Below are 72,089 nucleotides of genomic sequence, written 5' to 3' on the forward strand. Positions count from 1 at the left end.
GACAAATACAAAAACATTTTTGTCGTCATGACGTACTTCCTCCAAAACACGCCAGAATGGCCTGCAGTTCAGCTTGTGTGGATGATATATAATTACTAAGCCGGAGTTCATTATCCTGTCCACAGTCCCCAAACTCCGTATATTCCCTTATTAGGACACCACACCCTGGCCTGCCATCCTCCGCCACCGACCCGTCGCAAATATACATGTAAACTGTTGCCTCTTGGTAACCGAGATATCATGCTTCCATACAAACACCGTAATTGTCCCGGTTCATGATGAATCTTTTTCACCTTGAGGGGTACAATTTCGACGTCTATTTTCTGTACTTTCCAGGGAGCAGACATATTACACTGTCGAGAGGGTTTACAGCAGTCAAGTACATCGTATTCCCTGAGGTCATGAGCTAATCCCCTCGTGTAGCGTGTCTCCCTCAGTTTCCTGGAAGTGTGTACGTCACTCAAGCAGGTCTGAACGCTCTCAAACAACTTATCCCCTCCTTTTCTCCGCATGAAACGAATAGCAACTCTAGTGTTAATGTCACGGACTCTATCACACACACTCTGTAAATTTAATTCCATTCTCATTATTTCAATCATTGCATTTCTTTGACATCCAAGAATAATCCTCATAGCCTCGTTCTGTATCAGCTCTATTTTTTTTAATTCTGCCTTGGCCTGTGTAAGACAAAACGGGTGCTGCGTAGTCTATCAGGGACCGAACAGTGCTTATGTATAACATCCGTAAGATAGGTACCCAACACCTTAACCAGAAAAAGCCAGTGCTTTTAGAGGATGCAGACGGGCTTTACATAAGGTGCTGATATGATTTATTTCAGCATTTTTACTCTCACATGTGTATCCAACATACATGCCCAGATACTTGTACTTCTGAACACGGCTCAGTTTCCACACCATTTAGAGTAAGTGTTATATTTCTTCGTTTCCTATACTCATATTTGGTTTTATCTGCATTTATAACTAAGCCTAACTTGTGACAGGTTGTACCAAGTATGTTAAGAGCAGTTTGAATTTTGTACCCGGAAGTGCCTTGTATAAGAATGTCATCAGCATATATGATCGTCGTGACCCCTGGAGGATACATCTCTGATGCTAATCTGTTCATTAATACATTGAATAAGGTGGGACTTAATACTCCCCCTTGTGGGGTACCTAACTGAAACCTCCGTTCCTCAAACATGTATCCCTGATAATACACCTGACCTTTTCTGCCTTGTAGATAATCCCTTATCCAGTGTAGCAATCTCCCTGTTATTCCCAGATTGGCTAATTCGTATAAGATTACTTCCCCATTGGCTTTATCAAATGCTCCTTGTAGATCAACAAAAACTCTACAATTGTCATCCATATTAGACAAACACTTTAAGAGATAATCCGCAGTACTTTTGCCTTTGATAAAACCAAAGAGATTACTGGACATGTTATCACCTACAAGGTAGAGTAGCCTATTTAACAAAATCCTTTCCATCATTTTACAAAAGCAGGATATTAAGGATACAGGTCTGTAGCCCTCCGTTTGACTTAGGGATAGGAATGATGACAGCCTCTTTCCATTTTCTTGGTAACTTTCCCTCTCTATAACTCATATTAAACAAATCAAGTAAGGGACTAGGTTTCATACCGGCTAAAATAATTAAGAATGTCATACGTTACTCCATCTTTTCTGGGAGCAGTAGAGCTGCCACTTTTTATAGCATCCAGTAACTCATCGTGAGTTATCTCAGTGCACGCTATAGATCTTGTATTTAAGGCACATAAAGTTACTCCATTTTTAATATTTTCCCATGACTCAATGGTGACTCTCGTGTCTGCAGGTAAGGACTCCATACCAGCAGCACTAGCCCATTTATCTACTAACTCATTAGCAACCTTCCCTGGATCTGAGTGAGCAATGAATTTGGTCTTACAACCCCTGACTTTATTTACTGCTCTCCATATGTCTTTAAGGTTCTTAGTATTACCAATGGACTGAGCAAAGTCTTGCCAGTATCTGTCCCGCGCCTCCTTCCTCACCTGACTGCATTCCCTAGCCACTTCCAACATTGTATTTTTCTCTTCATCCCTCATTCCATTTTTTAACCATTCCTTATGTGCACTCCGTAGCATTCTCTCCCACCCCTTGACTTGCTGATCATTGGAATATTTAAATTTCTTAGGTCCATGCGTCTTGCTTCCCCTGCCCCCGTTATTTCCCTCTGTACTAATTTCTCTATGTTCTCGACCATATCCTCGTAAAAAACTATCAACGCAGAACGGCGTGTATTGTTGATACCAATCTCCCATATTTTGAATAAAATAATTTTTCATATCTTTATTAATATTTAGCCTTTTCCTTTGAAAGTGGACTTGTTTTTTCCCCAGTGGTAATTCAACGTTCAAGGCAAAGTGGTCACTAAGTAGTTCCCGAACAACCCGAGCCTCCCCCATAATCCCCTGAGAGTTTAAAATGCAGGCATAGTCAAGCCGTCCTCCCCTGATGTGAGTTGGTTCATTGTTTCCCAATAGACAGGTATCTGGATGATCTTGTTGAAACTGTAACCACTTGACCCCATTAGTACTAATGCTACCCACTGTCCCAAGGCTTGTGTGCCGAGCATTAAGGTCCCCAATGACCAGTGAAGGATCAGTATAAATGCTCCCACCCCTTGACTTGCTGATCATTGGAATATTTAAATTTCTTAGGTCCATGCGTCTTGCTTCCCCTGCCCCCTTATTTTCCCTCTGTAATAATTTCTCTATGTTCTCGACCATATCCTCGTAAAAACTATCAACGCAGAGCGGCGTGTATTGTTGATACCAATCTCCCATATTTTGAATAAAATAATTTTTCATATCTTTATTAATATTTAGCCTTTTCCTTTGAAAGTGGACTTGTTTTTTCCCCAGTAGTAATTCAACGTTCAAGGCAAAGTGGTCACTAAGTAGTTCCCGAACAACCCGAGCCTCCCCCATAATCCCCTGAGAGTTTAAAATGCAGGCATAGTCAAGCCGTCCTCCCCTGATGTGAGTTGGTTCATTGTTTCCCAATAGACAGGTATCTGGATGATCTTGTAGAAACTGTAACCACTTGACCCTATTAATACTAATGCTACCCACTGTCCCAAGGCTTGTGTGCCGAGCATTAAGGTCCCCAATGACCAGTGAAGGATCAGTATAAATGCAGTCAGGTAGAAAGTTAGCGTCGAAGCAGTTCCTGGATACATACAAATTAACTACAATAAATTCCTCTTCCCTTAATGATAATTTAACACAGACACTCTCTATACCTTGCGTTTTTGATGGCGGTTCTACTAACTCTGCTGGTATGGAGTTCTTTACATAAATCGACGTGCCTCTAATGTTATTTGCGGCGAAGAGGTGAAACCCTTTATAACCATTTAATTTCAATAAGCCTTCATTCCTATCCCCTGTCTCCTGGAGAGCTACAACATCAATATCATTTCCCATCACATAACAATGAACATCTGTAACCCTGTTTCTTAAACCATTAACATTCCATGACAAAACTTTCAGTCTAGGGTGATCCATTATTAATCAATTCACTGCCTAAGTCATCCCCAATAAATTCACTAAATGATAGCCATACCTTGCATAACATCTCCCACCTGCTCCCAAGTTCACCAGTAAAAGCGACATTGCGATTCTCAAGAGATTTTTTCAGCCCTGTGACATCCATTATTAGCCCAAATGATTCCTTCATTTTATGTGTAATTATAGGGTTCTTCCTTTCACTACGACTACCATCATTCACACACACTTCACTTTCCTTCATTTCATCACTCAATATTTCATTATTGCCCTCAACCACTATATCCTGATTTTCCTTCACAGTTTTGTGATTTTCCTTGACCTCCTGAACGTTTAATTTCGCCTCAATGGACTCGATTCTCTGCCCAAGATTTTGGAGGAACTCACCAACTTTTCTTAGTTCAGCCCACACCTCCTTGACCATATTATTATGACCTTCTTTCTGAGTCACAGTAGCCACTTCACTCACCGTTACATTGTCACTGCCGGAGTCCTGAGTGGTGGCGTAGCTGCTTGTTGCTTGAGCCTGACGAAGTAAAGGAGACTCCTTTACCCACGCATTCGTCCGGTTCACTGGTGCTGTTTGGGGCAGACTGTTTTGCTGTGCTCTCGGTGTCTGGGTAAGAGCTCTTGCTTGCTCTGTAACATTCACCGGCCGGATAACACCCATACTCGGCCTCTTGCTACACACAGCTGAGCTGGCATTGTGAACGCCTCCACAGTTGCAGCATCTGGGAACTATTTTCTCACCTAGATTAAGTCTGTTTCCACACACATTAGAGAGGTGAGACTTTCCGCAGAAACGACATCGTGGATCATTTTGACAGCTCCAGGATTTATGCCCCCATCTGCAGCATTTCAGGCATATTTTGGGCTCTTCCACATACTTTGCTACATGCCTGTAGCCAGCCCCGGTGATGAACACTTTCTCGGGAACTTCACCTCTCACTAAAGCCACCACCTGACTCCTAGCTTCACCTTTAATAAGGTGACGCTTGCAACCCGTTCTCACACAAGACAGCACATATATGACTTAATGCTTAAAGTCAATATGTGGAATGTGATTTAGTACATATGTGATATATTCCCAGTTAACTTTTTTACCAAGGCTCAAACTCTTCCTCACGTACCAATTTACGTCTCACAGTACTCGTCCATCAACGTAGATAGCTGAATAGTCGTGATTGGTTCAATTATAACGAAAATTGTAGTTTTCAGGTCCCACATGGGTTGTGAAATTTACCTACTATTGTCCATGCTCTTATAATATTACAGATCAGCTACATCCTATTGAAGGCTCGTAGTTTTGTTTTGAGAAATATTAGTTGTTCTTAGTAAATTATAATAAGCACAATAAATTATTACATAGAATAACAGTGCTTCACCAATCAATATTATATACCATAGTTTGTGCTTTAGAAATCTTTAAAGAATGTTTTGTAGGAACGCTAACAGAAAACGATGTTATGTTGGAATGTATATAGGGTAAACTACTGCAAACAGGATGGTATGGTGTGTACAATCCCAACTATAGGATTAGTATAGGGTCCACTATCACCTGTTAGGTGGGTAAGGGGGTCCAATAACACCCGCAGGATGAGTATGGGGGTCACATCCACCCACAGGAATGGTATGGGGATCACTTCCACCCACAGGAAGGGTATGGGTTCCAATACCATCCACTGGATGTGTATGGCGTCCACTACCACCGACAGGATGGGTATGGGCTCACAACCACCCACAGGATGGGTATGGGGTCCAATACCACCCACAGGATGAGTATGGGGTTCACTATAACCCACAGGATGAGTATGGGGTTCACTATAACCCACAGGATGGGTATGGGGCTCCAACCACCCACAGAATAAGTATGGGGTCCAATAACACCCACTGGATGTGTATGGCGTCCATTGCCCCCACAGGATGACTATATGGTACAGTATCGCCCACAGGATTAGTATATAGGGTTCACTGCCGCCCACAGGGTCGGTATGGGGTCCACCGCCACCCACAGGGTCGGTATGGGGTCCACTACCGCCCACAGGGTCGCTATGAAGTCAACTACCGTCCAAAAGGGTCGGTAGGGGTCCACTACCGCCCACAGGGTCGGTAGGGGGTCCACTGCCGCCCACAGGGTCGGTAGGGGGTCCACTGCCGCCCACAGGATCGATAGGGGGTCCACTGCCGCCCACAGGGTCGATAGGGGGTCCACTACCGCCCACAGGGTCGCTATGAAGTCAACTACCGCCCATAGTGTTTGTATAGTGTCCACTATCGCCCATAGTGTTATTATGGGGTCCACTACCCCTCATAGGGTCGGTATGGGGGTCCATTACTACCCACAGGGTGTGTCTGGGGTCTATTTTGGCAATACTGCTTTTCCAATCTCATTTGTTGTTCAATGTAAAATATTTGTTGCTCGACTTGCAACAATTTATATATATATATATATATATATATATATATATATATATATATATATATATATATATATATATATATATATATATATGTATATATATATATATATATATATATATATATATATATATATATATATATATATATATATATATATATATATATAGTATAGTGCCTTTGCAATAATGTACCAATGTGTGTATTTTCATAACCCGTTTTAAATTGTTGAAAAATAAATAACTACATTGTGAATGCAAGTCAATGTTTACATGCTAAATCAGAGTTGCCAGATTCTGCTCAAAATAGCATATTGTGCTTATTTTCAAAGCTTGAGAATTTAGCTTTAAAGTAGTTAAAGCTACGAATTTCGCAATTTGCTATGTACTTTAGTGTACTATTTTAAAATAAGGTTGGTTTTTAAGCTGCAAGTCATATGAATCTCAAAAAAAGTATATTATTAACAATCTTACCTCCATAGTTCACTAGTTTCTGCAAATCAGATCTGGTAACTGTAGGCCAAGTACTGGAGGACTCAAGACACAATGTTTGTGGAAGCTATTAGTCTCTTTGAAGAAGTCATCTCGACAGGATCTTCCAGCTCCAGCTATAAAACTTCACCACACATGGATCTACCTGGTACATCAAACGGTAAGAAATTACTAAACTGTACAAAGTTTTATGCTAGAACATTTGTTACAGAATTGTCCCTGTCAGGGACAATTCAGTCCCTATTCTATGTGTACTCCATCACATAGTGACGGAGTATGTGGGAATAATTTTGTTGACACTGTCCATTTTGTCAATTCTACAACAACAGATAATATGAATTCCCAGAGATATTTGTAACTTGAGATACTTGGTTTGGTTAAGTTAGGTTAGGTTAGGTTAGCCTAACCCAGTAAATCCTCCCCGGCTAGAATATAAACCCGGGACAAAGTGCTCGTGAAATGCCAGGCATTTGCAAATATGAGGATGTTCAATATATGAAAAATATTTAGACTTAAAAATGGACCCCTGAGGTACTCAACTTACCCCATTTCTTCATATTTATTCCCATTTAGTATGACCTTTTGCTCTCTTTGTTTTAACTATTGTTTTGTGCACTTTACAATTTTTTTCATGAACCTGTAATTTCCTTGCTAGTCTTCCATGTGGTACCTTATTAAAGTCTTTAGCATAATCCATGTATACTACATCCACCGGAAACCCTTTATCTGAGTACCATGTTACCATGTCCCAAAAGTGAGGAGGTTTATAAGGTAGCATCTGTTTTTAAGAAGACCATGGTGTGTCGATTGAATAAGATTGTTCACTGAAAGATGGTAAATGATTCCCTCCCTTAGGATTTTCGCCATGAGCTTGCAGATGTGTTATACCTAGCTGATCGGACATTAGTTTTGTGCTTAACTCTTTCTGCTTTTTTTTTAAATACTGTAAGGGTGAAATTTTCATATTTAAAATCTCGGGGTACTATCCCTTGGTTCAGATATTTTGTGGAAAGTATTTTCAGCAGTATGCATAGTTCTTCTGTCAGTTTATTTTCCTTTATAATTAAGGTTTGTTTTCTTTTGTACCATAGAAAGTACCACAGAAAGGTGTTATAATGTTGTGTTAGCTTTTCTGTACAATTTTTCTTTTTTGTTTGTATAAAAGGCTATGCAATGAATTCAAATATTTACGCTACCAATCCATTTTTCAGATAGATCATCGAATTTTGACAGTATGCTGTACATACCAGATGTTCCAAAAATAACTACAGACAACAATAATGGTACTGTGTTTACTATTTTTATACTTTATATATAGGAAGACAGGTTCAATCAATGAGCATTTTAATATATCATCAAAATTTTCATACATTTCTTTCACTTTGTTGCACTTGTAAAAACTTATTCTTAGCTATATTTATATAAATGTTAATACCACTGTTAAATGAACATATTGATTTGTGTCCTTATTAGTTATAGCTTATTTATGTTGACCCAGCACCTTACTAAAGGGATTACCTTAACTTGCGTCACTATCTCTCTAGGGGGCTCCAGGTAGGCAGTATAGGTAATGCCACTAACATGCATATCATTACGGGAAAGTCCATAATTTAACACATAATTATAAGTAGGTAATTTGTAGCAAATTTTAAGATTATTAATAGGTACATTGTAGCATAATTTTTTTACATCAGCATAATTTTCTTGTTTTGTTCTTGTACTTTTCCTTCGAACAATATTATTTTCTCTTCAGAATTTCACCGGAGAATAGCAGTGATGACTAGAGAACATCTTGAACGTGAGTACCAGAAAGCACGTGCTGCAATGATACAAAGAAATGAGTACTTGAAGAGACTCTTAAACGTGGAGGAACCAAACTCAATAAAGGTGACAAACAAGAAACAGAAATAAGATAACATACAGGATGTATCACACATTAATTCAAAACAAAGACCAGCTGCACCCCAATCTGATGGTAATCTATTATTTTTTTTAACAATATTTCTACAGCTGTTATTTGTGTACTTTCCAATAATATTTGTTGCCTATTTTTAAGTGTATGCTAGACAATTATGGAGATTAAATTACTATAACACTGAACAACTTGGTAGCATAAAGTTAGTTATAGTAATATCTTGAGATTTGTCTGAAAATATTAATACTTGTATACAATTTGCAATTATGTACCATGCTTAAATCTTCAAATGTGCCACCCAGACATTCTGCCTGCTATACTTTCACCACCACACATTCAAAATGCGGGCTATTCTACTAGTGGCAGAGCGTACACTCAAAGTTATTTGGCAGCTGGTGAAGAAACTTTGGAATCATTTGATGTTGGTATGTCCCAACATCATTTGTTGGTATTTAAATGAGGGTTTATTTAATGGACACACGTCATAAATATTATGTACAAAAATTGTGCTTAATGCCTATGAAATTTTGTTTAACATATTATACTATTCATTCCTTTCACTTACAAATTTTTCTTACTAATTTGCAATCCCATATTTCAAAGTACTTGCTGCAGAACTTGAACAAATTAAAGATTCTCAGCCAAGTGTTTCTGACTGGCAAAAAAGAAGAAAAAATGCAGAGATTAAGTGGGGAGAAAGCAGGGCAATGCTGTTCGATTGGACATTGTCTGAGTTGGGTGTTCCAGATAAAGGTAAATTAAATATTGGTGTGTTCATTAAGGTTATACTGTATAATAAGCATCATATGCAAATTAATGACACTCTATTAATACATTTAGACTTCAGATTGTTTAAAATGTTAGGTATACAGTATTTAAAATTAGTATAAATAATTACCCCTTTTTTCATTAGGTAAAGTTTGTGTACAATGTACAAATTGTGAGGCAAGCATCAAATGTGAAGACTGTTTTGCATTTTTGTGTCACATTTGTGACCAAATGTAACATTTTTTCATGCCTTTCCACCACAGATTATATTGGAAAAATGGCTTTTATGAGCCATTAGACCTGACACAAACTGTGTGCCCTGAAGGAAATATCTTTCACTGGAGTAAGTATACGATACCTGTATAAAATCCGTACTTTGTTCCGAGATTACTTCTACTTCCCAATCCCAGTCTAGAGCTACGATTATCTTGGTATAACAAAATAAAATGAATACATGTTTCATTTCAGTCATTACAACATTTGGAGAAGTCTTAAAGTTTAAACCTGACACTTGGTTTTATAGATTGATTTAATCATCTGATTGTTTCTTTTCTGTGAATTTCTCAGTCATTATCTGGAGAATAATGTCAATATTTTGTACAATAAAGAAACAATGAAATATTCAGTCTGAAATTCTTTTCCATAAAACTCATTTTGTCAAACTGTCTTCCTTTTCTTTGTTACCAGAACCTGTTGTACCAGCCCAACCACCAAATTCTTGCCCCAACTGCACAGATTGCAAGTTTAAAATTTCAAACTCCAGCAATCTCTGCATCTTCATCACTATAATGGGTAAATAAACTTTAAAATTTACCCTTTTATTTCCATTACCGGATATTATTGAATCACAATACATTTTGAAATTTTTGTTGCTATAAATGTTAATTTTTACATCACTATTTTAGCAAGTCGCCACACCACTCAATGCACTGTATTTTAAACTACAGGAAGGTATGACCTCTATACTCCAATCTATACATGCCACTGTGGATATGAGCATCAACAACTAGGCAAGACCATGCACAAGTCTGGTTTCTATTCATCATTAGGAAAGAGCAGCACATTATACAGCACCAGTCTGCTTGAATCATGGCACCATATAAAAAGAAATTGTCCCGGAACATCATTTCGGGCATTAGTCACTGCACTGGAATCCTTTGGTGCTTCTCGTGGGCGTATATGTTTTGATACCGTTATTCTTAATATTTTCAGTTTTATATTTCAATACAAAAATTATCAAAATTTTGTAGTAATGTATTTTCATTTATTAATAATTAGTTTTTAATTTTGTTCAAACACAAAATGGAATGCTTTTTTTGTTTATTTATCTTATGTCATAATATGCATTTTAAATGTCACCATCTAAAAAATTCTATTCCTAGATTGGACCCATTAATTATATAACTTCGAAGAGAGTGTTCTTCGAATGGCGATTCCAGCAATATGAGCTGAGAAAAATTAGAGGAGAAGCTGACAATGAGTGTCCTGCTTGTGATAAAACGCCTTTAGCAGTACATATTGATGGCAACAAGAAGCTGTATCGCTACAACAAAGTTGGGAGGTAATAAAATGTGCTTTACAGATACTTAATGTATAGTATTCTTTTGTTCTCTACACACACTATATTATAATGAATTATATTGTCTTCAAATTAATGTTCTTATAAATAAAGTATGCACATATAAATATACATTGTCATATGACATATTTTTTAACCGAGTATGTCTTTATAGTTTGCCTTTCAATTGCATCCACATCATCATTTTATTTATCTAACACCATGTAAATTTTTGTTTTATGTAAAATTTAGCAGTGCATCAGAATTCTTCATATAAAACATTTTTTGATACCCCATTACCCATTGTTTAATATTATAGTGGTTACAGACAATAAATAATTATTTCTGAATTATCATTGCAGAGGTATCAGAAACCCCTATTATTCTGATAGTATCTTCAGCAAAGATGAAGATGTTCAAGCTCATGTTGGCACTATTCAGAGCTTGAAAACTAAGGTGAGTTTTATTATATATTGAGAAACCTTCAATTTTACCTAATAACTGTTTGGCGACTATAACATATGGTGGCCATTTTTGTATTTTTTCATTATAGTTTATATATATTGAATAAGGATATATAACCCATAGAAATTCTTATGTGCAACAACAATGCCTATCGCGCAAAATAATCTCTACCTTCTTTTCTCACACTTCATTCGCACCACCATGGGAGGATTGTAATGTAGATGTAGTAATTACTCCCTTGCAAAAGAAAAAAAGTATGTTTGAAATAGGAGAGCTGAGGGCAACATATGATTGTATAATTAGAAAATTGCCTACAGAAAACACTCTACATGTATATTGTGATGGGTCAGTAGCTAGGGATGGGAAGGCAGGATGTATATTGTGATGGGTCAGTAGCTAGGGATGGGAAGGCAGGATGTATATGTTCTTAACATTCTGAAACCTATATTGTTTGCTGATGATACTACACTCATCTACTCCAACCCCAACCCACATACACTAAATACTGTAATGTTGTTAATAATGAACTAAAAAAAGTCCACTTATGGATGTCAACCAACAAACTAACACTTAACATAGAAAAGACCTACTACATCTTATTAGGAAGCAAATCTACAAATGCAATTCAGCTTCAGATGACAATGTAAACATTAGCAATAACAATGATGGAAAGTTTCTTGGCCTATTCTTAGACAAGAGACTCAACTTCAGTACCCACATGCAACACATAACTAAGAAAGTCTCTAAAACAATTGGTATACTCTCCAAAATCAGATATTATGTACCTAACCCTGCTCTCATCTCTCTATATTATACACTAATCTATCCCTATCTCAACTATGGTATCTGTGCATGGGGTTCAACCACTGCAAACCACCTCAAGTCCATCATCACCCAGCAAAAATCTGCTATCAGAATAATATCAAATTCTGCTTTCAGACAACACTCAGCCCCCTTGTTTAACTCCCTAAACATGCTAAACATAATCTCACTCCATAAATTCTCTTGTGTCAACTACATTTACAAAACCCTGTTCTTAAATGCAAATCCTGCTCTGAAACTCTTCCTGGACAGATGTAATAGGACCCATTATCACCACACCAGAAATAAATATCTCTTTGATATCCCCAGAGTTAAACTTGTATAAATAAATAAATAAATAAATAAATAAATAAATAAATATGTTTATTCAGGTAAGGTACATACATACAAGTAATGTTACATTAATGGATCGATATATAGATAGAACTAGTACATACAATGCCTAAAGCCACTATTATGGTGTAGTTCCCTGTGGTTCAAATTTTACTACATGTACTTCTTGCTGTTTCTGAATGAGTGCTAATGGTAGCCCTTGTTGCACCTGCGGAACTTTTTGTAAATGTTCCACCTGCGGAACTTTTTGTACTTGTTGCATTTCTTGCACCTGCGGTACTTTTTGGACTTGATGCACTTCTTGCACCTGCTGCACTTGTAGCTCGTCATGATTTTTTTCCAGGGCATTATCGCTATCACCTTCTGATCCTAATGTAAGTTTATCTGCATCAAGCTTCCTTGTGCGTGGTGGAAAAAAAATAAACATTTATAAAAATACTGCATGTACATACACAGTTAAAAAATTGCTCAAGGAGCTAAGTAAGAACAAAGCAATTGGCCAAGTGTAACAGTAAAAATATTGGAAAAAAAGACAAGTAAAACTAAACTGGTAGAACACCGGGAGAAAAGCTTTATAATATCAGACCGTCAACATGGTTTTCGAAATGGAAGATCCTGTGTAACCAATTTAATCAGTTACTATGATCGAGCCGCAGAAATTTTACAGGAAAGAGATGGTTGGGTTGACTGCATCTATCTGGACCTAAAAAAGGCATTCAACAGAATTCCACATAAGAGTTTGTTCTGGAAACTGGAACATATTGGAGGGGTGACAGGTAAGCTTCTAACATGGATTAAAAAATTTCAAACTGATAGAAAAATGAGGGCAGTAATCAGAGGCAATGTATTGGACTGGAGAAATGTGACGAGTGGAGTACCACAGGGTTTAGTTCTGGCATTCATGGATAAATAATAAATAAATTGTTCATGATTTTTTTAGACAAAAGCTAGAATATGCAGCAGTTGTATGGTGCCCATATCTTAAGAAGTACATGTACAAACTTGAAATGATACAAAGACGTCATGGGTGTCATAGGGGCCCCAGCACACTGGTTTGCTAAAGGGCCATTAATGCTGTTGAGACCTTATGGGCCCTTGGACCCATTACGTTAAGACATAGTGCTGTTTTGGGCCACACACTTTTTGCCATATACATCAACGACAGAGATAATAATAATAATAATAATAATAATAATAATAATTTTTATTTAGGCAAAGGTACATACATAAAGAGATTTTACAAAGTTTGTTGGCTTTATAGATAGGAGCTAGTACATACAATGCCTAAAGCCACTATTACGCAAAGCGTTTCGGGCAGGAAAAAACACTACTGACTAAAGCTTAAAACTAATGGGTAAAAAGAAAAAAATGCGTTGAGTACAAATAAAAATAGAGGTAAAAGAGGGGGGAACATTGTTGAAAAAACAGCACAAATACAATTACAAATTATTACAGAAAATTACATTAAAACAGCGTTGATTTGTAAAACAAAAAAAAAAAACAAAAAACATACATGGGTTGACATTAGAGAGGTAAGGTAGGTTACAGGGAATTTATTAGGTATAGCTTCGTTTTTAACTTAAACTGGTTGAGAGAGGTACTGTCTTTAACATGGTTGGGAAGGTCATTCCACATCCTGGGCCCCTTGATTTGTAGAGCATTTCTGGTTTGATTAAGTCGTACTCTAGGAATATCAAAACTGTATTTATTTCTGGTGTGGTGCTCATGGGTTCTGTTACAACCTTCTATGAAGCTTTTGAGATCAGGATTGGCATTACAATTTAGCGTTTTGTATATGTATAGTACACATGAGAGAATGTGCAGTGACTTAATGTCTAACATATTCAGGGATTTGAATAGGGGTACCGAGTGATGTCTGGGGCCAGAATTGGATATTGTCCTAATAGCAGCTTTGTGTTGAGTAATTAGAGGACGTAAGTGATTTTGGGTAGTAGAGCCCCAAGCACAAATACCATAGTTGAGATATGGATAGATAAGATGATTGAATTGAAATTATATATATATATATATATATATATATATATATATATATATATATATATATATATATATTGTGACGATAATCTCCTTCAAGAGATTGAGCCTGCTCTTCCCTCCAAAAATACGTCGTTACATCTATATAAAACTACTATGGAAGAAATGTCCAACAACGACAACAACACCAGCAAGGTTTGCCAGAGCGCAAAACGTATGCAGCCAGGAACACCTGCTTCTCCTCAAACCGCCAAACTACCTGTCTTGTTGCCGGCTCCTCGCTGATTGGTCGCCGGTCTGGCTGCAACTGCACTCCGCCCACCATACTACTTGATGTCTGGGGCCGCCACGACCTCAGTCCTCAGAATATTCAGTGCTTTCATACGGTTAACACTTCTTCCTGGTAGACGTAAGCTTTGGCGTACGTGTACTGAGAGAGGTGATAGCTTAAAGCCAATATTCCCGCATCTCTCATTTTTTGTATATTGCACTTCTTGTTATTTTGCTCACTTGTCTTAACGTAACTTTTCATTGTGTCATTTAATTATTCTTATTATTTTGATTGATTGATTTTATTATACGAATTTGTATGTCCATTTTATTCATGTTTTGTTTATCTAACGTAATTAAAATTCCATTGTTAAAATTTACTTGTGTTTTGTGTGTCTTCTCCTTACCTTACCACAGACGAAGTTCCAGATTTTCTATTTTTTTTTTAATACTATGTGACGAGGCCATACCCCTAGCTTTGAACAGCCGAACACCAACGCGTTACCGTCACATATTATATGGGGGCCTGTCCTAGGAGCTTCACTCAGGTACTGGTGCCAAGTGGTAATTTATGGTAAGCGTATTTAACTTTGTTAACGTAGCTTTTACTATTTTTCATATTCAATTTCATTTTTATATGGTGCGGTGTATTGTGCATTACGAGAGTAACATATAGTGAAGGTGAGACAACTTTGGATTACGTGGTGACTGTAGGCCGCAGTCATACTCTTAATTGGTCATCTCTCCCTCCGTGTTATTACTCGTGTTTACCATCTTTGTCCCTTGGATATTTCTCATTTTTGACAGATCATCATATTGGTACCCTGGTACTGTGGTCTGCCCCGGGTCAAGAGTACCCAATCTTCTGCAATCTGACTGTAGGAGGACAAAGAGGGCCATAGTTCCTCTAGCTCGAACTTTAGTTGCTGAATTGGGACCTCAGCAGCAGTTCTCGTCACCAGTTGACACCTCGCACCCCTACACGTCAGTCAGAGATGATGATACATACAACGGTAGGGAATTAGCTTACTTTTTCAGAGCACAAAAGTTCGCTAATTCTGTAAGTATCATATTAAATTCAGTAGGAAATACTTGCTTTATGTCCTATAGAGACTTGGCAAGGTATGCCTACATCCTTGGACTACCAATTTTACTTTTGAGGCAATTTACTGTTTCATTTGTTTTCGAAACTCTGTTTCATTTGTTAGTAGGATTTTCTTGCCCTTATCCTCTTACATGAGTACCGGGTACAAGATTTCCTGCGCCCTTGATTTAAATTAATCATTTAACATCTTTTACTTAACTTTAATTGTTAAAGATCCCACAGGATAGGTATCAGTTGCCACGTTGTCCTGTTTCTGACATTCACTATTGAATATTCGTGTTACATTTATTTGCTAATTTCACCATGTTTCGTCTTCAAGCTTTCCGTGCAAATCCAGCAGGTGAAATAGGGACTTTAAGTCGTGCCAAGAGGACTGAATTACAAACTCTTGCACATGAGTATCAACTAGAAGTTCCCTACCAAGCCAACAAAAATGACCTACACAACCTGTTGCTGGATTACTATTTAGAGCAAGGTAAGATAGACTCTGAAACTCATGAAACTTACTATATTGCAGATAAAACTGACTTGGCAACGATGAAACTTAAACTAGAGCTGGCCAAGATTGAACGTGAGCAGCAAAGAGAAGCAGCTGTCATACGAAGGGAAGAACAAGAACGAGAAATCACCCTCAGAGAACGCGAAGCTGCCTTGAGGAGAGAAGAACACGAACGTGGACTCGCCCTCCACAAACGTGAGGTCGCCTTGCTCCATGAACGTGAGAGAATACAGCTTGAAACAAAACAACGCGAGTTGGAGATGCAACGCGAGCATGACAAGCAACAAGCGACTCTGGCTCTAGAGTGTCGTCAACGCGAAATCGCCTTGGAAACTTCACACTTCACTCAACGCCAGCAAGCTACTGCCAATCTTCCCGTCAGTTTTAATATATCACATGCAAGTAAGTTAATGCCATCCTTTGTAGAAGAAGTTGATGTGTTCTTTACCACCTTTGAAACCCTTGCTAATCAACTCAGTTGGCCTGTCGACCAATGGGCCACACTTCTCAGAGTCCATCTTACAGGTAGAGCTGCAGTCACCCTCAGTACTCTGGCGTCTGAGAATGACTACCAGACTCTGAAACAAGCAGTGTTGGACGCCTATCTCCTTTCCACCGAAAATTATAGAAGGAAATTCCGTGACCACCTGAAGGCAAGTACCACTACCTTCCTCGAGTTTGCTAACACGAAACGGAGGTATTTCATGAAATGGCTGGAAGCAGCACATGTCTCTACTTTTACAGAACTCGTCAACCTGATGCTTGTTGAAGAATTCTTGAGACGTGTGCCGCCTCCTGTCCGTCTCTACTTAGCAGATAAAGAAGAAACCGACTACCTGAAGTGTGCTAAGTCGGCTGACACTTACAGCCTCATCCACCGGCTGACACCCGAACCATCCTCCAGTAAGAAGTCGTGGTACAGTTACGAGAAAGTGAGCCCCAATCAAGCTGGTTCGCAACTGTACTGCAAGTATTGTAGACTCTATGGACATACCATAGACAAGTGTGGTAAGTCTCAATACAAGGGAACCACTGACCCACAAAAACCCAAACCAACTCCTCCTAAGTCCGGTAAGCCTGTGATGAATGTTGGTGTTAAAGTTAATGATCTTTCTCTTTTCAGTAACCACCTGTATACTGGAACTGTCTCTGCCAACGGTTCAAATCCGGAGGGACGTTTCAAATTGAAGATCTTGAGGGACACAGCGGCTCTTCAATCGATCATCTTGAAGTCGGCTGTGCCCAACATCGTCTACACCGGAGAAACTGTCTTCATCACTGACCTCACTGCTACCACTCCATACCCTCTCGCCAGAGTCCACCTGGATTGTCCCTACGTGAACGGAGAAGTCCAAGTCGCCGTCAGGGAAAAGCCTTTTCCCATGCCTGGAGTGCAACTTCTCCTAGGCAACGACTTGGCAGAAGACCTGCAACCGACCAACCTGATCGTCATGGACAAACCCCAGGTGTGTAACTCTGTGCCTAGTAACCCTATTCTAGAGTATGTTCCAGCAGAGGTTCAAGAGAGTGATGAAGTTTCTCCTCCGGTTCTCGTGACCACCCGTGCACAAGCCGCACGTCCACAGCCAGCTGACTCTACTGCTACCGCTGTCCCTCAAGACCCTCAGAAACTACCCCCGCATCTGACCAAGTTGGAGTTCCGTAAGTTGCAGAGGGAAGATCTTACTTTAACACCATTGTTTTTCCAGGCTGAGACTCAACCCGACAGTATTCCTGGGTTCTTCCTTGAGAACGACTTGCTCTACCGCAGATATAGACCCAGTAAACTGAAGGAGGAGGACGATTGGGCCAACATCGAACAACTTGTGATTCCTACCAACCTGCGGCCCACTATTCTACACCTGGCCCACGGAGCACTCTCCCACTACGGCTTCAACAAGACTTACCATGGAATTCGTCAAGACTACTACTGGCCAGGTATGGTAAATAACGTCAAACAGTACGTAAAACAGTGTCATACATGTCAGATGGCAGGCAAACCGAACATCTCCATTCCCAGAGCGCCACTGATTCCCATACAGGTGCCTGCAGAACCTTTCCACAGACTCATAATAGACTGTGTTGGTCCTTTACCTCGGACCAGTTCAGGTAACGCCTACATCCTAACCATCCTGTGTCCTACCACCAGATTTCCCATAGCAGTTCCAGTGAAGAACATCACGGCTGCTACGGTTGTAAAACATCTATTGAAGATCTTCACTCAATACGGATTTCCCAGGGAGATTCAGAGCGACTGTGGTACCAACTTCACCAGTGATCTCTTCAAAAGGACACTGGAGGAGTTCAACATCAAACAGGTATTGTCCAGCCCCTATCATCCTGCTTCACAGGGTTCTCTTGAACGTAGTCATCAGACTATCAAAGCACTCTTGAAAAAGTTTTGTAGTGAAACCTCTAAGGATTGGGATAAGCAGATTGACCTTATAATGTGTATTTACAGAAGTCTCCCCAATGAGTCCTTAGGAGTATCTCCTTATGAGATGCTCTACGGCCGTAAGTGCCGTACTCCCCTTAAGGCTTTCAAAGACTCTCTCCGAGATGCCACCTTCAGTGAGCATCAGAATGTGCCCCAGTTTCTTCAAAACCTTCAACACATTCTAGAGAGAGTCCACCGTTTTGCCCATGATAATCTATTGAAAGCCCAGGAGAGAATGAAGACTCATTACGACCAGACCAGCAAAGTAAAAATTTAAGCCAGGAGACTTCATTCTAGCATACTTCCCTATCCCAGGTTCACCTTTACAAAACAAATTTTCAGGACCCTACCACGTCAAAGAGTGCAGAAGCAACAACAACTACGTCATAGAGACTCCAGATAGGCGACGAAGACCCAGCTGTGCCACGTCAACCTCCTGAAGCAATATAATGGTACTCCTCCCACTGTCCTGATTAACTGTTCTACCTTCACAGAACCCTACATCCACAGTGAGACCTTCCCAGCTTCTCCTCCCGAAAGCACTGACAAGGAGTCAGCGCTTTCTAATTCCGAAATCCTTAATGATCTTCCCAAATGCTTTCAGGATAATAATCGTGCTCCTTTGCCCTATTCTAATTCCACTCTCACCTCGTCAGATAAGCCCTTCATCCTCCATGTCGACGCCAGTGGTACCGACGTTGGTGGTGTCGCGATGCAGCAACGAGGCGAGGAGAATACACCTGTCAGCGACTACTGCTACAAGGAACTACGGAACAATTGGCAAGGAGCTACTCTTCATCATCCTGAAGCTCCACCACTTCACTCCACACCTGAAAAGTGCTCGGTCCACCATCAACACGGACCACACCACCCTACACCTCCTGCAGCACGCCCACTTCCCCTCTCAACGTCTTCTACTATGGGCTTGCTAACTGCAGAAATTCAACCTGGAGACATGCTATACCAAGATTCCGACAACATCTTAGCCAATGATCTCTCCAGAGTTTATGAAGTAGAAGTGACTCCATCCATTACTCCACTACATAACGACGTACTTCTTCCAGAACCGCAGGCTTCGGGGGAGAGTTGTGACGATAATCTCCTTCAAGAGATTGAGCCTGCTCTTCCCTCCAAAAATACGTCGTTACATCTATATAAAACTACTATGGAAGAAATGTCCAACAACGACAACAACACCAGCAAGGTTTGCCAGAGCGCAAAACGTATGCAGCCAGGAACACCTGCTTCTCCTCAAACCGCCAAACTACCTGTCTTGTTGCCGGCTCCTCGCTGATTGGTCGCCGGTCTGGCTGCAACTGCACTCCGCCCACCATACTACTTGATGTCTGGGGCCGCCACGACCTCAGTCCTCAGAATATTCAGTGCTTTCATACGGTTAACACTTCTTCCTGGTAGACGTAAGCTTTGGCGTACGTGTACTGAGAGAGGTGATAGCTTAAAGCCAATATTCCCGCATCTTTCATTTTTTGTATATTGCACTTCTTGTTATTTTGCTCACTTGTCTTAACGTAACTTTTCATTGTGTCATTTAATTATTCTTATTATTTTGATTGATTGATTTTATTATACGAATTTGTATGTCCATTTTATTCATGTTTTGTTTATCTAACGTAATTAAAATTCCATTGTTAAAATTTACTTGTGTTTTGTGTGTCTTTCTCCTTACCTTACCACAGACGAAGTTCCAGATTTTCTATTTTTTTTTTAATACTATGTGACGAGGCCATACCCCTAGCTTTGAACAGCCGAACACCAACGCGTTACCGTCACAATATATATATATATATATATATATATATATATATATATATATATATATATATATATATATATATATATATATATATATATATATATATGTCGTACCTAGTAGCCAGAACTCACTTCTCAGCCTACTATTCAAGGCCCGATTTGCCTAATAAGCCAAGTTTTCCTGAATTAATATATTTACTATAATTTTTTTCTTATGAAATGATAAAGCAACCCTTTTCTCTATGTATGAGGTCAATTTTTTTTTATTTGAGTTAAAATTAACGTAGATATATGACCGAACCTAACCAACCCTACCTAACCTAACCTAACCTATATTTATAGGTAAGGTTAGGTTAGGTAGCCAAAAAAAGCTAGGTTAGGTTAGGTTAGGTAGGTTAGGTAGACGAAAAAACATTAATTCATGAAAACTTGGCTTATTAGGCAAATCGGGCCTTGAATAGTAGGCTGAGAAGTGCGTTCTGGCTATTAGGTACGACATATATATATATATATATATATATATATATATATATATATATATATATATATGTATATATATATATGAGAGAAAATAATAGGTGGTGATATATTTATATATTATGTGAACTACTTACACAAAAAGAAGTTAGTGGTGAAGATCTTCTTGTCCTCTTCTTGTATTACGTTTTTTGGTAGGATACCATGTGTCACCCGTGCTGGTCCTTTCTTGTAATAGATAACGATTGATTCATACCCACAGCCACGCAGATATGTTAGCTAAAAAGCAAATAATATTTATACAATAACATCATCTGGGAAAATGCAACAAAATAAATGTTTGAAGCATAGCTGGGCATGTGCAATAGAACCCATAATAGAATCACAATACCAGAAATAAATATCTTTGATATCCCCAGAGTCAAAGTTATTCTGTGTAAATACTCTATGCAAATAAAGGGACCTTGTCTATGGAACTCACTCGCTAACAAATTTAAAAACTGTCCGACTTCTGCCATTTTAAAAAATAAAACCAAAAAGTACCTAATTTTATCTTGATAGTTTCCTAACTAGTGCATTAAACTCACACTGTATCTTATGAAATCCAATGCCAGAATATATGTGCCTAAACCATACAACTTTTCCATTGTAATCATTGCTATCACCTTATATCATGATTGTTATATTGAATGCATATCTTACTATATTATACCTTGAAATATTCCTCAAATTATGCTACAATTTATATGTTGATAACCCTCAAATTTTACTTTAATGTACATAGTAATCTTTGTGATACTTTCTTACAATGTACCAGCCAATTTTTTTCCAATTTTGCTTTAAATTGCCTATTTAAAATTATCTGTTAGATTAAGGACCTGCCCAAAACACTATGTGTGCTAGTGGCTTTACAAGAATGTAAAAACATCAATGCTATGTACTCTCATAATCCCTAGTGTGCTATCTTGTATATAAATAAATAAACAAATAGTATGTAAGTACTGTACAGTATTATTCATGTTGATTCTATACCTTATCAAGCAAGTTCAGCATAAGAAGAATACAAATGAATACAACAGATGTAGACAAACTTCAATACCTGATTTTCAATCCTTCGTAGAACCCGGCTTGCTGTATTTCGTTCTAAAGCCCTCTTGCCTTTAAGTAGAAAACGGGCTTCCTCTTCTTTCTTCATTAATTCTCTACTGTTTCGGAAGTCACACTGGCAGAACTTGCAAACATTGCTTCGGACATGCACACATTGTTTGCAGTTTGTGCATCTCCTCAAGAATTTTCCCTGAAGACCTGAAGGAAATAATTTCTAATAAAATACTTATATTCAAATCACCTATGCTGCAAAAATTATAAGTTAAATTGTTGTTAAAATGTACTACAGTAATTAAATATATTATTTAAATTATGAAATAATCTACATTAACACTAGTGAGAGCAATGTTAAAAATTTTAGGACTGCATCTGGAAATAACTTTAATTTTGGATGTGATTAACCAGGCTGTAACTCGTATAACAAAACTGGGAGGAGTTGCATCCAAGAGCCTGATTGACCAGGCTGTTAATTTCAAGCAAATACTATATTATTGGAAGAAAAAAAAAATTATATATATATATTATATATATATATATATATATATATATATATATATATATATATATATATATATATATATATATATATATATATATATATATAACCTAGTCCGCCTCCCCAAACACACCAAACACCGCCGAGGCAGACCAAGTACGACAATCAGCGACAACAGAAAATTAGGTACCCAAGTCAGCAAGAAAATTGAAGAGGGCAATACAGTCGGGGCACTCAGGTTAATCACAAGTGAGGACAAAATTTTGCCCAGGGATGAAACCACAGCCCAAGCACTGAGAGAAAAACACCCCGTCAGGGCCGTAGGTGGACCTCCCCCACAGGTCAGGCTCGCCCCTAATCAGGAACCTCTCGTCCTCCGGGAGTCAGAGGTTTATAAAGCTATCGTTTCATTTCCCCCGGGCTCCTCAGGAGGCTACACAGGGGTAAGACCTCAACATGTGAAGGAAATGGTGAATCCTGTTCTTGGCCCAGCTGCAGAAGCGCTCCTGACAGAAATCACAACGTTTGTCAACAACTGCCTCGCCGGGTTAATCCCTGATGAAATCAAACCATTCTTCTTTGGTGCATCCCTATGTGCCCTCAAAAAGAAGGGGGGAGGAATCAGACCCATTGCCGTTGGTAATACCCTTCGCCGCCTAGTTGCAAGGGCTGCTGTCAGAAGTATCCGAACGGAAGCAGCCACCATGCTGCAACCCAACCAGTTGGGGTTTGGAGTCCCCCAAGGCTGTGAAGCAGCGGCTCATGCTGCACGAGCCTACATTAGCTCTCTTACTGAAGACCAGGCAGTAGTAAAATTAGATTTTAAAAACGCTTTCAACTCGGTCAAAAGGGAAGCAATCCTCACTGCAGTCCAGGAACATTGCCCAAGCATTCTCCCGTTTGTGTCAGCAGGCTACAGCAAAGACTCAACCCTCCTGTTTGGCAAACATGAAGTCACCTCAGCAGAGGGAATTCAACAGGGTGACCCACTTGCACCGTTCCTCTTTTGCATAGCGGTTCGAGAAATTACAACCAGACTGTCCAGCGAGCTCAACATCTGGTTCCTGGATGATGGCACTCTGGCAGGCACACAAGATTCCCTGCTAGAAGACTTACAGCTGGTGAAGACACGGGGGGAGTCCATGGGTCTCGTTCTTAGCCCCTCCAAGTGCGAAATTATTGCATCTAGTGAAGTAATCATTAGAGCAGTGAAATCAGTTCTACCAGAAGCCTCAGTCGTTAAACCTACCGACAGCACACTACTCGGAGCACCTCTGGGCCACAATGCCATTGCTGCAGTCCTTGACGAAAAGTTTAGAGACCTAAAGAGGATGGAAGAGAGAATTGGGGACTTGGACTCCCACGATGCCCTCTACCTTCTCACAAAGTGCCTTACCCTGCCCAGGCTAACATACTTCTTAAGGTGTGCACCAACTTTTGGCAACCCACTTCTAAATCAATATGATGAGCTCCTCAGGTCAATATTCAGGAAGGCGCTCAACCTAGATTTAGATGACAGTCAGTGGGACCAAGCAACACTACCAGTGAGATTTGGAGGGATAGGCATACGAAAGGCAACTGAGGTAGCACTTCCAGCATTCTTATCCTCATGTACAGCAGCCAACGAATTGGTAGGGCAGATCCTACCAGAGCGTATGAGAGAGACAGCGGGAACTCATGATCAAACGTTCATCGAAGCAGCCAGACAATGGGACACCATTGCACACCCTCAACCCCGACCACAAGTCCCAAAAGACCACAAGCAGGCCCACTGGGATAGCCCCATAATGGAAAAGACTGTCACAGCAATGATTGACAACGCTGATGCTGAAAACAAAGCCCGCCTCCTAGCGGTAACAGCACCCCATGCCGGGGATTTTTTATTTGCTGTGCCCAATGCAGCCCTGGGAACTCGCCTCAGTCATGACGCTCTCCGCATTGGAGTTGCCCTTCGCCTTGCCGCCCCCATCCTCACCGAACATAGGTGCATCTGCGGAACTGCGATGGCAGACCAATATGGTCGTCATGGTCTGGTATGTCGTAAATCACAGGGTAAAATTGCAAGACATGAAGAAGTCAACGACATCATCAAGAGGAGCCTCGCCACAGCCCGCTGCCCGGCACAAAGAGAACCACACTTATCCAGACCTAACGACCCTCAGAAGCGCCCTGATGGGGTCACCTTGCTACCTTGGAAGGATGGTAAGCAAGTGGTATGGGACTACACGTGCGCTGCCACACTGGCCAGTACCTACCTCCACTACAGCACACGTGAAAGTGGTGGTGCTGCTTCTTTCAGGGAATCGCAGAAAATTATTAAATACAGAGGTCTAGCACACTGCTACAGCTTTGTTCCGATCGGCTCGGAGACCCTCGGTTCGTGGGGAAAATGTGCATTGAAGTTCCTGAAGGAATTGGGGGACAAATTGATCAGCGCTACAAAAGACCAGAGAGCAAAAAGTTTCTTGTTCCAGCGCCTCAGTGTTGCGATTCAGAGGGGAAATGCCTGTTGCGTCTTGGGCACTAGTCCAACTTCAGAGGAATTCGAAGAAGTGTTTGACTTGCAACAATGATCGAACCCGTCTGTGACATTCATCAATGTTTCCCATTGTTGTGTTCTTCAAGAGATCCATAACCTTTAAGCACCTTTTTGCATTATTATTTTTGTATCAACCCATGTATATCTTGTAACCATCAAATGCATATATATATATATATATATCTCTACACACACTATATTATAATGAATTATATTGTCTTCAAATTAATGTTCTTATAAATAAAGTATGCACATATAAATATACATTGTCATATGACATATTTTTTAACCGAGTATGTCTTTATAGTTTGCCTTTCAATTGCATCCACATCATCATTTTATTTATCTAACACCATGTAAATTTTTGTTTTATGTAAAATTTAGCAGTGCATCAGAATTCTTCATATAAAACATTTTTTGATACCCCATTACCCATTGTTTAATATTATAGTGGTTACAGACAATAAATAATTATTTCTGAATTATCATTGCAGAGGTATCAGAAACCCCTATTATTCTGATAGTATCTTCAGCAAAGATGAAGATGTTCAAGCTCATGTTGGCACTATTCAGAGCTTGAAAACTAAGGTGAGTTTTATTATATATTGAGAAACCTTCAATTTTACCTAATAACTGTTTGGCGACTATAACATATGGTGGCCATTTTTGTATTTTTTCATTATAGTTTATATATATTGAATAAGGATATATAACCCATAGAAATTCTTATGTGCAACAACAATGCCTATCGCGCAAAATAATCTCTACCTTCTTTTCTCACACTTCATTCGCACCACCATGGGAGGATTGTAATGTAGATGTAGTAATTACTCCCTTGCAAAAGAAAAAAAGTATGTTTGAAATAGGAGAGCTGAGGGCAACATATGATTGTATAATTAGAAAATTGCCTACAGAAAACACTCTACATGTATATTGTGATGGGTCAGTAGCTAGGGATGGGAAGGCAGGATGTATATTGTGATGGGTCAGTAGCTAGGGATGGGAAGGCAGGATGTATATGTTCTTAACATTCTGAAACCTATATTGTTTGCTGATGATACTACACTCATCTACTCCAACCCCAACCCACATACACTAAATACTGTAATGTTGTTAATAATGAACTAAAAAAAGTCCACTTATGGATGTCAACCAACAAACTAACACTTAACATAGAAAAGACCTACTACATCTTATTAGGAAGCAAATCTACAAATGCAATTCAGCTTCAGATGACAATGTAAACATTAGCAATAACAATGATGGAAAGTTTCTTGGCCTATTCTTAGACAAGAGACTCAACTTCAGTACCCACATGCAACACATAACTAAGAAAGTCTCTAAAACAATTGGTATACTCTCCAAAATCAGATATTATGTACCTAACCCTGCTCTCATCTCTCTATATTATACACTAATCTATCCCTATCTCAACTATGGTATCTGTGCATGGGGTTCAACCACTGCAAACCACCTCAAGTCCATCATCACCCAGCAAAAATCTGCTATCAGAATAATATCAAATTCTGCTTTCAGACAACACTCAGCCCCCTTGTTTAACTCCCTAAACATGCTAAACATAATCTCACTCCATAAATTCTCTTGTGTCAACTACATTTACAAAACCCTGTTCTTAAATGCAAATCCTGCTCTGAAACTCTTCCTGGACAGATGTAATAGGACCCATTATCACCACACCAGAAATAAATATCTCTTTGATATCCCCAGAGTTAAACTTGTATAAATAAATAAATAAATAAATAAATAAATAAATAAATAAATATGTTTATTCAGGTAAGGTACATACATACAAGTAATGTTACATTAATGGATCGATATATAGATAGAACTAGTACATACAATGCCTAAAGCCACTATTATGGTGTAGTTCCCTGTGGTTCAAATTTTACTACATGTACTTCTTGCTGTTTCTGAATGAGTGCTAATGGTAGCCCTTGTTGCACCTGCGGAACTTTTTGTAAATGTTCCACCTGCGGAACTTTTTGTACTTGTTGCATTTCTTGCACCTGCGGTACTTTTTGGACTTGATGCACTTCTTGCACCTGCTGCACTTGTAGCTCGTCATGATTTTTTTCCAGGGCATTATCGCTATCACCTTCTGATCCTAATGTAAGTTTATCTGCATCAAGCTTCCTTGTGCGTGGTGGAAAAAAAATAAACATTTATAAAAATACTGCATGTACATACACAGTTAAAAAATTGCTCAAGGAGCTAAGTAAGAACAAAGCAATTGGCCAAGTGTAACAGTAAAAATATTGGAAAAAAAGACAAGTAAAACTAAACTGGTAGAACACCGGGAGAAAAGCTTTATAATATCAGACCGTCAACATGGTTTTCGAAATGGAAGATCCTGTGTAACCAATTTAATCAGTTACTATGATCGAGCCGCAGAAATTTTACAGGAAAGAGATGGTTGGGTTGACTGCATCTATCTGGACCTAAAAAAGGCATTCAACAGAATTCCACATAAGAGTTTGTTCTGGAAACTGGAACATATTGGAGGGGTGACAGGTAAGCTTCTAACATGGATTAAAAAATTTCAAACTGATAGAAAAATGAGGGCAGTAATCAGAGGCAATGTATTGGACTGGAGAAATGTGACGAGTGGAGTACCACAGGGTTTAGTTCTGGCATTCATGGATAAATAATAAATAAATTGTTCATGATTTTTTTAGACAAAAGCTAGAATATGCAGCAGTTGTATGGTGCCCATATCTTAAGAAGTACATGTACAAACTTGAAATGATACAAAGACGTCATGGGTGTCATAGGGGCCCCAGCACACTGGTTTGCTAAAGGGCCATTAATGCTGTTGAGACCTTATGGGCCCTTGGACCCATTACGTTAAGACATAGTGCTGTTTTGGGCCACACACTTTTTGCCATATACATCAACGACAGAGATAATAATAATAATAATAATAATAATAATAATAATTTTTATTTAGGCAAAGGTACATACATAAAGAGATTTTACAAAGTTTGTTGGCTTTATAGATAGGAGCTAGTACATACAATGCCTAAAGCCACTATTACGCAAAGCGTTTCGGGCAGGAAAAAACACTACTGACTAAAGCTTAAAACTAATGGGTAAAAAGAAAAAAATGCGTTGAGTACAAATAAAAATAGAGGTAAAAGAGGGGGGAACATTGTTGAAAAAACAGCACAAATACAATTACAAATTATTACAGAAAATTACATTAAAACAGCGTTGATTTGTAAAACAAAAAAAAAACAAAAAACATACATGGGTTGACAATAGAGAGGTAAGGTAGGTTACAGGGAATTTATTAGGTATAGCTTCGTTTTTAACTTAAACTGGTTGAGAGAGGTACTGTCTTTAACATGGTTGGGAAGGTCATTCCACATCCTGGGCCCCTTGATTTGTAGAGCATTTCTGGTTTGATTAAGTCGTACTCTAGGAATATCAAAACTGTATTTATTTCTGGTGTGGTGCTCATGGGTTCTGTTACAACCTTCTATGAAGCTTTTGAGATCAGGATTGGCATTACAATTTAGCGTTTTGTATATGTATAGTACACATGAGAGAATGTGCAGTGACTTAATGTCTAACATATTCAGGGATTTGAATAGGGGTACCGAGTGATGTCTGGGGCCAGAATTGGATATTGTCCTAATAGCAGCTTTGTGTTGAGTAATTAGAGGACGTAAGTGATTTTGGGTAGTAGAGCCCCAAGCACAAATACCATAGTTGAGATATGGATAGATAAGATGATTGAATTGAAATTATATATATATATATATATATATATATATATATATATATATATATATATATATATATATATATATATATATATATATTGTGACGATAATCTCCTTCAAGAGATTGAGCCTGCTCTTCCCTCCAAAAATACGTCGTTACATCTATATAAAACTACTATGGAAGAAATGTCCAACAACGACAACAACACCAGCAAGGTTTGCCAGAGCGCAAAACGTATGCAGCCAGGAACACCTGCTTCTCCTCAAACCGCCAAACTACCTGTCTTGTTGCCGGCTCCTCGCTGATTGGTCGCCGGTCTGGCTGCAACTGCACTCCGCCCACCATACTACTTGATGTCTGGGGCCGCCACGACCTCAGTCCTCAGAATATTCAGTGCTTTCATACGGTTAACACTTCTTCCTGGTAGACGTAAGCTTTGGCGTACGTGTACTGAGAGAGGTGATAGCTTAAAGCCAATATTCCCGCATCTCTCATTTTTTGTATATTGCACTTCTTGTTATTTTGCTCACTTGTCTTAACGTAACTTTTCATTGTGTCATTTAATTATTCTTATTATTTTGATTGATTGATTTTATTATACGAATTTGTATGTCCATTTTATTCATGTTTTGTTTATCTAACGTAATTAAAATTCCATTGTTAAAATTTACTTGTGTTTTGTGTGTCTTCTCCTTACCTTACCACAGACGAAGTTCCAGATTTTCTATTTTTTTTTTAATACTATGTGACGAGGCCATACCCCTAGCTTTGAACAGCCGAACACCAACGCATTACCGTCACATATTATATGGGGGCCTGTCCTAGGAGCTTCACTCAGGTACTGGTGCCAAGTGGTAATTTATGGTAAGCGTATTTAACTTTGTTAACGTAGCTTTTACTATTTTTCATATTCAATTTCATTTTTATATGGTGCGGTGTATTGTGCATTACGAGAGTAACATATAGTGAAGGTGAGACAACTTTGGATTACGTGGTGACTGTAGGCCGCAGTCATACTCTTAATTGGTCATCTCTCCCTCCGTGTTATTACTCGTGTTTACCATCTTTGTCCCTTGGATATTTCTCATTTTTGACAGATCATCATATTGGTACCCTGGTACTGTGGTCTGCCCCGGGTCAAGAGTACCCAATCTTCTGCAATCTGACTGTAGGAGGACAAAGAGGGCCATAGTTCCTCTAGCTCGAACTTTAGTTGCTGAATTGGGACCTCAGCAGCAGTTCTCGTCACCAGTTGACACCTCGCACCCCTACACGTCAGTCAGAGATGATGATACATACAACGGTAGGGAATTAGCTTACTTTTTCAGAGCACAAAAGTTCGCTAATTCTGTAAGTATCATATTAAATTCAGTAGGAAATACTTGCTTTATGTCCTATAGAGACTTGGCAAGGTATGCCTACATCCTTGGACTACCAATTTTACTTTTGAGGCAATTTACTGTTTCATTTGTTTTCGAAACTCTGTTTCATTTGTTAGTAGGATTTTCTTGCCCTTATCCTCTTACATGAGTACCGGGTACAAGATTTCCTGCGCCCTTGATTTAAATTAATCATTTAACATCTTTTACTTAACTTTAATTGTTAAAGATCCCACAGGATAGGTATCAGTTGCCACGTTGTCCTGTTTCTGACATTCACTATTGAATATTCGTGTTACATTTATTTGCTAATTTCACCATGTTTCGTCTTCAAGCTTTCCGTGCAAATCCAGCAGGTGAAATAGGGACTTTAAGTCGTGCCAAGAGGACTGAATTACAAACTCTTGCACATGAGTATCAACTAGAAGTTCCCTACCAAGCCAACAAAAATGACCTACACAACCTGTTGCTGGATTACTATTTAGAGCAAGGTAAGATAGACTCTGAAACTCATGAAACTTACTATATTGCAGATAAAACTGACTTGGCAACGATGAAACTTAAACTAGAGCTGGCCAAGATTGAACGTGAGCAGCAAAGAGAAGCAGCTGTCATACGAAGGGAAGAACAAGAACGAGAAATCACCCTCAGAGAACGCGAAGCTGCCTTGAGGAGAGAAGAACACGAACGTGGACTCGCCCTCCACAAACGTGAGGTCGCCTTGCTCCATGAACGTGAGAGAATACAGCTTGAAACAAAACAACGCGAGTTGGAGATGCAACGCGAGCATGACAAGCAACAAGCGACTCTGGCTCTAGAGTGTCGTCAACGCGAAATCGCCTTGGAAACTTCACACTTCACTCAACGCCAGCAAGCTACTGCCAATCTTCCCGTCAGTTTTAATATATCACATGCAAGTAAGTTAATGCCATCCTTTGTAGAAGAAGTTGATGTGTTCTTTACCACCTTTGAAACCCTTGCTAATCAACTCAGTTGGCCTGTCGACCAATGGGCCACACTTCTCAGAGTCCATCTTACAGGTAGAGCTGCAGTCACCCTCAGTACTCTGGCGTCTGAGAATGACTACCAGACTCTGAAACAAGCAGTGTTGGACGCCTATCTCCTTTCCACCGAAAATTATAGAAGGAAATTCCGTGACCACCTGAAGGCAAGTACCACTACCTTCCTCGAGTTTGCTAACACGAAACGGAGGTATTTCATGAAATGGCTGGAAGCAGCACATGTCTCTACTTTTACAGAACTCGTCAACCTGATGCTTGTTGAAGAATTCTTGAGACGTGTGCCGCCTCCTGTCCGTCTCTACTTAGCAGATAAAGAAGAAACCGACTACCTGAAGTGTGCTAAGTCGGCTGACACTTACAGCCTCATCCACCGGCTGACACCCGAACCATCCTCCAGTAAGAAGTCGTGGTACAGTTACGAGAAAGTGAGCCCCAATCAAGCTGGTTCGCAACTGTACTGCAAGTATTGTAGACTCTATGGACATACCATAGACAAGTGTGGTAAGTCTCAATACAAGGGAACCACTGACCCACAAAAACCCAAACCAACTCCTCCTAAGTCCGGTAAGCCTGTGATGAATGTTGGTGTTAAAGTTAATGATCTTTCTCTTTTCAGTAACCACCTGTATACTGGAACTGTCTCTGCCAACGGTTCAAATCCGGAGGGACGTTTCAAATTGAAGATCTTGAGGGACACAGCGGCTCTTCAATCGATCATCTTGAAGTCGGCTGTGCCCAACATCGTCTACACCGGAGAAACTGTCTTCATCACTGACCTCACTGCTACCACTCCATACCCTCTCGCCAGAGTCCACCTGGATTGTCCCTACGTGAACGGAGAAGTCCAAGTCGCCGTCAGGGAAAAGCCTTTTCCCATGCCTGGAGTGCAACTTCTCCTAGGCAACGACTTGGCAGAAGACCTGCAACCGACCAACCTGATCGTCATGGACAAACCCCAGGTGTGTAACTCTGTGCCAAGTAACCCTATTCTAGAGTATGTTCCAGCAGAGGTTCAAGAGAGTGATGAAGTTTCTCCTCCGGTTCTCGTGACCACCCGTGCACAAGCCGCACGTCCACAGCCAGCTGACTCTACTGCTACCGCTGTCCCTCAAGACCCTCAGAAACTACCCCCGCATCTGACCAAGTTGGAGTTCCGTAAGTTGCAGAGGGAAGATCTTACTTTAACACCATTGTTTTTCCAGGCTGAGACTCAACCCGACAGTATTCCTGGGTTCTTCCTTGAGAACGACTTGCTCTACCGCAGATATAGACCCAGTAAACTGAAGGAGGAGGACGATTGGGCCAACATCGAACAACTTGTGATTCCTACCAACCTGCGGCCCACTATTCTACACCTGGCCCACGGAGCACTCTCCCACTACGGCTTCAACAAGACTTACCATGGAATTCGTCAAGACTACTACTGGCCAGGTATGGTAAATAACGTCAAACAGTACGTAAAACAGTGTCATACATGTCAGATGGCAGGCAAACCGAACATCTCCATTCCCAGAGCGCCACTGATTCCCATACAGGTGCCTGCAGAACCTTTCCACAGACTCATAATAGACTGTGTTGGTCCTTTACCTCGGACCAGTTCAGGTAACGCCTACATCCTAACCATCCTGTGTCCTACCACCAGATTTCCCATAGCAGTTCCAGTGAAGAACATCACGGCTGCTACGGTTGTAAAACATCTATTGAAGATCTTCACTCAATACGGATTTCCCAGGGAGATTCAGAGCGACTGTGGTACCAACTTCACCAGTGATCTCTTCAAAAGGACACTGGAGGAGTTCAACATCAAACAGGTATTGTCCAGCCCCTATCATCCTGCTTCACAGGGTTCTCTTGAACGTAGTCATCAGACTATCAAAGCACTCTTGAAAAAGTTTTGTAGTGAAACCTCTAAGGATTGGGATAAGCAGATTGACCTTATAATGTGTATTTACAGAAGTCTCCCCAATGAGTCCTTAGGAGTATCTCCTTATGAGATGCTCTACGGCCGTAAGTGCCGTACTCCCCTTAAGGCTTTCAAAGACTCTCTCCGAGATGCCACCTTCAGTGAGCATCAGAATGTGCCCCAGTTTCTTCAAAACCTTCAACACATTCTAGAGAGAGTCCACCGTTTTGCCCATGATAATCTATTGAAAGCCCAGGAGAGAATGAAGACTCATTACGACCAGACCAGCAAAGTAAAAATTTAAGCCAGGAGACTTCATTCTAGCATACTTCCCTATCCCAGGTTCACCTTTACAAAACAAATTTTCAGGACCCTACCACGTCAAAGAGTGCAGAAGCAACAACAACTACGTCATAGAGACTCCAGATAGGCGACGGAAGACCCAGCTGTGCCACGTCAACCTCCTGAAGCAATATAATGGTACTCCTCCCACTGTCCTGATTAACTGTTCTACCTTCACAGAACCCTACATCCACAGTGAGACCTTCCCAGCTTCTCCTCCCGAAAGCACTGACAAGGAGTCAGCGCTTTCTAATTCCGAAATCCTTAATGATCTTCCCAAATGCTTTCAGGATAATAATCGTGCTCCTTTGCCCTATTCTAATTCCACTCTCACCTCGTCAGATAAGCCCTTCATCCTCCATGTCGACGCCAGTGGTACCGACGTTGGTGGTGTCGCGATGCAGCAACGAGGCGAGGAGAATACACCTGTCAGCGACTACTGCTACAAGGAACTACGGAACAATTGGCAAGGAGCTACTCTTCATCATCCTGAAGCTCCACCACTTCACTCCACACCTGAAAAGTGCTCGGTCCACCATCAACACGGACCACACCACCCTACACCTCCTGCAGCACGCCCACTTCCCCTCTCAACGTCTTCTACTATGGGCTTGCTAACTGCAGAAATTCAACCTGGAGACATGCTATACCAAGATTCCGACAACATCTTAGCCAATGATCTCTCCAGAGTTTATGAAGTAGAAGTGACTCCATCCATTACTCCACTACATAACGACGTACTTCTTCCAGAACCGCAGGCTTCGGGGGAGAGTTGTGACGATAATCTCCTTCAAGAGATTGAGCCTGCTCTTCCCTCCAAAAATACGTCGTTACATCTATATAAAACTACTATGGAAGAAATGTCCAACAACGACAACAACACCAGCAAGGTTTGCCAGAGCGCAAAACGTATGCAGCCAGGAACACCTGCTTCTCCTCAAACCGCCAAACTACCTGTCTTGTTGCCGGCTCCTCGCTGATTGGTCGCCGGTCTGGCTGCAACTGCACTCCGCCCACCATACTACTTGATGTCTGGGGCCGCCACGACCTCAGTCCTCAGAATATTCAGTGCTTTCATACGGTTAACACTTCTTCCTGGTAGACGTAAGCTTTGGCGTACGTGTACTGAGAGAGGTGATAGCTTAAAGCCAATATTCCTGCATCTTTCATTTTTTGTATATTGCACTTCTTGTTATTTTGCTCACTTGTCTTAACGTAACTTTTCATTGTGTCATTTAATTATTCTTATTATTTTGATTGATTGATTTTATTATACGAATTTGTATGTCCATTTTATTCATGTTTTGTTTATCTAACGTAATTAAAATTCCATTGTTAAAATTTACTTGTGTTTTGTGTGTCTTTCTCCTTACCTTACCACAGACGAAGTTCCAGATTTTCTATTTTTTTTTTTAATACTATGTGACGAGGCCATACCCCTAGCTTTGAACAGCCGAACACCAACGCGTTACCGTCACAATATATATATATATATATATATATATATATATATATATATATATATATATATATATATATATATATATATATATATATATATATATATATATGTATATATATATATGAGAGAAAATAATAGGTGGTGATATATTTATATATTATGTGAACTACTTACACAAAAAGAAGTTAGTGGTGAAGATCTTCTTGTCCTCTTCTTGTATTACGTTTTTTGGTAGGATACCATGTGTCACCCGTGCTGGTCCTTTCTTGTAATAGATAACGATTGATTCATACCCACAGCCACGCAGATATGTTAGCTAAAAAGCAAATAATATTTATACAATAACATCATCTGGGAAAATGCAACAAAATAAATGTTTGAAGCATAGCTGGGCATGTGCAATAGAACCCATAATAGAATCACAATACCAGAAATAAATATCTTTGATATCCCCAGAGTCAAAGTTATTCTGTGTAAATACTCTATGCAAATAAAGGGACCTTGTCTATGGAACTCACTCGCTAACAAATTTAAAAACTGTCCGACTTCTGCCATTTTAAAAAATAAAACCAAAAAGTACCTAATTTTATCTTGATAGTTTCCTAACTAGTGCATTAAACTCGCACTGTATCTTATGAAATCCAATGCCAGAATATATGTGCCTAAACCATACAACTTTTCCATTGTAATCATTGCTATCACCTTATATCATGATTGTTATATTGAATGCATATCTTACTATATTATACCTTGAAATATTCCTCAAATTATGCTACAATTTATATGTTGATAACCCTCAAATTTTACTTTAATGTACATAGTAATCTTTGTGATACTTTCTTACAATGTACCAGCCAATTTTTTTCCAATTTTGCTTTAAATTGCCTATTTAAAATTATCTGTTAGATTAAGGACCTGCCCAAAACACTATGTGTGCTAGTGGCTTTACAAGAATGTAAAAACATCAATGCTATGTACTCTCATAATCCCAGTGTGCTATCTTGTATATAAATAAATAAACAAATAGTATGTAAGTACTGTACAGTATTATTCATGTTGATTCTATACCTTATCAAGCAAGTTCAGCATAAGAAGAATACAAATGAATACAACAGATGTAGACAAACTTCAATACCTGATTTTCAATCCTTCGTAGAACCCGGCTTGCTGTATTTCGTTCTAAAGCCCTCTTGCCTTTAAGTAGAAAACGGGCTTCCTCTTCTTTCTTCATTAATTCTCTACTGTTTCGGAAGTCACACTGGCAGAACTTGCAAACATTGCTTCGGACATGCACACATTGTTTGCAGTTTGTGCATCTCCTCAAGAATTTTCCCTGAAGACCTGAAGGAAATAATTTCTAATAAAATACTTATATTCAAATCACCTATGCTGCAAAAATTATAAGTTAAATTGTTGTTAAAATGTACTACAGTAATTAAATATATTATTTAAATTATGAAATAATCTACATTAACACTAGTGAGAGCAATGTTAAAAATTTTAGGACTGCATCTGGAAATAACTTTAATTTTGGATGTGATTAACCAGGCTGTAACTCGTATAACAAAACTGAGAGGAGTTGCATCCAAGAGCCTGATTGACCAGGCTGTTAATTTCAAGCAAATACTATATTATTGGAAGAAAAAAAAAATTATATATATATATTATATATATATATATATATATATATATATATATATATATATATATATATATATATATATATATATATATATATATATATATATATATATATATATATATATATATATATATATATATATATATATAACCTAGTCCGCCTCCCCAAACACACCAAACACCGCCGAGGCAGACCAAGTACGACAATCAGCGACAACAGAAAATTAGGTACCCAAGTCAGCAAGAAAATTGAAGAGGGCAATACAGTCGGGGCACTCAGGTTAATCACAAGTGAGGACAAAATTTTGCCCAGGGATGAAACCACAGCCCAAGCACTGAGAGAAAAACACCCCGTCAGGGCCGTAGGTGGACCTCCCCCACAGGTCAGGCTCGCCCCTAATCAGGAACCTCTCGTCCTCCGGGAGTCAGAGGTTTATAAAGCTATCGTTTCATTTCCCCCGGGCTCCTCAGGAGGCTACACAGGGGTAAGACCTCAACATGTGAAGGAAATGGTGAATCCTGTTCTTGGCCCAGCTGCAGAAGCGCTCCTGACAGAAATCACAACGTTTGTCAACAACTGCCTCGCCGGGTTAATCCCTGATGAAATCAAACCATTCTTCTTTGGTGCATCCCTATGTGCCCTCAAAAAGAAGGGGGGAGGAATCAGACCCATTGCCGTTGGTAATACCCTTCGCCGCCTAGTTGCAAGGGCTGCTGTCAGAAGTATCCGAACGGAAGCAGCCACCATGCTGCAACCCAACCAGTTGGGGTTTGGAGTCCCCCAAGGCTGTGAAGCAGCGGCTCATGCTGCACGAGCCTACATTAGCTCTCTTACTGAAGACCAGGCAGTAGTAAAATTAGATTTTAAAAACGCTTTCAACTCGGTCAAAAGGGAAGCAATCCTCACTGCAGTCCAGGAACATTGCCCAAGCATTCTCCCGTTTGTGTCAGCAGGCTACAGCAAAGACTCAACCCTCCTGTTTGGCAAACATGAAGTCACCTCAGCAGAGGGAATTCAACAGGGTGACCCACTTGCACCGTTCCTCTTTTGCATAGCGGTTCGAGAAATTACAACCAGACTGTCCAGCGAGCTCAACATCTGGTTCCTGGATGATGGCACTCTGGCAGGCACACAAGATTCCCTGCTAGAAGACTTACAGCTGGTGAAGACACGGGGGGAGTCCATGGGTCTCGTTCTTAGCCCCTCCAAGTGCGAAATTATTGCATCTAGTGAAGTAATCATTAGAGCAGTGAAATCAGTTCTACCAGAAGCCTCAGTCGTTAAACCTACCGACAGCACACTACTCTGAGCACCTCTGGGCCACAATGCCATTGCTGCAGTCCTTGACGAAAAGTTTAGAGACCTAAAGAGGATGGAAGAGAGAATTGGGGACTTGGACTCCCACGATGCCCTCTACCTTCTCACAAAGTGCCTTACCCTGCCCAGGCTAACATACTTCTTAAGGTGTGCACCAACTTTTGGCAACCCACTTCTAAATCAATATGATGAGCTCCTCAGGTCAATATTCAGGAAGGCGCTCAACCTAGATTTAGATGACAGTCAGTGGGACCAAGCAACACTACCAGTGAGATTTGGAGGGATAGGCATACGAAAGGCAACTGAGGTAGCACTTCCAGCATTCTTATCCTCATGTACAGCAGCCAACGAATTGGTAGGGCAGATCCTACCAGAGCGTATGAGAGAGACAGCGGGAACTCATGATCAAACGTTCATCGAAGCAGCCAGACAATGGGACACCATTGCACACCCTCAACCCCGACCACAAGTCCCAAAAGACCACAAGCAGGCCCACTGGGATAGCCCCATAATGGAAAAGACTGTCACAGCAATGATTGACAACGCTGATGCTGAAAACAAAGCCCGCCTCCTAGCGGTAACAGCACCCCATGCCGGGGATTTTTTATTTGCTGTGCCCAATGCAGCCCTGGGAACTCGCCTCAGTCATGACGCTCTCCGCATTGGAGTTGCCCTTCGCCTTGCCGCCCCCATCCTCACCGAACATAGGTGCATCTGCGGAACTGCGATGGCAGACCAATATGGTCGTCATGGTCTGGTATGTCGTAAATCACAGGGTAAAATTGCAAGACATGAAGAAGTCAACGACATCATCAAGAGGAGCCTCGCCACAGCCCGCTGCCCGGCACAAAGAGAACCACACTTATCCAGACCTAACGACCCTCAGAAGCACCCTGATGGGGTCACCTTGCTACCTTGGAAGGATGGTAAGCAAGTGGTATGGGACTACACGTGCGCTGCCACACTGGCCAGTACCTACCTCCACTACAGCACACGTGAAAGCGGTGGTGCTGCTTCTTTCAGGGAATCGCAGAAAATTATTAAATACAGAGGTCTAGCACACTGCTACAGCTTTGTTCCGATCGGCTCGGAGACCCTCGGTTCGTGGGGAAAATGTGCATTGAAGTTCCTGAAGGAATTGGGGGACAAATTGATCAGCGCTACAAAAGACCAGAGAGCAAAAAGTTTCTTGTTCCAGCGCCTCAGTGTTGCGATTCAGAGGGGAAATGCCTGTTGCGTCTTGGGCACTAGTCCAACTTCAGAGGAATTCGAAGAAGTGTTTGACTTGCAACAATGATCGAACCCGTCTGTGACATTCATCAATGTTTCCCATTGTTGTGTTCTTCAAGAGATCCATAACCTTTAAGCACCTTTTTGCATTATTATTTTTGTATCAACCCATGTATATCTTGTAACCATCAAATGCATATATATATATATATATATATATATATATATATATATATATATATATATATATAATGCATATATATATATATATATATATATATATATATATATATATATATATATATATATAATCAATATTGTAACTTTTTTTGTGTAATGACGTTTTCAAATAAAGTTAGATAAATATACACACATACCAAAAGAATAGGGGTGGTAGGAGAAGAAAATATGAAAGTGTTCAGTGAGGATCCACAAGGTCTTCTCTGAGTACTCTTTATTTTCTTCTCCGAGGCTATGGGTCCCTACACTTGCACCAGAGGTGGTACCCCTCATATATATAATATATATATATATATATATATATATATATATATATATATATATATATATATATATATATATATGACAGTGTCAGACCACGGAGGAAAATTGAAACAAATTTCCTTATAGTAATACATCTTCATTCAGAAGAAGTCATGTATTATTATGTGAAAGTACTTAAGGAAATTTCTGTTTCAATTTTCCACAAGGTTACAAGGGGTCCGTCTAATTACCACAAGCTACCACAAGCTACACAAGCTTCACAAAAATTCCTGGCAATAAGTTAGTAATGAATAAATATGATGTTAGATTAGGCTGACATAACCTAATCTATCCTAACCTAACCTAACGTAACTTAACCAAACCAAACCAAGTATCTCAAGTTACAAATATCTCTGGGAATTCGTATTATCTGCTGTTGTAGAATTGACAAAATGGACAGTGTCAACAAAATTATTCCCACATACTCTGTCACTATGTGATGGAGTACACATAGAACAGGGGACTGTAACAAATGTTCTAGCATAAAACTTTGTACAGTTTAGTAATTTCTTACCGTTTGATGTACCAGGTAGATCCATGTGTGGTGAAGTTTTATATAGCTGGAGCTGGAAGATCCTGTCGAGATGACTTCTTCAAAGAGACTAATAGCTTCCACAAACATTGTGTCTTGAGTCCTCCAGTACTTGGCCTACAGTTACCAGATCTGATTTACAGAAACTAGTGAACTATGGAGATAAGATTGTTAATAATATACTTTTTTTGAGATTCATATGACTTGCAGCTTAAAAAACAACCTTATTTTAAAATAGTACACTAAAGTACATAGCAAATTGCGAAATTCGTAGCTTTAACTACTTTAAAGCTAAATTCCCAAGCTTTGAAAATAAGCACAATTTGCTATTTTAAGCGGAATCTGGCAACTCTGATTTATCATGTAAACATTGACTTGCATTCACAATGTAGTTATTTATTTTTCAACAATTTAAAACGAGTTATGAAAATACACACATTGGTACATTATTGCAAAGGCACTATACTATATATATATATATATATATATATATATATATATATATATATATATATATATATATATATATATATATATATATATATATATATATATATATATATATATATATATATATATATATATATATATATATATATTGTTGCAAGTCGAGCAACAAATATTTTACGTTGAACAACAAATGAGATTGGAAAAGCAGTATTGCCAAAATAGACCCCAGACACACCCTGGGGGTAGTAATGGACCCCCATATCGACCCTATGAGGGGTAGTGGACCCCATAATAACACTATGGGCGATAGTGGAAACTATACAAACACTATGGGCGGTAGTTGACTTCATAGCGACCCTGTGGGCGGTAGTGGACCCCCTATCGACCCTGTGGGCGGCAGTGGACCCCCTATCGATCCTGTGGGCGGCAGTGGACCCACTTCCGACCCTGTGGGTGGCAGTGGACCCCCTACCGACCCTGTGGGCGGTAGTGGACCCCTACCGACCCTGTGGACGGTAGTTGACTTCATAGCGACCCTGTGGGCGGTAGTGGACCCCATACCGACCCTGTGGGTGGCGGTGGACCCCATACCGACTCTGTGGGCGGCAGTGAACCCTATATACTAATCCTGTGGGCGATACTGTACCCTATAGTCATCCTGTGGGGGCAATGGACGCCATACATATCCAGTGGGTGTTATTGGACCCCATACCTATTCTGTGGGTGGTTGGAGCCCCATACCCATCCTGTGGGTTATAGTGGACCCCATACTCATCCTGTGGGTGGTATTGGACCCCATACCCATCCTGTGGGTGGTTGTGAGCCCATACCCATCCTGTCGGTGGTAGTGGACGCCATACACATCCAGTGGATGGTATTGGCTCCCATACCCTTCCTGTGGGTGGAAGTGATCCCCATACCCATCCTGTGGGTGGATGTGACCCCCATACTCATCCTGCAGGTGTTATTGGACCCCTTACCCACCTAACAGGTGGTAGTGGATCCTATATTTAGGATAAAACACGCCATACCATCCTGTTTGCAGTAGTTTACCCTATATACATTCCAACATAACATCGTTTTCTGTTAGCGTTCCTACAAAACATTCTTTAAAGATTTCTAAAGCACAAACTATGGTATATAATATTGATTGGTGAAGCACTGTTATTCTATGTAATAATTTATTGTGCTTATTATAATTTACTAAGAACAACTAATATTTCTCAAAACAAAACTACGAGCCTTCAATAGGATGTAGCTGATCTGTAATATTATAAGAGCATGGACAATAGTAGGTGAATTTCACAACCCATGTGGGACCTGAAAACTACAATTTTCGTTATAATTGAACCAATCACGACTATTCAGCTATCTACGTTGATGGACGAGTACTGTGAGACGTAAATTGGTACGTGAGGAAGAGTTTGAGCCTTGGTAAAAAAGTTAACTGGGAATATATCACATATGTACTAAATCACATTCCACATATTGACTTTAAGCATTAAGTCATATATGTGCTGTCTTGTGTGAGAACGGGTTGGACGCTTGGCCCACACAAATCGTTGGTCGTCGAGGATGAATTCGGGGTCCAGAATCTGAGGGTATTTATAGATAATTACCTTCGTCAGCTTCTCGTTCCCCTCCGGTATTTCCATAACAATTCCATCATATCCTTGCTGGGTAAGATACTCCACTGCCTCCATAGAACCTACCGTTAAGTAAGGTCTGTTTACACCTTCCTTCAGCAGGGGCTCGAACTTGCGGTGTTCTCTTCCAAGTGTGACTGTCCACAGCAGCTTCTGATGATAGGCCAGCGTGCATGAGGCAGGGAAGAGAAGCCTCCATCTCCGCTGACCCTCACCTTCCTGACATCGTTCCGTCCGTTTGTCGACATCAGTCTCGGCGTCGTTCTTCATTCTCGTGTCGTTTCCGTTAAGTGTACCATTACTGTCAACACTACGCCTTGCATCCTGTCTTAACCGTTTCTTCTGTTGCCTTGTTAGAACGTCTTGATACTCACCCTCCTCGACTGCACTGGCTGCTTTCTGAGTTCATGTTAATATTGCCGTGGGAAGTAGCCAGTTCTTCTGGTGACTGAGTCTCCATTGGTGGTGGGGAGGCCTGTGGTTGTGCTGGCTTCCACCCCTCACACACACACACACACACTAAATATATGAATCAGCAAAATTATAAATTAAATATGCAATCTGGTATGCATATGTCTTGAAACTGGACTTATGTAAATTAATTGGATCAGGTAAAGCATAGTAAATTTTATCATAAAACTGAGAAATGTCACACACACACAAAATATATGAATCAGCAAAATTGTAAATTAAATGTGCAATCTGGTATGCACATGACTTGAAACTGGAGTTATGTAAATTAATTGGATCAGGTAAAGCATAGTAAATTTTATCATAAAACTGAGAAATATCACACACACACAAAATATATGAATCAGCAAAATTGTAAATTAAATATGCAATCTGGTATGCACATGATTTGAAACTGGAGTTATGTAAATTAATTGGATCAGGTAAAGCATAGTAAATTTTATCATAAAACTGAGAAATGTCACACACACACAAAATATATGAATCAGCAAAATTGTAAATTAAATATGCAATCTGGTATGCACATGACATGAAACTGGAGTTATGTAAATTAATTGGATCAGGTAAAGCATAGTAAATTTTATCATAAAACTGAGAAATGTAAATTTCATGAAAATAATTAAACAAGTATACAACACACAAGTATACAAGACCCCTCACACACACACACAAAATATATGAATCAGCAAAATTATAAATTAAATATGCAATCTGGTATGCACATGACTTGAAACTGGAGTTATGTAAATTAATTGGATCAGGTAAAGCATGCATAGTAAATTTTATCATAAAACTGAGAGATGTAAATTTCATGAAAATAATTACACAAGTATACAACACTCAACATGTAGTACAATATGATACTTAGTAATGGATAAAATGTAGAAAAATATACACAAAAGAATTAACATGTATTGCAGAACATGTAGCAATAAGGCATCAAGAATTTAAAACAAATTAACTTTCTGTAAATGTGTAAATAATAATAATAATAATAATAATCACTGTGGAAAGAATACAAGAATATTCTGCAATGTTATAGCAACTGCTGTAATTAGCTTATAATAAAGTTATAGAGTACAGTACTATAAACACAGATACTGTAACATTTAATATAAAATGCTAAAGGAAACTTCAGATTAAGGTCTGGGGAAAACATAAAATTTGTCTATAATGCACTTCAACTGCTGAAAAAAAACAATATTATTTATACTTAATACACTGCACCTGAATGTACTTGGAATCACTTAACATAACATTACTAATGAACAATGGAACTTGTAGCACCAAACACCACAAAAAAGGAATTGAGTGAGGAATGGGCAGCTAATTCCTCTTATCAAGTCACTGGAGGAAAGAATATTTGATATACAGGGTTATTTCCTTATTAAATCGCAATTATTGTATAGCACAGAGTGTACCAGCTATAGTTTACTTAGCTTCGGGCTGTGGTATCCTCAGAACAAGGTTGGCTATCGTGAAAAACAATCCATGAGGAGTCGTGTGGGGAGGGGGGGGGGGGGTGAGGTGAGTGGCGGCGTTGTTTACATCCGGAGGCGATCCTGGCGTCGGTTTCCTGAACCTGGGCTGACGTCATGGACTGTTGTGACGTCATGGGCTGCCGTGACGTCATGGGAGGACGAAATTGAAATTGAAATTGAAATTGAAATAAGTTTATTGAGGTAAAATACACACAAAGGGATGAGGTAGCTCAAGCTATTCTCACCCCGTTCAGTACAACGTGTTAATATATACATATACACACATCACAAATAAACATATTACCAAACATTCTGAGAGGTAAAAATATACATTTCCTCCCTCACAAGGAGTATGGTATCAGACGTACACACAAATACTTTTATGACCTAGGTATACTGTATAGACAATTTGCAAGACACCTGCAGATAATTCAACAAAATATTACAATCTTGGTGCAAAATTCTTATATCTCTCAAGAATATCATCAACCTTTCCGTTGTGACACATCCAGGCTATTTGTTCAGGAACAGTCCTTATCTCAGTGTTTCTATATACACTAATCAACGGACAATCAAGAATATAATGGGTAAGGGTGTGAGACCTTAACATACCACATAGTTTACACTTCGTGTCATTACCATGAACATCTATCCCATATTCCCAGTAATATTTGTACCCAAGCCTGAGCCGCATGTACACAGAGTCACTCCAAGCATTTCTCCTTTTACCATAAGTGAAATGGGTGTTTTGACTCACATACATGTAGTGTTGCATGGTTTGACTACTCTCATACATTATCTCTCTCCTCTCCACTCCCGCCTGTGCCTGAATATTTCTGATTTTGCTTCTTATTTGTCTCATTGTGAATTCACATTCAATGTCAACTTGCGGTTTTGATGTGGCACGTTTGGCCAAGTCATCCGCCACCTCGTTGAGCACTATTCCAACATGAGATGGAATCCACATGAATTTCACACTATAACCTTTCAGCTGTATCTCAGTTATTCTTCTCTTACAGTCCTCCACTATAGACATGAAGACTGGGTTTCTACTGTTTAAGGACTCCAGTGCTCCTCGGCTATCGACAAATACAAAAACATTTTTGTCGTCATGACGTACTTCCTCCAAACACGCCAGAATGGCCTGCAGTTCAGCTTGTGTGGATGATATATAATTACTAAGCCGGAGTTCAATTATCCTGTCCACAGTCCCAAACTCCGTATAATCCCTTATTAGGACACCACACCCTGCCCTGCCATCCTCCGCCACCGACCCGTCGCAATATACATGTAAACTGTTGCCTCTTGGTAACCGAGATATCATGCTTCCATACAAACACCGTAATTGTCCCGGTTCATGATGAATCTTTTTCACCTTGAGGGGTACAATTTCGACGTCTATTTTCTGTACTTTCCAGGGAGCAGACATATTACACTTTCGAGAGGGTTTACAGCAGTCAAGTACGTCGTATTCCCTGAGGTCATGAGCTAATCCTCTCGTATAGCGAGTCTCCCTCAGTTTCCTGGAAGTGTGTACGTCACTCAAGCAGGTCTGAACGCTCTCAAACAGCTTATCCCCTCCTTTTCTCCGCATGAAACGAATAGATACTCTAGTGTTAATGTCACGGACTCTATCACACACACTCTGTAAATTTAATTCCATTCTCATTATTTCAATCATTGCATTTCTTTGACATCCAAGAATAATCCTCATAGCCTCGTTCTGTATCAGCTCTATTTTTTGAATTCTGCCTTGGCCTGTGTAAGACAATACGGGTGCTGCGTAGTCTATCAGGGATCGAACAGTGCTTATGTATAACATCCGCAAGATAGGTACCCCAACACCTTTACCAGAAAAAGCCAGTGCTTTTAGAGGATGCAGACGGGCTTTACATAAGGTGCTGATATGATTTATTTCAGCATTTTTACTCTCACATGTGTATCCAACATACATGCCCAGATACTTGTACTTCTGTACACGGCTCAGTTCCACACCATTTAGAGTAAGTGTTATATTTCTTCGTTTCCTATACTCGTATTTGGTTTTATCTGCATTTATAACTAAGCCTAACTTGTGACAGGTTGTACCAAGTATGTTAAGAGCATCTTGAATTTTGTTCCCAGAAGTGCCTTGTATAAGAATGTCATCAGCATATATGATCGTCGTGACCCCTGGAGGATACATCTCTGATGCTAATCTGTTCATTAATACATTGAATAAGGTGGGACTTAATACTCCCCCTTGTGGGGTACCTAACTGAAACCTCCGTTCCTCAGACATGTATCCCTGGTAATACACCTGACCTTTTCTGCCTTGCAGGTAATCCCTTATCCAGTGTAGCAATCTCCCTGTTATTCCCAGATTGGTTAATTCGTATAAGATTACTTCCCCATTGGCTTTATCAAACGCTCCTTGTAGATCAACAAAAACTCTACAATTGTCATCCACATTAGACAAACACTTTAAGAGACAATCCGCAGTACTTTTGCCTTTGATAAAACCAAAGAGATTATTGGACATGTTATCACCTACAAGGTAGAGTAGCCTATTTAACAAAATCCTTTCCATCATTTTACAAAAGCAGGATATTAAGGAGACAGGTCTGTAGCCTCCGTTTGACTTAGGGATAGGAATGATGACAGCCTCTTTCCATTTTCTTGGTAACTTTCCCTCTCTATAACTCATATTAAACAAATCAAGTAAGGGATTAGGTTTCATACCGGCTAAATAATTAAGTATGTCATACGTTACTCCATCTTTTCCCGGAGCAGTGGAGCTGCCACTTTTTATAGCATCCAGTAGCTCATCGTGGGTTATCTCAGTGCATGCTATAGATCTTGTATTTAAGGCACATAAAGTTACTCCATTTCTAATATTTTCCCATGACTCAATGGTGACTCTCGTGTCTGCAGGTAAGGACTCCATACCAGCAGCACTTGCCCATTTATCTACTAACTCATTAGCAACTTTCCCTGGATCTGAGTGAGCAATGAATTTAGTCTTACAACCCCTGACTTTATTTACTGCTCTCCATATGTCTTTAAGGTTCTTAGTATTACCAATGGCCTGAGCAAAGTCTTGCCAGTATCTGTCCCGCGCCTCCTTCCTCACCTGACTGCATTCCCTAGCCACTTCCAACATTGTATTTTTCTCTTCATCCCTCATTCCATTTTTTAACCATGCTTTATGCGCACCCCGTAGCATTCTCTCCCATCCCTTGACTTGCTGATCATTGGAATATTTAAATTTCTTAGGTCCGTGCGTCTTGCTTCCCCTGCCCCCGTTATTTTCCCTCTGTACTAATTTCTCTATGTTCTCGACCATGTCCTCGTAAAAACTATCAACGCAGAGCGGCGTGTAATGTTGATACCAATCTCCCATATTTTGAATAAAATAATTTTTCATATCTTTCTTAATATTTAGCCTTTTCCTTTGAAAGTGGACTTGTTTTTTCCCCAGTGGTAATTCAACGTTCAAGGCAAAGTGGTCACTAAGTAGTTCCCGAACAACCCGAGCCTCCCCCATAATCCCCTGAGAGTTTAAAACGCAGGCATAGTCAAGCCGTCCTCCCCTGATGTGAGTTGGTTCATTGTTTCCCAATAGACAGGTATCTGGATGATCTTGTAGAAACTGTAACCACTTGACCCCATTAGTATTAATACTACCCACTGTCCCAAGGCTTGTGTGCCGAGCATTAAGGTCCCCAATGACCAGTGAAGGATTAGTATAAATGCAGTCAGGTAAATAGTTAGCGTCGAAGCAGTTCCTGGATACATACAAATTAACTACAATAAATTCCCCTTCCCTTAATGATAATTTAACACAAACACTCTCTATACCTTGCGTTTTTGATGGCGGTTCTACTAACTCTGCTGGTATGGAGTTCTTAACATAAATCGACGTGCCTCTGATGTTATTTGCAGCGAAGAGGTGAAACCCTTTATAGCCATTTAATTTCAATAATCCTTCATTCCTATCCCCTGTCTCTTGGAGAGCTACAACATCAATATCATTTCCCATCACATAACAATGAACATCTGTAACCCTGTTTCTCAAACCATTAACATTCCATGACAACACTTTCAGTCTAGGGTGATCCATTATTAATCAATTCATTGCCTAAGTCATCCCCAATAAGTTCACTAAATGATAGCCATACCTTGTATAACATCTCCCACCTCCTCCCAAGTTCACCAGTAAAAGCGACATTGCGATTCTCAAGAGATTTTTTCAGCCCTGAGATGTCCATTATTGGCCCAAATGATTCCTTCATTTTATGTGTAATTATAGGGTTCTTCCTTTCACTACGACTACCATCATTCACACACACTTCACTTTCCTTCATTTCATCACTCAATATTTCATTTTTGTCCTCAACCACTATATCCTGACTATCCTTCACCGTTTTGTGATTTTCCTTGACCTCCTGAACGTTTAATTTAGCCTCGATGGACTCGATTCTCTGCCCCAGATTTTGGAGGAACTCACCAACTTTTTTAAGTTCAGCCCACACTTCCTTGACCATATTATTATGACCCTCTCTCTGAGCCACAGTAGCCACTTCACTCACCGTTACACTGTCACTGCCGGAGTCCTGAGTGGTGGCGTGGCTGCTTGTTGCTGGAGCCTGCCTAAGTAAAGGTGACTCCTTTACCCACGCATTCGTCCGGTTCACTGGCACTGTTTGGGGCAGACTGTTTTGCTGTGCTCCCGGTGTCTGGGTAAGAGCTCTTGCTTGCTCTGTAACATTCACCGGCCGGAGAACAGCCATACTCGGCCTCTTGCTACACACAGCCGAGCTCGCATTGTGAACACCTCCACAGTTGCAGCATCTGGGAACTATTTTCTCACCCAGATTCAGTCTGTTTCTACACACAGTAGAGAGGTGAGACTTTCCGCAGAAACGACATCGTGGATCATTTTGACATCTCCAGGATTTATGCCCCCATCTGCAGCATTTCAGGCATATTATGGGCTCTTCCACATACTTTGCTACATGCCTGTAGCCAGCCCCGGTGATGAACACTTTTTCGGGTACGTCACCTCTCACTAGAGCCACCACCTGACTCCTAGCTTCACCTTTAATAAGGTGACGCTTGGCCCACACAAATCGTTGGTCGTCGAGTATAAACTCGGGGTCCAGAATCTGAGGGTATTTATAGATAATTACCTTCGTCAGCTTCTCGTTTCCCTCCGGTATTTCCATAAGAATTCCATCGTATCCTTGCTGGGTAAGATACTCCACTGCCTCCATAGAACCTACCGTTAAGTAAGGTCTGTTTACACCTTCCTTCAGCAGGGGCTCGAACTTGCGGTGTTCTCTTCCGAGTTTGACGGTCCACAGCAGCTTCTGATGATAGGCCAGCGTGCATGAGGCAGGGAAGAGAAGCCTCCATCTCCGCTGATCCTCACCTTCCTGACATCGTTCCGTCCGTTTGTCTGCATCAGTCTCGGCGTCGTTCTTCATTCTTTTATCGTTTCCGTTAAGTGTATTACTGTCCACACTACGCCTTGCCTCCTGTCTTCTTCGTTTCTTCTTATTCCTTGTCAGAACTTCTAGATACTCGCCCTCCTCGTCTGACTGGCTGCTTTCAGGGTCCATGTTAATAACGCCGTGAGAAGTAGCCATGTCTTCTGGTGACTGAGTCTCCATCTCAGTACCCAGCATGGGGGGAGGGGGGGGGAAGGTGCGGAGCAGGTATCTTGACCCGACCGCGTCCCAGGTAAGACTGTGGGAGGACGAGGGCGACGATTACAGAAACGAAGAGTACAGATGAATGTTGTAATCTAGAAAATACTCCATCCAGTGAGCAGTACACTTCAAAAGGAGCTGATTGAAAAAAAATGCAATGTAGTGCATTCACCATGGGAGCAATGTTTCCTTCAGAAAGTATATAAACGTGTACCATTGTATTTTAATAAATAAATTGCAAGCATATTATTTAATAAAAATGAGAAAAACATAAGAGTTAAATGTAGAAAACCAGTTACAAACAAAAGTAAGAAGTAGGAAAAATATAGTGTGGCACCAGAAAGAACGCTGGAACGCCAAGGTGAGCGTCGTGGCCATTATCACAACACGGGACGGTGAGTGTCCAGCCTGAGCATAAATCCTTCCCACGTACGATCGTCGTCGCCCCTAAATCAACACAACAACCTTCCCACAAACTGCACCTATCATAAAGAAGAACCACTCTTGCAGTCATCCGGAGAAGAAAACCTTCCCACAAACTTCACCTATCATAAAGAAGAAGCCCACCACTGACCTTCAAGTGCTCACATCAAGTCTAACTCTACAACAACCAAAGAAACAACACTCAAGCCTTGCCTAAGCCTAAACATTGACGCCCCACCGTGAGGCGTCACCCAGCATCATCACTCATGCAGTCAACCGAGGAGAAAACCTTCCCACAAACTGCACCTATCATAAAGAAGAAGCCCACCACTGACCTTCAAGTGCTCACATCAAGTCTAACTCTACAACAACCTAAGAAACAACACTCAAGCCGTGCCTAAGCCTAAACATTGACGCCCCACCGTGAGGCGTCACCCAGCATCATCACTCATGCAGTCATCCGAGGAGAAAACCTTCCCACAAACTGCACCTATCATAAAGAAGAAGACTCGCCAGTGTCCAGAGCGTGGGAAGGTATTTACTCATCTTGGAGATATGAAGAAACACATGTTAGTGCATTCGGGTGAAAAACCTCATAAGTGTCCAGAGTGTGGGAAGAAGTTCAATCAGCTTGGACACATGAAGACTCACATGTTAGTGCATTCGGGTGAAAAACCTCATAAGTGTCCAGAGTGTGGGAAGAAGTTCAATCAGCTTGGACACATGAAGACTCACATGTTAGTGCATTCGGGTGAAAAACCTCATAAGTGTCCAGAGTGTGGGAAGGTATTCACTCGTCATGAACATATGAAGCGTCACATGTTAGTGCATTCGAGTGAAAAACTTCATAAGTGTCCAGAGTGTGGGAAGGTATTCACTCGTCATGAACATATGAAGACTCACATGTTAGTGCATTTGGGTGAAAAACCTCATAAGTGTCCAGAGTGTGGGAAGGTATTCACTCGTCTTGGAGATATGAAGACTCACATGTTAGTGTATTCGGGTGAAAAACCTCATAAGTGTCCAAACTGTATGAAGAGATTCAGACATCTTGGAAATATGAAGATTCACATGTTAGTGCATTCGGGTGAAAAACCTCACAAGTGTCCAGAGTGTGGGATGAGGTTCAGACATCTTGGAAATATGAAGACTCACATGATGATGCATATTGATGAAAGACCTTTCGAGTGTGATGACTGTGGCAAAAGGTTTAGAAGTCGTGGATCTATAATAAGTCACATGTCAGTACATACAGAAGAAAAGTCTTTTGAGTGTGATAAATGTGGCAGATTATTTAAGTCACGTAAAGGTATAATAGCACACGTGTTAGTGCATCTGAATGATAAACCTTCATGAGTGTCCAGAGTTTTGGAAGAGTTTCGGTCATCTTTGTAGTATGAAAACTCACAAGACTGTGCATTTGGGTGATAGGTTAAACATTTTGATTGTGAGAGATAAATCAGAAAATGTTTTTAGTATAATGTATAATTAAGCACATATTAGTTCATTAACTTATAATACCATTTTTCCAATTTTAAAATTGTTGGAAATTGTAAACTTTATCAGGAAAATATCTTGCACTCTTCATAGCTTCAACCATTATTTTATTATATATTTTTATACTGTTTTAGCTTACCCAATTCCATATACTGTATTCAAAAACATGGTGTTGCTACTTCACTGTAACTTGTTTCTCACTCTCCAACCCCTGCCCTATTTTCCTTTCTGTTGTCATGATCGTGTATGTACAACTGGTACCAATTGTCTTCTTTGATATCTGTGTACCTCATAGCTTTCGTTCCATTTTCTTCTCTGCCACTGAAGAAATGTGGCAATGTTCCACTGCCACAGTGCTGGCATTGGCAGTGCCATCACTGCCACCACATTTGAAGGCTTGAAAGCAAGCCAAAAGCACTCTAGTTGATTGTTAACTTTTAACTGTGGTTTTATATATATACTATTGTACTATTTTTATGAAATATTAAAATAATTTTTGTTATTTTGCCCAGTGACTGAGATATATAAATCACTAACAAATATATATTAGACTGGAATTTTTTTCAGCTAAACCTCTTCATTTATATTTGCATCAGATATTTTTAGTAGTCTGGCCTATCTACAGTATTTATAGGGATCTAACCCTTGTCTTATTGTGTGCATTAAGATAGATTCTGATAAAAGGCTAACCTTAGTTCATTAGTCATATTAGCCTGACTGGCATTTATAGTTTTCTGAGTTGGAAATATATATTACTCTAGCCAAATGATGTATAGTAATATATATTACTCAGCTGTTATATAATATTTACCAGACTGAGATATTTATGTTTAGCAGTTATATTATCCTGACTGGTAATTATATTATCCTGACTCTGGCAATTATATTATCTTGTCTGGCAATTGTATTAATCAAACTTGCATTTGCTGGGTATATTACGTGTATCCAGACTGATAATTACATTAGCTTGACTATCATTTATACTATCCTGACTGTGAATTTTGTGAGCATGACTCCGGGAATTATATTACCCTGAATTCGACAATTATAATAGCCTGACTGACAATTATATTATCTTAACTAGCAATAATATTAGCCTGACTGGCAATTATATTAGCCAGACACTGCAGTTACGTTAGCGTGCTGGTAAATATATTATCTTGACACAATTATATTAAAATACTGGCAATTTTATTATCTTATCTGACAATAATATTAGCCTGACCGTCACTTGTATTAACCCATTTTATAAAGTGGAATTTTTCATTTATTGTACAGTATATTACTGTAACTAGAATTCATAATAATTTTTGGAGTATTTTATTGAATATACCCCTCTGTGGTGCCTCCTTGCCGTGGTGAGGGGCTCACGTACACCTCCCTGGGACCGGTGAGGGGCTCACGTACACCTCCCTGGGACCGGTGAGGGGCTCACGTACACCTCCCTGGGACCGGTGAGGGGCTCACGTACACCTCCCTGGGACCGGTGTGGGTTGCCTGTGCCCCCTCTTTGGGTGGTGTACGTGCTGAAGGGCACCATGTAGGGGCCTTGTGAGCCATCGGACCACCCGCTGGAGGGGTCGCCTGTGAGAGGCCGCCCTGAGTGGATGGTTGGGTGTCCAGGCTAGGGCGATAGGGGGACTGGGGTCTTAGCACCAGTGTGGGAGAATGAACGAAGTAGTAGGACTCCCCTGTTGAAAAGGGGGAGCACCGCTAGGGACGATTCACCCTTCCTGCACTGGCACGCGCTCGGCCTCCCTGGCTGCCCTGGTAGGTGGTATCCCTTGGTTCCAGGTCCCATCTCTTTTGTTTGGTTTGCTGTATGGATAACGACTTGCCTTCTATTACCCAGGCTCATGGGGTGGGTGACCAGGCCCCTGAGTCGGACCGTCCTGGAAGACCGGGATCTGTAGCCCCCGCTACGGGACCCGGTTTAGGCCCAGACCGGACTCTTCCTCCCTGCTCCCCTCCCTCCTCTGTGGTTTGGTCGAGCCCCAAGCTTGCTGTGGTGACTGTCTCGTCCCCTTGCACGGCTCCATCCTTTCTTGTGACTACTGCACCTTTCGACCTGTCTCTCTCTAAGGGTTCTCATCGCCGTCCCCGCCATGGCCGCTCTCGTATGCTCCCTTCGTATGCTCCTTCGTTCCATGCTTTGTTTGGTCCTGATATGTGGACTAAATACTTTGACCTCCTACCTTTGGATTCAACTCCTCCTGATGATTTTTCCCTTCATAGGCATCTTGTCGATTCCGTGAATGCCTCTATCACCTTCAACCCCACTCGTCTTGGTACCCGTGTCATTGCTGCCCCTTCTCAGGATGCGGCCGCCCGCTTGGCCGCCTTATCCTGCCTTGGCGAGACCCCTGTTCGGGTCTCGAAGAACGCCCGATTGAATGCCAGTGTTGGCACTGTTCTCCTCCCGCACCATGTTGCGACCGGTGTTAGGGATCTCAAGGACTGCCACGAGGATATCAAGCATATCCTCGAGGCTCAGGGTCATTCTGTACTCCAGGTGGATACATTTACTCGTCCCCCTCGTGGTCATCGCCGTCTGCCCCTTAGGGTTGTGAAGGTTACATTTGATGGTAGGTCCCTTCCGCCCTCTGTCATTCTTGCTGGTGTCAGATGCTCCATTCAGGAATATATTCCCTCTCCAAGGCTCTGCGGTAAGTGCTGGAGGTTTGGGCATGGTACCCTCAAATGCTCTAGTCCTGTCTCTCTCTGTCCCCTGTGTGGAAGCGAGGGTCACTCAAAGTTAGAGTGCACTTCTTCCCAGGCTCGCTGCCTCAATTGCGGTAAGGCCCACCCTACTTTCTCCCGTGCATGTATTCGCTACAAACTTGAGGCGGCTGTCCTCAGCTTGAAGCACCGAGACCGTTTGTCTTTTCCTGAGGCTCGGCGCCAAGTTCATTGTCTCCCATCTTTCGCTGGCGTCTCCTATGCTCGCGTGGTGCGCTCTTCCTCTCCTCGTCCTTCCCACCTTTCTCAGTCTCACAACTGTTTCCGAGTCTTAGACCCGGACACACCCACCACCACCTCCCATGTTTCCCTCCGTTCTGTTCCGAAGGGTCCCCCTCCTGGTTCTCTGTCTAGGGCTCCCCTTCTTTCTACCCAGTCTGTCACATCTCCTGTGTCTTCTATTTCCTCTCCTTCTAGTCCTCCTTCCCGTCCTTCTCCTCCGTCTCTTGGCTCTCCTGACTGTGTGGGCCGACGTCCATCGCTCTCCTGATGGTTGTATTGCTCGCTCTCGATTTTCTTCTCCTATCGAGACACTGGAGTCTGTTGCCCAGTACGTTGCTGGTGGGACGCCTGTATCTTTGAGTCAGATGCGGAAACCTGGCTCCTCTCCTTCCTCCTCCCCTGTCGGTAAGAAAGCTTCGCTTTCTTCTTCACCCCCTATCTCTGATTCTATCATTCCTTCCCCTCCCACTTCGGTGGTGGTGTCCCCTGTTCTTACTGTGGGGGTTTCTTTAGCCCCTGGTTCCATCTCGGTTACTGCTCTTGCTGAGGTGCGCTCCCCTCTTTCTGCCCCGTCTCCTCCAGACCCTGCTCGTCCGCCTCTGGTCTGTCCTCCCGCTTCTTGCCCTCCTTCTTTACTCAGTTTACCCATGCCCCCTAACCCTGACTTCGCTGACCCTGATCCTGACTCTGTGCTTTTTTAGCGTGCTGTGTTCCTTCTTCACCTTTGCTTCTTCTTTGCTCTCTGTTGCTCTCCTCTCTCTCTTTGCTGATGTCTTTTCTCCAGTGGAACATCCATGGATTTTACGCCAATTTCCTTGACCTCCAACTTCTCATTTCACAGTTTTTGCCCCTTTGTGTCTGTCTCCAGGAGGCGATTCTTGGTTCTCGTCCTGGTCGCTTCCGTGGCTATTCTTTTCTCTCCCCTTCCCCAGCTGTCGCTGGGGTCCATAATTCTTCTGCTCTCTTGATTCGTTCCGATGTTCCTTTTGTCCCCTTACTTTTTTCCTCGCCTCTCCACTGTTCTGCCGCCCGTATCTTTGTGCGTAGATGGTATACGGTTTGTTCTATTTATCTACCCCCCACTGTCCCACTTTCTCTTCCCGATCTTAAACACCACCTAGACTCCTTGCCGGAGCCTGTGCTCCTGCTGGGTGATTTCAATTGTCGTCATGCCCTTTGGGGTGATGTGTTGACAAACACCCGGGGTCGCCTCCTTGAACCTTTCATCCTCTCTTCTTCCCTGTCCCTTCTTAATTCTGGTGAGCCCACTCATGTGGACTCTCGGACTCGCTCCCTTTCTTGTCTCGCTCTTTCTCTGTGCTCGGCATCCCTTTCCTTAGATTTCGGGTGGCGAGTCCTTGATGACCTCCATGGCAGTGACCATTTTCCTATCCTTGTCACTTTTTTCTCCTTTTGCCCTCCTCTCTCCTTCCCTAGGTGGCGGTTTGCCGAGGCTGACTGGCGCCTCTTTACTCTCCGTGCTACTATTTCCGACCTCTCCATTTTACTTCTCCCTCGCGCCCTCCTTCTTTTTCATGACACTGTCTTTGACGCTGCCCTCCACTCTATTCCTCGCTCTTCCTCTCGGGGGAACGTGGAAGTGCGTTCCCTGGTGGAGTTTGGACTGTACTCGGGCTGTCCGCTGTAAGCGTGCAGCCTGGAAGAGACATCGCCGTCGGCAGACGATTGAGTCTTTTCTTTTGTTTCGGAAGGCGAGTGCGAGATTGAGTCTTTTCTTTTGTTTCGGAAGGCGAGTGCGATGGCCCGTAGGACCATCCATGCGGCTAAACGTGCTTGCTGGGAGTCTTATGTCTCCTCCGTTATGTCCGAAACTCCTCTTCCACTGGTCTTGAAGCGTATCCGCAAGATTGCGGGCAAGTTTGTTCCCGATGTCTCACCGGTCCTTCGCCTCCATGGTGCTCTTGTGGCGGACCCGTTGCAGGTTGCGGCCTAACCGGGTTCCCATTTCTCCTCTGTTAGTTCTGGTTCTCATCTCTCCCAATCCTTCCTTCTTCGTAAGCCTCTCTTTGAATCTCGTCCTTTAAATTTCTGTACTTATCTTCACTTTCCCTATAATGATTCCTTCTCTCTCTCTGAACTTCAATCTGCCCTAGCCCTTTGTGGTTCTACGGCAGCGGGCTCCGATGGCATTCATTATGAAATGCTTCACCATCTCCCTCCGTGCACGTCTCAGTATTTACTGAGTCTGTACAATCGGGTCTGGGAGTCGTCAGTCCCTGAAGACTGGCTCGATGCTGTTGTCCTCCCTGTTCGGAAACCAGGGTCTCTCGGGTCATCCCCCAAGGACATCCGCCCTATTGCTCTCACGAGTTGTGTCTGCAACTTCTTTGAACGTATGGTCAACGTTCGTTTGATGTGGTTCTTAGAGCACAATCGCCACCTCTCCCCTTCGCAATTTGGTTTTCGCAAGTGCTGCAGCACAACAGATGTCCTGGTGAACTTGAAGGTCTATATTCGTACTGCTTTTGCTGCGAATACCTCCGTTGTTGCCGTTCTTTTTGACCTGGAAAAGGCTTACGACACTTCCTGGCAGTATCATATTCTGTCTCAACTTCATTTTTTTGGCCTTCGTGGGAACCTCCCTTTCTTCCTCCAGAGCTTCCTCTCTCGTCGTTCCTTTCGTGTGCGGCTTTGTACTGCTCTCTCTGCCCCTTTTCAGCAGTATGAGGGTGTACCTCAGGGTAGTGTTCTGAGCACTACTCTTTTTCTAGTTGCCCTCAACGGTCTTCTTTCCTCTCTTCCTTCTGGCGCCTTCTCTGCTCTCTATGATGATGATCTTACCCTTTGCTGTCGGGGTGATGATTCCCCTCTCCTTTAACAGCGGCTTCAACTTGCGATTGATGCCATGTCGTCTTGGGCCACCGATCATGGCTTCAAATTCTCTGCGTCTAAGACTTGTGCTATGACTTTTACTCGGAAGCATGTCATTCTTCGTCCCTCTTTGTCGCTTTATGGTCATCCCATTGTGTACAGGGATTCCGCGAAGCTTTTGGGGTTAGTCTTTGACACTCGTTTGTCTTGGTCAGCCCATATCTCCTACCTCCGAGTTGAATGCTCTAAGGCCCTTAACCTCCTTAAGGTTTTGTCCCATACTTCTTGGGGAGCGGATAGGAGCACGCTCCTCTATTTGCACTCCTCTCTCGTCCTGTCTAAACTCGATTATGGTTGCCCTGCATACTCCTTTTCTTCTCCTTCTACTCTTCGCCGTCTTGATGCTTTGCACCATACTGGGTTGCGTCTCAGCTCTGGTGCCTTTCGTTCGACTCCCGCCCTTAGTTTGTATGTTGACACTGGCTTTCTCTCTCTTCAGGACTGCCGTGATTGCTACTGTCTTCGCTATCTTGCGCGGTCCTTCCAACATCCTTCCTCTCGCCTCTGTCGTACATTGACTTTTCCTCCTCCTGTGGTTCCTGTTCCTCTTCATTGTCTCCCACTTTCTGTCGGGTTATCTCGCTTACAGGATTCTCTTTCTGTTCGTATTTCTAATGTTTCTCCTCGTATTGTTCCTTCCTTACCTCCGTGGAGAGTCCCCCTTCCCAAGTTTTGTACGTCCTTGACTTGTATTACTAAAGCCTTTACCCCTCCTACTATTCTGAAAAGCCTCTTCCTTGAGCACTTTTCTTCGCACTCCCACTCTATTTCCATCTTCACTGATGGGTCTAAGTCTGCAGACGGTGTGGGTTACTCTGTTGTTTTTCCTGACCGTACTTATATGTGTCGCCTCCCTTCGGAGGCTAGCATCTTTACGGCAGAACTTTATGCTATTCTCTATGCTCTTCGTCTGTTGCTTTCTCATTCTCATTCCTCCTTTGTGGTTGTAGTTGATTCTCGTAGTGCCCTCATGGCTCTAGGGTCCATTAATCCTGTCCATCCGGTGGTCATCGAGATTCAACATTGGCTGTTTCTTATTTCTAGTAAATTTAAATCAGTAGAGTTTTGCTGGGTTCCCAGCCATATTGGTGTTTCTTTCAATGAGCGTGCGGATGCTGCCGCTAAGGAAGCTATCCGTTCTTGTCCCATCTCCCGTAAAAGTATTCCTTATTCCGACTTTTATCCTGTTATTCATTCTTCCATTCTTGCCCGTTGGCATGGTTGTTGGTCCCCTGTGGTTGGTAACAAGCTGCGTACTCTCAAACGTAGTGTGTCCCCGTGGCCTTCCTCCTACCACCGTAACTGGCGGTGGGAAACTGCTTTGGCATGGCTGCGGGTTGGTCATACCCGCTTAACCCACGGTCACTTAATGGAGCGCCGCCCTGCTCCTTATTGTCCGAATTGCGTTGTCCCTCTTACAGTTGTGCATATCCTTGATGAATGTCCTGACTTCCAGGACGAGCGTGTGTCTTGCTTTCCGACCGTCCCTTGCGGTCCTTGTCCCTCGATAGAAGTCTAGGTGAATCGGATACTTTTGATATCGTTCGCCTTATGCGTTTTTGTTCTCGTATTGGCATTCTTGGTGATATTTAGCGCCCTCTGATTATTTCGCACTTTGATGGTGCTACATAGCCTTCCCGGTTTGGTGCCTTCTTTTGATAATTACCTTTTTTACCTTACCTTACCTTCATTGAATATAGTTAGCCTAGGCTTAATTACTGCTAGTATTTCTTAATATCTTTGATTAATAAGTATCTTTAACTATAAATTACAGTGTAATAATTATTAATTTGTAGATATAAGCCTAAATTTAATCATTGAATTATTGGTATGTATGATTATTATAGGCCTGTTTTACTAGATATAGGAGTAGCCTTTTGGCAGGGATGGCCAAACTTGCTTACTGTAAGAGCTGCAAATGATAAACCTCAGATGTTTGAGAGCTGCAGGAGAAGCATCTGAGAGCCACAGCTTCCTTACTGAATAATGTCAACAGTGTCTGCTGGCTATTTATTGATGATTTTAACTCATTTAACTTATTTTTCCTTAAGTCTGATTTAGGTGGATAATCATACGAAAAGTTTTTGTGATTAGGTTTATACTGGCGTTTAAAGTTCCTGGCTTTGTAATGACTGAGTAGCACTTGGCAAACAAGGCACAAAGGTTTACCTTCTTTAACTGTGAATGCAAACTTTGTTCCACAAGAATCGGAACTTTTTTATATAGTGCATTTCTTGCCCTGGATTCTGGTAGAAACTTATAGAATATTCACATTCTCAAGAATTTTTTACTAGCTGAATAATTAAATGTCAAAGAGCTGCGATTTTTGCCACCCTGTGGCCAAACCACAGCTTTCAATTTGACATCTAGGCAAACCAAAAAGTATAGTTTATTGTTATGATTGACAGTTTAGGTTCTTGTTGTGTTGACTGATGTGTAGTTATTATTTGCTTAGTTATTATTTGCTTTGCAATCATTGGCCTATATTATTTATAGATGAAATATGGTGTAATACTTGACTTTTACCTATTACCTATTACTGTAATTATATTATATAGACCTGGACGGTTGTTTCAACATAAAAGGTCACTGTCCACTCTCAGTAACAAGAAGTGTTATAGAACTTACTTGACAATTATCTCAACATACAAAGTAACTGTTCACTCACAGTAACTATATGTTATAGAACTTGCAGGAAACACTGTACATGTTAGTGACTTTACAAGAATGTAAAAATACCAATCTTATGTAATCTCACCAACCCATTGTACTTGCTTGTGAATAAATTATTATTATTATTAATACTATTAATTTAGTTGACAATTATCTTAACATACAAAGTCACTGTCCACTTACAGTAACAATACGTTATAGAACTTAGCTAACTTCTATTAATATATTACATTATTGGTAACAATGGCATAATTAAGTTGAGGCACTAATAGGGTCAGTTTGTTAGATCACATTGGGAGAGGAATTTATTGAGGTTATTCTTGTGTGATAATACAGTGTGGCTTCAGGACCAATATAAGCAACAACAATGCTCATATAAATGTGCTTAAATTATTACATGCAGTACTTAACAAAAATGAGCTCCTTATAGGTTTGTTTGTTGACTTACGTAAGGGTTTTGACACTGTTAACCACAATAATCTTCTTCTGAAACTCCAACACTATGGAGTTTGAGGTCACTCCCTCCAGTACTTGCAATCTTATCTCTGTCAGCAGTATATTTCAGTGAACGCTGCTACTGCTCCCACTTTGTCAGTTAACTTTGGCATTCTGCAGGGGTAGCATACTTTGTCCACTCGTAATTCTCATATATATATCTTCCAAATACCACAACATTTTATCTCTGTTTTGTTTGCTGATAATTCAATCTTCATATTTTCTCACACGCTAACTCACTTATTCTAAATGACACGGTAAATTCTGAACTAAATTAAGTCCATTAAATTGACTGTTAACAAACTTACCCTTAACATCGACAAGGCGTTTTACATTTTTGTTTGGTAAGAAGTTCAACAATCAAATTAATCTTAAGACTATGATGACCAAACCACACACCCGAAGATGAGACGACAACGTCCTGGACCATTATCATAATCGATTTGATAATGGTCCAGGTCGGACTGAAATGTCGTTGTCTCCTCATCTTCTGGTGTGTGATTTGGTCATCATATCTCAACCATATCTGTTGTGATTCATTGTCTAAGACTTAACAATACCAAATTATGAGCAGAGTTGATGGGAAGTTCCTTGGTGTTCACTTTGACAACAAAATTTCCATTGCCATATATAAAATATAAACTAAAAAGTTTAGTTATGTACAACTTCCGTGGTGTAGTGGTTATAACGCTTGCCTGGCGTTCAGTGATCGCTTTATCCTGGGTAATAATAATAATAATAATAATAATAATAATAATAATAATAATAATAATTTATTTGCAAGAAGGTACAATGGGTTGGTGTCATTACATAAGATTGGTATCTTTACATTCATGCAAAGCCACTAGCTTGCATACCATTTCAGACAGGTCTTTAAAGATGAAAGAGTACATTGTAGCAGTGTACCCTTTCAGACGTACTGTGTGAATTTGAAGCACAAGGTAGGAAACTGTGAGGAGGAAATTAGGTACTTTTTTTTTTTTGGACAGGGCAGGGATTGGGTAATTTTTAAATTCATCAGGGAGTGAGTTCCAAAGACTGGGCCATTTTATTTGCATGGAATGTTTGGTCAAGTTTAGTCTGACTCTGGGGATATCAAAGAGATATTTATTTCTGGTGTGGTGCTCATGGGTTCTATTTCATCTATCAAGGAAAAGTTTCAGATCAAGACTAGCATTTAGGAACAGGGTTTTTATAAACCAGGTTTTATACATGTAGATAGCACATGAGAATGTGTGGACTGAGTGTATGTTTAGCATGTTAAGGGACTTAAATAGAGGGGCTGTGTGTTGTCTGAAGACTAGGGTTCGTTACTGTTCTCATAGCAGATTTTTGCCGAGTGATGATGGGCTTGAGGTAATTTGCAGTGGTTGATCCCCATGTACAGATAATGTATGAAAGATGTGGATAGATTATTAGGTAGCATAATGGGAGAAGAGCAGAGAGAGGAACGTAATTTCTTCTGATTTTAGAAAGTATACCGACCATTTTTGAGACTTTTTTATCTATGTGTTGTATGTGGGTGCTAAAGTTCAGTTCCCTTGACTACAGGGCCAAGGAACTTCCCATCATTTTTATGGGTAATGTTAACATTGTCTATCTGAAGTTATGCTATTGATGACCACATGTCTGTCACTGAGATAGGAATGTATATAGTCCAAAGAAATACAGTTGTTACGGCCCTATTGGGTCGCAACGGGGTTCTTCTCTGATGTTATTAGAGTTTGGGTATCCGGCCCCAAATTAGTAGTGGCTTTCAAGGGGTGTGTTTCGTAACGCAAGTAAATTAAAGGGGAAGGGATACAAAGGCTCAGATATCTATATATAATCACCACCACAATAAATAAATATATAAACTGTCACACGGGGAGTATAAATACACAATGTACAGAATCGTCTTCCTCTGAAGACACGGGATGCTCCACGGTGCTCACGATGAGTAGCCCTGGTTCTCTTCGTCGTGGCCCATGATGAATCCTCTGATTCTTTTGGCGAATCTACCCCGGCCACAGGCCAGCCAAATCACAGTCCCACTGGGTGCACCGTCGTGGAGGCCTTCAACCACAAATCCAGCCTGTAGCTGGCAGGTTCCGATCAGCTCCGCTATGTAGGCCACTCCACGATCGATACTAGGGTTGCGAGCCCTAGGCAGGAGCCTCGTGTGATTCCGCAGATCACTCTCCTCTCTCTGCACCACAGTTGCCAGTCTCTCCCACCAGCCAGTCCCAGATGCGACGATTCCTGGTACTGCCACGTCACAGGCAGGCTAACACACTCAACAGTGTTCGTCCGGGGGTGACTCACAGCTTCTGCAGCAAACACGTGGAGAGACTTGGCTGCCTTGGGTAGACTGCCCCATCGTCCTTTACAGCAGTCCCAGGTCGTCTCTGTAGTCAGACATGTCATTAGTACGGGTTACACTCTAGGGCACCTCACATACAGGCTTAGACACAAACGTCCACCTATCCACTCCATAGATTGCGTGGCTGTCTAAGTGCCACCTCACCAGAGGTCAGCAGCGGCTATGTTAAGAGCTGATCAAGATGGGAAACCAGCCCCTGTGGCCGGTATATCTCGTCCACACTAGATGGCGTCGTCCATTTGGAGGGGGTTTCGGGAGCTGATCCACAGATGGCGTTGTCGTCACGGCTCCGTGCTCGGATGCTGGACTCGGGTCCGTAACAACAGTCTACCTCTTAAGAGGTAGAACAGCTTGTTGAAAGAGCCCAAGTGCATGGGGGAATTGTGTAAAACCCCAGTTTGTGTCTCAGAGAGACTGTGGGATCCGTGTGTGTGCAGTAGCAAACCTGATTGCAATTCGTATTACCATGTCGTGGCGCAGTCGATTAAGGTGCATCTGGAATCATCCTGGACGTAAGTTTGAACCCTCATCCCCCCTTACTGTCTGGCTCGTTGTCACCGTGAGGGGGCTTGGTGGGCAGCTGCTGGAGTGTGATGCTCCATGGGTCAGTCCTCTGTCCTTTTGCAGCCTTATGCTCCTGCTGCTGCCTTTACCAATTTTGCCAGACCCCTTTTCCTTTTCCTTGTGTTTTATTTTTCTCCCCCCCTCACTCTTCTCCCTATCAAATTGTCATTTTTTGCTGACCTTTTGCCTGTTTTGATTATTCTTTTGACCTTCTTTTGTTTTGACGCCCGAGTGTTTAAGGAGGCATACTCTTGCACCGTAGAACTGTAGTACCCAACGTTTCGAGCGAGGGGACCCATTTATTGTCAATCCTCCTATCGTCACTGAACCCGCTCTCGACGGACTCACGGTTCTTATGGTGGTGTTTGTGGAGCGTATACTTACGACGCACCCCTGGGGGGCCCCGGCAAGATCGGCGATAGCTTCTTGCTGGGTGCGCCCTCTGATTATTTTGCGTATTTGATGGTGCTACATAGCCTTCCCGGTTTGGTGCCTTCTTTTGATAATTACTTACTTCTTGCTGGGTGTCCTGCCTCTAATTGTGGCTCCATGGTGGGTGTGGGGGGCACGTTCGTGAATGAAAGTTTTCCCTCGTTTTCATGGCTGATAATGTTTCCCTTGTACTTTCTCAGGCTCGTGGGGTGGGCGACCAAGCCCCTGAGTTGGACTGTGTTGGAAGACCAGGCCCTGTAGCCCCTGCTACATTGGGCCCCGATGACCTGACTACGCCCCTCAGCTCCCTTCCCTCCTCTGCGGTAGGGTCGAGTCCCCAGCCCCCAGTGGTGACCACCTCGTCCCCTGGCACGGCTTCGTCTCTGATTGTGACTACTGCGCCTTTTACCCCCATGAACTCCGGGGGTTCTCAACGCCGTTCCCGCCATGGCCGCACTCGCAAGATCGCTTCCCATAATAGTACTTACAACGCCTTGTTTGGTCCCGCTACGTGGGCTAAATACTTTGATCTCCACCATCTGGATTCTACTCCTGACGATTTCTCCTTCCATAAACACCTTGTTGATTCAGTAGATGCCTCTGTTACTTTTAACTCCACTAGTTATTTATTTATTTATTTATTTATTTATTTATTTATATATATACAAGAAGGTACATTGGGTTTGTGAGAATACATTGGATAGTACAGTAATTACATTCTTGTAAAGCCACTAGTACGCGCAGCGTTTCGGGCAGGTCCTTAATCTAGCAGATAATTTTAAGTAGGTAAGTTCAATCAGAATTGATAAATGAAAGATACATTACAAGAGAAAAATGAGATGAGAGAGATAAGTAAGTATATTAAAGCACATTGTTATATTAAAGCTCTGATTGATTACATTGACAGCTTGATTAGTAATTTAAACAAGATTAATATACACCATACAGCAGATTGACAGCACATATAAGACAGCAATGATCACAATGGTAAAGATGTTCAGAATGGGTACATAAAGATTGGGAGACTGGGTGGCAAAAGATACAGATAAACAAGATTTATAAACACCATACAATAGAATGGCAGCACATATAAGAAAACAGCAATGATCTCAATGGTAAAGATGTTCATATTGGGAACAAAAAGGTTGGGAGATTGGGTAACAATAGATACAGTGCAATTTTAAGGCAAAAAGAGAAAAACTATGAAGATGAAATTAGGTACTTTTTAGTATTGATTTTGACTGATGTAAAAGTTGGACAGCTTTTCAATTCAGTAGGGAGTGAATTCCATAAACTGGGTCCCTTTATTTGCATAGAGTGTTTACACAAATTAAGTTTAACTCTGGGGATATCGAAGAGATATTTATTTCTGGTGTGGTGATAATGGGTCCTATTACATCTGTCCAGGAAGAGTTTCAGACAAGGATTTGCATTCAAGAATAGGGTTTTGTAAATGTAGTTGACACAAGAGAATTTGTGGAGTGAGATTATGTTTAGCATGTTTAGGGAGTTAAACAAGGGGGCTGTGTGTTGTCTGAAAGCAGAATTTGATATTATTCTGATAGCAGATTTTTGCTGGGTGATGATGGACTTGAGGTGGTTTGCAGTGGTTGAACCCCATGCACAGATACCATAGTTGAGATAGGGATAGATTAGTGCATAATATAGAGAGATGAGAGCAGAGTTAGGAACATAATATCTGATTTTGGAGAGTATACCAACTGTTTTAGAGACTCTCTTAGTTATGTGTTGTATGTGTCTAGGAATATGCCAAGAAACTTTCCATCATTTTTATTGCTAATGTTTACATTGTCAATCTGAAGCTGAATTGCATTTGTAGATTTGCTTCCAAATAGGATGTAGTAGGTCTTTTCTATGTTAAGTGTTAGTTTGTTGGTTGACATCCATAAGTGGACTTTTTTTAGTTCGTTATTAACAACATCATTTAGTGTATGTGGGTTGGGGTTGGAGTAAATGAGGGTAGTATCATCAGCAAACAAAATAGGTTTCAGAATGTTAGAGACATTAGGCAGATCATTAATGTATATAAGAAATAGTAGGGGTCCCAAGATGCTGCCCTGAGGCACTCCAACGGTTATTGGTAGAATGGGAGAGATTATACTATTGATGGCTACACATTGGTGTCTATCACTAAGATAGGATTGGATATAGTCCAGTGCATGGCCTCGGATTCCATAATGATGGAGTTTACATAAGAGGAAATCGTGATTAACAGTATCAAAGGCCTTTCTCAGGTCAATGAAGAGTCCAATTGAAAACTCATTTTTGTCAAGGGCAGAGTAAATTATATCAAGGAGACTAATAATTGCATCGTTGGTACTCTTTTGAGAGCGGAAGCCAAACTGACAGGGGCTAAGAATGTCGAATTTTACGAGATAGGAGTAGAGCTGTTTGTAGATAATTTTTTCAAATATTTTTGATAGTATGGGTAGGTTCGATATTGGTCTGTAGTTGTTTATGTCTGACGGATTACCTCCTTTATGAACTGGCGTTACTCTTGCGTTTTTAAGGATATCAGGGAAGGTATGACACTCAAGGGATTTGTTGAACTGCAGAGCTATAGGTGGTGCAAGGGCATGGGAGGCGCTCTTGTATACAATGGATGGGATTTCACTGATGTTCCCAGCTTTGGTTTTTAGTGAGTGTATGATGGACATAACATCTGACGGGCTGACTGGTGAGAGGAGAAGAGAGTTTGGATAGCTGCCTGAGAGATATGTGTTGATATGTGTCTGAGTCTGTGGGATTTTACTTGCAAGGTTAGCACCAATCGATGAAAAGAAGCTATTAAATTCATTCGCCATTTCTAAGTCAGATGACAGTGTAAGGCCATCCTTAGAGAGTGTTATCTGGTTGTGGGAGTGTTGTTTAGTACCCAGGATGTTAGAGATGGTATTCCATGTGCTTTTCATGTTGCCTTTTGCTTCTTTGAATCTAGTCTCATAATATGAAAGTTTTCTTTTCTTATGATACTGGTAAGCACTGATGAGTACCTTTTAACTACTTCCATTGAAATTAGGCCACTCCTAAATTTCTTTTCGTATTCATGTTTTTTGTTGATTGATTTAATTATGCCACTTGTGAGCCACGGGTTATTTTTTCTTTTATCAGTTACTTGTTTGGTAAGGAGGGGACAGTGAGTGTTGTAGAGGCTTAGAGTTTTGGAGAGAAAGAGGTTAGTTGATGAGTTTATATCCTGTGAATTATTAAATTCAGCTTCCCAGTTAATATTGTGAAGTGCATTAGAGAGATTGTCTAAAGCTGATTCACTATGTAGCCTGAATGAAAGTTTTTTGGTTTCTGGTGGTGATGTGTCAATGTTTGCTATGAGGAAAGTAGGATAGTGGTCAGTTGTTCAGTCATAAATTACCCCAGATGTAAGGGGAGCTGTTATATTAGTCCATAGGTGATCCAGGGTAGTGGCAGATGTTTGAGTGACTCGGGTGGGCTTGGTGAGTTTGGGGATTAGCATACAGGAGTGCATGCTGTTACGGAAATAGTCAACTTGAGGGTTGTTTAGAAGACCCAGGTCAATATTGAAATCACCTCCCAGAATAATGTGATTTTTGTTGAGATTGTTATTTATGACAAGATTCCTTACATTGTCAGAGAATAAAGCTATGTTGGTATTAGGAAATCTATAGATGGCACCGATTATCAGGGAGGATTTAAGGGATTTACTGGAGAACTTGGCAAAGGTATATTCACAATAGTCGTCTCTATCACTAATGACACTATTGCAAATGAAGGTATCTTTGTAATATATTGCTGTACCGCCACCTTTTTTGTTAGGCCTGCAGTTATGAATGGCTTTATAACCAGCTAAATTGTAGAGTTGGGTATAGTCATTACTTAGCCAAGTTTCTGTTAAAATGATGAAAGATAATTTAGTACCTAGAGCTGTAAGTAGTGCATTTATATCATCAAAATGTTTGCCAAGTGACCTAACATTTTGATTGTAAACTGATAAGCAGGTGCTATTTAGGAGTTTGTTTTTTGCAAGATTTGCTGTGTAATACCTGCAATAATGATGATCAATGTGCTGATGAGTGTGGATATGGGACAGAAGATTTCGATCAGGATCAAAATCAGTAAGCATATAGATAAGAATGTCACGATACAATAAGATAAGCAATTACAGGAACAGATGCAAACTAAATCTGCTGTAAAATAGAAAGTAATTATAGCAAAACACAACAATATAATAATATAACAATACAATAAGAGCTTACAAAGTATTGAGTCTGCTAAATTAGAGAATAATTATGGCAAAACACAACAATAAATGCAAGTAAACAAAAGAATTGAAACAATTAGAGATAGAATTAAGGTCACTAGATAGCTTACAGTTACGGTACGCATGTCGGCGCTGCTCCTCAGGATGCAGCTACTCGCTTAGCCACTTTGTCCTGCATTGGAGAGACCCCTGTTTGGGTCTCCAAGAACGCTCGGTTAAATGCCAGTGTTGGCACTGTTCTCCTCCCACACCATGTTGCAACTGGTGTTCAGGACCTCAAAGATTGTCAAGAGAATATTAAACATATCCTCGAAGCCCACGGCCATTCTGTCCTCCAGGTGGACACATTTACTCGACCCCCTCGTGGTCGTCTCCGTCAGCCCCTTCGAGTTGTAAAAATCACCTTTGATAGTAGGGGCCCTTCCACCCTCTGTTATTTTTGCTGGTGCCAGATGCTCCGTTCAGGAGTACATTCCCTCTCCTAGACTATGCAATAAGTGTTGGAAGTTCGGGCACGGTGTCCTCAAATGCACCAGTACTCTGTATCTGTGCCCCTTGTGTGGGGACGATAGTCATTCTAAGTCCGAGTGCACTTCTCCCCAGGCTCGCTGCCTCAATTACGGTGCAGTCCACCCTACCTTCTTACCCTCGTGTATGCACTACAAACTCGAGGAAGCCGTCTTCAACTTGAAGCACCGTGATCATCTGTCTTTTCCTGAAGCGAGACGCCAAGTTCGTCGTCTCACCCCTTTCGCGGGCGTCTCCTACGCTCGCGTGTTACGTTCTACCTCTCCTCGTCCTTCCCCGTCTTCCTCAGTCTCACAACCGTTTCCAGGCCTTAAGCCCGACCACACCCACCACCTCCTCCCCTATTCCTTTGCGTCCTGTCCCAGATGGTCTCCCTCCCGGTTCTCCATCTGAGATTTCCCCCCTTCCTACTCAGTCCGCCATATCTCCTTTGTCTTCTTCCCCATCTCCCCCCACTCTTTCTTCCCGACCCTCTCCCCAGTCTCTTGACCCTCCACGCCGCCTGTCTGTCCAGGCTAATATCCATCATCCTCCCAGCAATTTTTGTGTTGTTTGCTCTCGTTCCTCTTCTCCTGCTGAGACCATTGAGTCTGTCGCCCGGTACGTTGTTACAGGAACGCCTGTCTCTTCGAGTCAGAAACGTAAGCCTGGCTCCTCTCCTCCTTCCTCTCCGGCGGGAAAGAAGGTTTCGCTTTCTTTCTCACCCCCCTCCCTCTGACTCTGTCACTACAACCCCTCCCATTTCAGTAGTCGAACCCCCTGTCTCTGATATGGAGGTTTCTTCCGCCCCTGATTCCTTCTCTGTTGCTGCCCTTCCTGAGGTGCACTCCCTGATTTCTGCCCCCCCTCCTCCAACTGTCCTTGCCTGCCCCTCTCAGTTGTCTCCTTCTCCTCCAGACACCGTCAGTCCGCCTCTGGTCTGTTCTCTTGCTCCCTTCCCTCTCTCCTTACTAAGTTTACCCATGCCCTCTAACCCTGATTTTGCCGACCCTGCTCCTGATCCAGACCCTGATCCTGACCCTGCTCCAGACCCTGATCCTGACCCAGATCCTGAGATTCTTTAATAAACTGTGTTCCCCTTTACCTTTATTTCTTTCTTGTTCTCTGTTACTGTCCTTTCTCTTTGATAATGTCTATTCTTCAGTGGAATATTCGTGGATTTTATGCCAACTTCCACGAACTCCAACTTCTAATTACACAGTTTACACCACTTTGTGTTTGTCTCCAGGAACCAATGCTTGGTGCTCGTCCTGGTCACTTTCGTGGTTATTCCATTCTTTCTCCCCCCCCTCCTGGGGGGGGGGGGAGAAAGAAAGGAATAACCACGGGAAAGAAAGGAATAACCACGGGAAAGAAAGGAATAACCACGGGAAAGAAAGGAATAACCACGGGAAAGAAGGGAATAACCACGGGAAAGAAAGGAATAACCACGGGAAAGAAAGGAATAACCACGGGAAAGAAAGGAATAACCACGGGAAAGAAGGGAATAACCACGGGAAAGAAAGGAATAACCACGGGAAAGAAAGGAATAACCACGGAAAGAAAGGAATAACCACGGGAAAGAAAGGAATAACCACGGGAAAGAAGGGAATAACCACAGGAAAGAAAGGAATAACCACGGGAAAGAAAGGAATAACCACGGGAAAGAAAGGAATAACCACGGGAAAGAAAGGAATAACCACGGGAAAGAAAGGAATAACCACGGGAAAGAAAGGAATAACCCTCTTGCTGGGGCCCATAACTCTACTGCTCTCTTAATTCGTTCTGATATTCCTTTCGTCCCCCTACTTCTTCCATCCCCTATCCATTGTTCTGCTGCCCGTGTTTTTGTGGGTAAATGGTATACAGTCTATTCCATTTATTTCCCTCCAAATGTCCCTCTTTCCCTTCCTGATCTTAAGCATCTCCTGGACTCCTTGCCAGAGCCGGTGCTCCTTTTGGGTGATTTCAACTGTCGACATTCCCTCTGGGGTGATGTTCTGACAAACACCCGAGGCCGTCTTCTCAAACCGTTCGTCCTCGCTTCTTCTCTATCTCTTCTGAATTCTGGTGAACCCACTCATGTGGACTCTCGCACTCGCACCCTTTCCTGTCTTGATCTTTCTCTCTGCTCATCGTCCCTTTACTTAGATTTCACGTGGCAGGTTCTTGATGACCTCCATAAAAGTGATCATTTCCCCATCCTCGTTTTCTTTTTCTCTTTCCACCCTCCCCTTTCCTTCCCTAGGTGGCAGTTTGCCAAGGCTGACTGGTGCCTATTCACCCTCCGTGCTACTCTCTCTGATCTCTCCTCTCTGCCTCTTCCTTGCGCCCTCCACATTTTTTTTATGACACTGTCTTCAACACTGCCCTCAGCTCTATCCCTCGCTCTTCCTCCTGGGGCACACGGAAGTGTGTTCCCTGGTGGAATGCGGACTGTGCTCAGGCTGTCCGCTGTAAGCGTGCAGCCTGGAAAAAACACCGCTGCCGGCAGACGGCTGATTCTTTTATTATGTTTCGGAAGGCAAGTGCGGTGGCCAGTAGGACCATCCGTACTGCTAAACGTCAGAGTTGGAAATCTTATGTTTCCACCATTATGCCCGATACTCCTCTACCGCAGATCTGGAAGAAGATATGCAAGATTCCGGGCAAGTTCATTTCAGATGTCTCGCCGGTTCTCCACCTCCGTGGGACTCATGTGGCGGATCCAGTGAAGGTCGCGGCCGAACTGGGTTCCCACTTTTCTTCTGTTAGCTCTGGTTCTCATCTTTCTCAATCTTTCCTTCTTCGTAAGCCTGTTCTTGAATCTTATCCTTTAGATTTCCACACTCATCTCCACCTTCCCTATAACGATCCTTTCTTTCTTTCTGAACCTCTGTCTGCCCTGGCCCTCTGCGGATCTACGGCAGCGGGCTCGGATGACGTTCATTATGAGATGCTTCGCCATCTCCCTCCGTGCACGTTTCAGTATTTACTGAATCTGTATAACCAGGTCTGGGAGTCGTCGTCTGTCCCTGAGGACTGGCTCGATGCCGTTGTACTCCCTATTCGGAAACCAGGGTCTCTCGGTACGTCCCTTAAGGGCTTCCGCCCTATTGCTCTCACGAATTGTGTTTGCAAGCAGTTTGAGCATATGGTAAATGTCCGTC

General features: G+C 41.4%; 1 protein-coding gene and 3 long non-coding RNA genes across 4 annotated transcripts; 2 read left to right on the forward strand and 2 right to left on the reverse strand.

The window, feature by feature from the left end:
• The first annotated feature begins 10,528 nt into the window (after nt 1–10,528).
• Nucleotides 10,529–12,726, forward strand: LOC138355145 (uncharacterized). Its single transcript, XR_011223868.1, has 2 exons — nt 10,529–10,701; nt 11,061–12,726. It is a non-coding gene; the product is annotated as an uncharacterized lncRNA (long non-coding RNA).
• Nucleotides 12,336–22,174, reverse strand: LOC138355148 (uncharacterized). Its single transcript, XR_011223869.1, has 3 exons — nt 21,974–22,174; nt 21,012–21,153; nt 12,336–12,712 (listed from the first exon to the last, which is right to left on the reverse strand). It is a non-coding gene; the product is annotated as an uncharacterized lncRNA (long non-coding RNA).
• A 4,615-nt stretch (nt 22,175–26,789) lies between these two features.
• Nucleotides 26,790–40,558, reverse strand: LOC138355151 (uncharacterized). The gene is made up of 4 exons (XR_011223870.1): nt 40,118–40,558; nt 36,007–36,212; nt 35,046–35,187; nt 26,790–27,166 (listed from the first exon to the last, which is right to left on the reverse strand). It is a non-coding gene; the product is annotated as an uncharacterized lncRNA (long non-coding RNA).
• A 10,191-nt stretch (nt 40,559–50,749) lies between these two features.
• On the forward strand, nt 50,750–51,655 carry LOC138356217 (zinc finger protein 83-like). Its single transcript, XM_069311955.1, has 2 exons — nt 50,750–51,169; nt 51,365–51,655. The coding sequence occupies exons 1-2, from the start codon at nt 50,750–50,752 to the stop codon at nt 51,653–51,655; spliced, it is 711 nt and encodes a 236-aa protein (XP_069168056.1).
• Nucleotides 51,656–72,089: the final 20,434 nt, after the last annotated feature.

The sequence above is a fragment of the Procambarus clarkii genome, chromosome 6, assembly GCF_040958095.1.
Source record: "Procambarus clarkii isolate CNS0578487 chromosome 6, FALCON_Pclarkii_2.0, whole genome shotgun sequence".
Lineage (NCBI taxonomy): Eukaryota > Metazoa > Arthropoda > Malacostraca > Decapoda > Cambaridae > Procambarus > Procambarus clarkii.

What these genes read in the sequence shown, in the direction of transcription:
- LOC138356217 (XM_069311955.1), top strand. Translation starts at nt 50,750, where the DNA reads ATGCAGTCATCCGAGGAGAAAACCTTCCCACAAACTGCACCTATCATA. An exon ending in AGTGTCCAGAGTGTGGGAAG is followed by an intron (nt 51,170 to 51,364) that starts GTATTCACTCGT and finishes GGAAATATGAAG; the next exon opens with ATTCACATGTTAGTGCATTC.